At 46.7% G+C, this 71,589-nt stretch overlaps 1 protein-coding gene across 3 annotated transcripts; it reads right to left on the bottom strand.

Annotated features, from left to right (window-relative positions):
• Positions 1–24,603: 24,603 nt before the first annotated feature.
• LOC103050368 (ceramide synthase 4-like) lies at positions 24,604–47,325 on the bottom strand. 3 transcript variants are annotated; one of them, XM_088149298.1, is made up of 11 exons: positions 46,983–47,325; positions 36,413–36,586; positions 35,430–35,547; positions 34,894–35,012; positions 34,265–34,322; positions 33,906–33,956; positions 31,493–31,585; positions 31,033–31,161; positions 30,301–30,407; positions 26,752–26,908; positions 24,604–25,153 (listed from the first exon to the last, which is right to left on the bottom strand). In XM_088149298.1, the coding sequence occupies exons 1-11, from the start codon at positions 47,054–47,056 to the stop codon at positions 24,959–24,961; spliced, it is 1,275 nt and encodes a 424-aa protein (XP_088005424.1). In that variant the 5' UTR covers positions 47,057–47,325; the 3' UTR covers positions 24,604–24,958. The 3 variants fall into 3 exon arrangements, with proteins under 3 accessions (XP_088005424.1, XP_088005425.1, XP_088005426.1); XM_088149299.1 differs by lacking the exon at positions 31,033–31,161 and having other exon boundaries at positions 24,605–25,153; XM_088149300.1 differs by lacking the exons at positions 31,033–31,161; positions 31,493–31,585 and having other exon boundaries at positions 24,606–25,153.
• Positions 47,326–71,589: the final 24,264 nt, after the last annotated feature.

Here is a 71,589-nt window from a genome sequence, read left to right on the forward strand (position 1 = left end):
TTTGACCAGCTAATATGCCACTTGAGATTCATTTTGAAACATGCCTTGGCAATGATCACTCATGTCTGTCTCACTGAGCATCATGTTTATTGTAGTGTGCTGCCTCTGCAACCCATTCAAAAGCTACACCCAGTGCCAAATGCAGCTAGCTGCCAAGTGAGATCGTGATAGCCGAATAACCCCCTTGTTAGAGGAGCTGCACTGGTTGCCACTTTGTTTCCAGATGCAATTCCAGATGATGGTTTTTATTTAGAAGGCCCTATATGCTGGCTGAGGAATTCTTAATTCAACATCTCTTAAAGTTGCTGAATTTTCTTAATTCAACATCTCTTAAAGTTGCTGAAGCTGAGAAATACTGATCTAGGAGATCACTGATCTAGGAGACTCAGCAAGCCTAAATCATGCTGCCCGGTAGTGGAAGAAGACATCTGTGGGTGGTGTGGTTGTTCCTCTCTCTCCTTGTCATGAAATACCAATATTGTTTGAAAGAGGTGAAATCTCTATGACTAGAAGAACTGCATTCTTTGATGTGGAAGGAACATCAACATCCTTGTTAATGGTCTGGCCAAATCTTTACTATGCTCTTTAAAAAACCTTGGAGAAATAGTAAAGTGTCAGCCACTGAAGGAAGGCAGAAAAAGGGTGAAGCAGCATCTGGACCACTGCAATCCACTCAATGTGGCACAGATCATGGGAAGATCCTAGAACAGATTATAAAGAGATTGATTGCTTGGGAACAAGGAGTAGGATGGGTTTGCCAAAAATTAGTCCTGGTCAGCCAGACTGTAGGTCATTTTTTATTGGCCATTTCTTTAATAGATTGCAGGAATGTTGTAGATGTCTTGACTTTAGCAAAGCATTTGAGATAAGGGCTTATGACTTTCTTTTTAAGAAGTTAGTTAAACATTGTCTGTAGCACATGACAATTGAGTAGATACTGTGGTGGTAAAGTGTACCTCCCCATACACATGTGAGCTGCATTCACTACCGAACCTATGGGATGCCCCCCCCACACACACACACACACATGGAAATGCTGAAAATGCCCTTGTAAGAAAACATTCACAGCAAGCTGAATTGACCCTGAGTGGCGACAGGGAGAAGAATCAGACAAGGACTACTGGGCCACTGAGCCAAATTGTTTCTATTCACTGACCATATCCCAGAGATAGTATGGCTAGCATGCTGACCTAGTAGGAAGGGAGAAATAATAACACTGATAGGTCTACCTAAAAGATTCCAACATCACACTGTAATTTCCATCGTGTCTGCCTTTTTCCTTTGTTCTGTCTTTGCAATGTAGGAGGCCAAAAATATATAAGTTGTGGTTCTGCTTTTGATCAGGGCTGCTCAGCAAAATGCCAGAGCTTTGCTGGGAGCTCCGTATATACTGTATGCATGCTAATAAAATTATGTTGTATCTTCAAAGTGATTTGATTGCTTTCCGTGAGCCTGGTTTTGGCTATAACAATACATAGCTGGCTCATATCCAAATGTTCATTAGTGGTTCCTCATCAGACTAAAGTGATGTACTGAATGGGATGTCACAAGGTTCATTCCTGGGCCCTCTGCTTTGCAATACATTTATTATTGTTTTGGAATATTAACAAACAACACATTGCTGTCAGCTATGGGATTTGGCTGCAAAAAAAGCAAATGCAATTTTAGGCTGTATCAACAAAGTACAGTTTCCAAACGATGGGAAATAATGCTGGCTCCTGTCAAGCATTGCAATACTTTCTAAATTGCTGTGCCTAGGAACAGAAAGATAGAATAAATTCTGAGGAAGGGTATGTTATAACATACTTTAGGTTGTATTGTACCAAACCCTAAATGTAAATTGCGAAGAGAGAGCTCTTTGGAGAAGACCCTGATGCTGGGAAAGATGGAAGGCAAAAGGAGAAGAGGACGGCAGAGGGTGAGATGGTTAGAGAGCATCACTGAAGCAATGAGCATGAAACTGAGCAAACTCAGGGAGGCAGTGAAGGACAGGAAGGCCTGGCGTGATATGGTTCATGGGGTCACGAAGAGTCGGAGACGACTTAACGACTAAACAACAACAACAACTAAATGTAAATAGAAGGAATTTCAAACAGGAACTAAAAATGATACATCTTTAGACAGAGATTCTAAAGGATGTTCATGCTTCTTTGGAACTATGGAGAGAAGGTTGTTTTACAGCTTATTTTAACTAGTTAACCAGATCAAATTACAATACTGAGACCTAAGGGAGAAATGTTTTGTCAAGTATGTGATCTCTAAAAATGTAAGAGCCGAGTTCTAGTCCACCCTCAGCCACCGAAGCTCACTGGGTGATTTTGGACCAGTCACTCTCACTCAACCCAACCCACCTCATAAGGTTGTTGTAAGGAAAAAGAGGAGGAGAAAAGCAACACTATGTATGCTGCCTTTAGCTCCTCTACAAAAGGCAGAATAGAATTGAATCAATCAATCAATCAATCAAACTCAAAATGGAAGGTACAGCTATACAGCAGAGTTCAAACCTTGAGAAATACACCCCCCCAACAATGCCTAAAATGTTCTGGGCAGAATCTGAGAATGAACTTATCTCAGTTTAGTGAACTTTATTTTTCTAAAGTTTTTTCTAAAGTATAATTATAGTGGGATCCAAAGTATTAAGTAAGAGGCTGCACAGAAATCAGTTGTTGCAAGCGTGGAACAGAGTAAAGGGACATTGATCCTCTACTTTAGTCCCCTGTGGTGCCATCTGGCAAAATCTGCAACAGCAAAAATACCTTTCGGTAGTTTTAATTACAGAGGTGAGAAATCATGGCACAGTTCCAAGGTCCTTTGACACTTAACAGGAGAAAAACATGTTTGTGCAACTGCACCTGGGGCAGACTCTTGCTTACAAACTGAAACAAGGTTTATAACTATTTTGTCACAGATCCAAATTCTTTCATCCAGCCAGGGCAGTCAGGGTAGTTTTCAGCCGCAGCCATCAGCGGTCGACCTGATGCCCCTGTGCATCTGAGGACCTCAATCCATAATAAACTCCAAGTTTCCATTGTGGTGGAAAAACTCACTCGGTAGAGCCAATAACTGGAGAGGAATACAAATGATCATTTATTCATTCCAAAGCTAGCAGATGACAGCGAGTCACTGGTCTTTTGTACCCAAATAGGCCAAGAACAAGAGTCCCCTGGCTACGTAGGTCTTACGCTGAATGTTGATTGAGAATAGTTTAAGCATGCATTATATTGCTATTGCTATTGCTATTGCTTTTGAGTCAGTCTTGACTCCTGCCAACTGCTAGTCCCTGCAGGTTTCTTGGCAACTTCTTCAGAAGTGATTTGCCCTTGCCTAGGCTGAGAGGGACTGGTCCAAAGTCATCCAGCCAGCTTCCATGCCTGAACCAAGACTACGATTCATGGTCTCCCAGTTTCTAACACGGTGCCTTAACCACTACACCAAACTGGCTCTCCATATATGTTAATAGGAGACCTCCACTGAAAAAAAACAATGGCTCCCTCTCCTCACCTCTCCTCAAGCTCATCTTTCCCGCCAAAATCTCTCTTCCCCTTGTTGCTACCTGGGCTGGACATTCTGATTGGTGGAGGGATCCCTGCCAATCAGAACCAAGAAGCCTGAGCTAGCTCTAGGCCCCACCCACTATACTGATTCTTTTTCTAGCTCCGCCTCTCATTCCCTTGCCTTGCCTCACCTCTCCTCAAGCTCATCTTTCCCGCCAAAATCTCTCTCTTCCCCTTGTTGCTACCTGGGCTGGACATTCTGATTGGTGGGGGGATCCCTGCCAATCAGAACCAAGAAGCCTGAGCTAGCTCTAGGCCCCACCCACTATACTGATTCTTTTTCTAGCTCCGCCTCTCATTCCCTTGCCTTGCCTCACCTCTCCTCAAGCTCATCTTTCCCGCCAAAATCTCTCTCTTCCCCTTGTTGCTACCTGGGCTGGACATTCTGATTGGTGGGGGGATGCCCTACCTATTGGGTTGGTTCCTTGAGTTTGGAGGCTGCCCTATCAGTCTCCCTTTTGGGTCCCCCCGGAAAAGACCTTTGTAATAGAACCCAGCTGCTTCGTAAATCTGGTCATGACAAAACAGAATGGCTTCCCCCATAGATTCATTATTCCTGGATTTGCATTTGTCAAAAAGACCTATTAACCCAGGATCACTTGGGCTGAGTGAGAGTGACTGGTCCAAAATCACCCCATGAGCTTCCATGGCTGAGGGTGACCTAGAACTCAGCTCTTGCATATTTAGAGATCACATACTTGACAAAACATTTTTCCCTTAGGTCTCAGTATTATAATTTGATCTGGTTAACTAGTTAGAATAACCTGGGACTACGGCACCCATAATTTAGCCAATCCCAACACACCCAGCAAGCTGCAGGAAAGAGAAGGCTACTATAAATTTCTGTCTAGATTTATTTCCTCTTTCCAAAGAACATGAAAGAGTATTTTTCAAAAAGCGAGGAAGGGGAAGAATGTGTTCTTCCTTCTTGGGGAAGAGTGTTCCTGAGCATTAACTTACATGCAGGAGAGAATCCGGAACATCATGTAGAATCATGACAAGTGAACCGATATGGATGTAATTGGTGCAGTATGAGAAGCTGATGAGGAAGACGGTGGCCGCGTGGTGGACAATTTCCTCACAGAAGTCCTGCAGCAAGAGGAAAGATTGAAATGATGGATTTTGCAGTTGCTCCGTGGGGGCCAGACACCCCCATTATGGGGAAGGGGCTTAGAGTGGAATGTTTTGCATCTGCAGAAATACCAAACAAGTTACTTTTTCTCTTTCTTTGATTGATTGTGCAGTTTTAAAATTCCCCATGCTGGCTGGGGAATTCTGGGAACTGAAGTCCACACATCTTAAAAGTTGCCAACTTTGAGAAACTGGCCTGGAGAGCCCCTACAAGCATGGGGCTTCCCTTAACATTTCATTTCTATCTCCCTTTTACTCTTCAGCCCTCCTCCTCCCCACTCCCACCCCCTGCTTTTAGTGCAATCCTCTAGAGAGGAAAGGGGGCAATGGGGATGAGGATGGAGGTCCGAGGCAGTGACATGAGGTTGAGAAGGGGTCATAACAACACAACCGGCCAGATCTTCCACACGTGTACATTGTAGATGCACAACGATGAGTTCTGAATTGGTCAAACTGTGAGGTCAGAACAGACCTGAAGAGTTTCTCCTTTCTAGCTGCATGCAAAAGTTGAGCCAACCCTGGTCAAACTGTAGGCTCGTGCTAGAGATTAGGAGGAATGCTGATTGTATCAGATGTCAGGCAGCAGAACAGGCTCCCACATGAAATAATGTGTTCTGCTTTGTTGGAAGCAAAGGCTGGAGGGTCATCTATCAGAGATGCTCTACACTGTTTTTCCAACTTGGCAACTTTAAGATGCTGGCTGGGGAATTCCGGGATCTGATGCTCACACATCTTAAAGTTGCCAAGTTGGAAAAACATTGGTTCATACACTGAGCAGAGGCTGGACTAGACAAAATCTAAGATCCTTCCAACTCTATGATCCTATGATTTCAACCAAAGGTTTGAGCACAAACCACAGGATCCAAACATTTCCTGTAGGATCTTCCTAAGACCTTTTCTAATCACGCTTCTGGAATTTTTTTGCAAATACTCTGTCCCTTCCAACCTCTCAAATTACAACTGTTGTTTTGTCTGCACTCAACAACCATGAGCTCTTCTAAGCAGTTGTCTGAGCATTTGAAAATGAGGATAATTCATTCTTACAAAACCGGGGAAGGATGGATGGATGGATGGATGGGTGGATGGGTGGATGGGTAGATGGGTGGATGGGTGGATGGGTGGATGGGTGGATGGATGGATGGATGGAGATAGATAGTTATAGATAGATATAGATGAGAGATAGATGATTGATAGATGAGAGAGAGTGAGCAATTTCAGTTATGAGAAACATTGTTCAGAAATGGAAGTTACACGGACTTGAGGAAATCAAGGCAACACCTGTGAAGGGCATTGTTTTGATATATGATTTTGTGTTCTATATATATATTTCACGTAGTGTGTGGGCATGCATGTGACAGTGCACTCTATCTTATTTATAAAGGGTTAACTTGCTTTTGCCTTCCAAGAGAGCACACCATTCCCCCACCCCATTTCCTTTAGAACCAATTAGCCAGATGCCTGACTGAACAAGTAAGCTATAAATTAGATTTGTACCAGGCAGGCAGAGACACCGAATCCCAAAGAAGTTGCAAAGAAAGGGGCCCTACATTCCAGAGAGAGAGACAAGGAGGTAGACATTTCTTTGGTAACAGGAGAAGTGAGTTGGGCTAACTTTCTTTCTGAGATTTACCTTTACTCCTCCCTAGACCATCCCACAAATCCCTTATATGGACATGAGGGGATGTACGATTTGATTACATTTGTAAATGCCTATAAAATCTTTGTTGCTTGCTTTGCAAGGTGTGGTTCTCCTCAACACCTTGCCATGGTGTTGAATGAGCCATCCAGAATGTTACTTGGCCAATAAAACTTCTGTTAGTTACAAAGTCTCGTCTCAAGTTTATTTGGTTCTCTGAACTTGGGTAAACGAATAAACAAAGGCTTGTGCCTAACACCTGCAACAGCAAGAAAATCTCTGCTAAAACTGGCTCCAGACTGGTCAGATGTGGAAATACAGCCCATGGATGACCGCAAATGACCAGTTGAAAACTTAGCTGACACTGAAAAGGTTATCTGCCGGTCCACAGCACAGCACTGCTCATACAACTGCGCAAAAGGAAAGCCTTTCTCCAACCTCATTGCAAAGCCATGGTCTCACATATGCCTGAAACTTTCTGAACCATTCAAGGAAAACAGAAGCTCTTGCTGGCCACCAAGCACAGGGTTGGTCTATTAGGTGCCAAGGTTGCATGCAGCCCATGGCGCAGGGAACACTGTGTGGCTGGAAAGAAGAATAGATGCAACTAAATATCAATATATCCTACAATGTTGATTCAACCAGTGAAAGATTTGAAGCTAAAAAGAGACAGTTCAGCAAGACAATAGTGCAAACTGTTTTTTTCCACTGTCTTCTGCAGAACTCGATGGTTCTGTGAAAACTTGATAGGGTTCTGTAAAGGACTAAAGGAAGAAAAACTGTTCATTTCAGCACAATCAATTTGCTATCACTAGAGCTTTGAGCAGGGCATTGGGGAAGGATTTTAAATGGCCTTCTTGTTCCCTAAACCTAAATATCACTGAAAATCGGGGGGAGGGAGGGGAGACCTGAAACATGCAGTGCAGGCAAGGAGATTGAAGAAACTTTCTCAGGTAGGACAGTTCTGAAAGGAAGAGTAGGAAATTTCCAAACAGGAATGGAAAGACTCTTTGGTGGCTACAAAAGAAACTTTTGGAAGTTCTTATTTCTACTAATGGTGGTGTTAAAAGCCCTGATCAGAAGAGCATCCAAAATTCTCCATCTACCACATTCACCATTTTCTTACTTTGAATCTGTTCACAGCTTCACAGAAATAGTAAGCAGGCATCCACATTTGCAAAAAGGTGTAGTGTTCAACTTTGTACCATGTAGAACCTGTTTCAGCTGTTGTACTCTTAGGGGTTCACTGACATTTATAAACTTTTGCATACAACTCTAGGTTCAGAGTGGCTGGTGTACGCTAATTTTCATTTCTCCCCCTCCTGACCACATCATCCTATGGTTTTGCCCAGAACAAAGTGTTGGTGGTGTGTTGGCACTCGGTCTCATGTGCTATTCCTTATAACTGTTTAATCACTTAGGTGTGTTGCTTTTTAGCTGTAGGAAATGGAAAGAATTGAATTTTTAAAGCTTGGATAAATGCTATGCATGGAAAGGCAGGGTGCATTGCAGTTTCATACCATTTTTGCAAAGGGGGATGCTAATTGATTAACAATTTCCATCGAAATCTTCATTCAAATGTCTTCCTCGTTCCTTACCTGCTGTGGATACCCAACCCAACATTTGCGGAGATCCCAGAACCAGGGTTTCTGCAAGAAGACACAACGTATTAGGAATCACGTCATACCAGCCCACCAACACTTCCCTGGAGCTGCCTTTTAAGGGGATGATGGGAGGGAAAGGAGACCACTGCATGAAAAAGCAACTCTGGTTACTAAGAAGTTTGAAAGACGTTGGAAAATGAACACTTTCTTTCCTACACTCCCAACGTTTTCTAATAAAAAAGGAAAGCATTAAATATTCAGGGCTGGGAGGCAGAGAAGAGTCAGCTACATTACACATGTTGAAGTGTCTTTTTTGACAACAACCAACAAAAGTGGGGAAACCGTTGGAACTCACATCATAAAGGACAGCCAACCCCGTGCAGAAGGAAATAACATAGTAGATGCCTCTCCAGCTGGAAAACAATCAGAAAAAACCATCAGGGCACATTGGACAGCAAGCCAGGAGATCCAGGGATTCCAGAGCTAGAAGGGAACACAAAGGTCATCTAGTCCAGCTGACTGGGTGCAAGACATCCACTGTATTAACCAGGTTTGACCCTGCTGAGCTTCCAAATGAATCCCACATCCTAACAGGGCTAAGCACCTGGCTGGGTTGGGGATCACATATGGAGTGTTGAGGGTACGGTGGGTGGATTCATTAGCAGTTACAATAGGAGACACGCCTGTCCGTCCACAAACTGCCTGCCCTCCTTGGCACGGCCAGTCACCACAAACAACCCACCAGATGTGCTCTCTAACAACCCAATGGGGCCCTCGACTGGTTGACAAGCCAAAAGCTTTGCTGCACATATCGTAAGATGCTGGAGGGTGACACTTCCCTTTGCATCACACAAACTTCCTTCTGGAATCGTTCACAATCTTCTTGGAGGGTCCGATGGGACAGAGATCCTGTTGGGCACTAAGGGGTGCACCGGTGCCCATGGGCTGCCTGTTGACCACCCTGCCCCAACAGCTCCCACTCACCTGGCTTCAGAGAATTTCTTGGTCAAGTTGGGCCGGTCCTGATTCAGGCGGCATCGAAACCACCTCTCTACCTGCCTTGGCTGGAGGTCGCACTGCTTGGCCAAGCTGCTGACCTCCTCCTGGAACGCAGGACGCAGAAGCAGGTCAGAGGAGCTGTAGATCCGACCCCGAGACCCCCTTGCTGGGATAAGGCACAGCCCCCCTTTTTAAAAGGGAAACTGAAGCAGTTTGCTTTGCAGAATCTCCCTGCACCTTTTCCCCCTTGATACCAAAATGGAACGGGTTTAGATGCTCCAATTCCTTATCCCACATTCCCTTCTTCGGGGTTGTTTTTCCAAATTTTCTCTCTGATGTACAGCCTTTGGATCCACTAGTGGTCTCCCATCCAAGGTCTCTCCAAATGACCGGCCCTACTCAGCTTTTAAATCAGCCAGTGTCTACTTTATAAGGCCAGTGAAAATCAGGAGTATTTTATCAAAGGCCAGAGTTTTAGCTCCCTTAGCCACACCTTCCAACACGTGTGGAAGAAACTCACCTTTTGGGGACGTTTCCTCCGCTTCCTGTAAAAGGCTTCCAGGATGGGGCTTGGAGAAGGTTTCCGCCGCACCTTTTCTCGCAGGCCCAGTTTTCTGCTCAGGGGCGCGCCGATGTGCCTGGGAAAGGGAACGGCTGGGGTCAGACGAACGCTGGCTAACGTTAGCCGGCCCTTGGCTTCCTCGTTTCACGCTCCGCTCAGGAACAGGCACGTGAAACCAAAGCAAGGAAAACAAAGCTCCTGAGCATCAGCTGCTTGTCAAAAAAATTGGTGAACTATAATAAGGAATACAACGGCTGCGACAGAATAAAGTAGTATTTAAATAATAGTGATTAAGATCACACTTAAGGGAGTATAATGTGAACATAGCAGGAGCTCAGTCCCTTAACATATTATTCTGTATTCTGTATTCTGAATTAAATCTAGACCATACAGAAACATATTGCTGTCTTCTCCCTTTTACAATATAAAGACATTTCAAAAACGGATAGAGAACATATTTCCTGAATTCATTCTTTAACATCAGGCGTGAGATTAACCCTAGCAACACTGAGTGGCTTTGGGTTCTGGGTCCCCCTGGTTCCGGCCATTCTCCGTCTCTTGTTCTGGACGGGGCTGCACTGCCCCAAACAGGACCAGTGCGCAATTTGGGGGTCCTCCCAGACTTGTGGCTCCTGTTCAAGGAACTGGTAGCAGCCAAGACTGGGCGGGCTTGACCAAGTTTCACATTGTGCCCCAATTGTGCCCTTTCTGGACTAAGAGGCTAATAGGATCAGTAAGGAATGTCAGAAATAATAATAATGTCATTTTCAATTTCCCTTGCTTCTCATTTTTGTCAGTCTGTCAAATTCAGTTTGTGAAAAATGGTTGCTAAAGGCAAGTTATAAAAAAGGGACCTTCCACTGTTTCAAGAGACGTCGGGCTTTTGGGTGGGGAGGGAAGGAAAGCTCCCTCCAAACAGTTTCCATTGGCCAAGAGCTTGCCTTTCGAAGAAGAACTGGAGGGCGACCAGCAGGAGAGCGAAGGGGAGGCCGAGCAGGATGTGTCGGGGTTGGGGATAGTGGACGTCCTCCGTCTCCTGCATGTCCTCCCAGGTGACCCCTGGAGGTAGCCAGTACTCCTGTCTCCAAAGCCACTGCGTGAGCTGCGCCATCTCCCTGGGGAGGAGAGAAGAAAGGCAGGGGGTGAGATGGGGCGCTGAAGAAGTGTTTCCAGAAGGAGGGTCCTCTCTCAGCCCTTCCAGCCGAGGCTCAGGGGAGTAGCGATACTCCATCTTCCTCACCTCCCGACAGCTCTTGGAGATAGGCCAGGTGAGGGAACAGACAGCGCAAGGACTACTGGACTCTTCTGTGACCTGGTATCATAGCATAATCTTGAAAGCCTGCCAGAGTTTCCCTCGGCCCCCTCTTCTACTAAAGAGAATCAAGGCTGAATTATCTTGAGTTTCTTTCTCACCCTCTCTTCCTTCCCAGGGGTAAGTTGAGAGTTCCTTGATGGCCCTGCACTCCTCCTTCAAGATTATCACCATACTCCTCCATAACTCCCTAGATTGAAGCCCAGGTTAGGACCTCCTCAAGGTGTAGGGATTCCAACTCCCAGGATTCTCAGCCATGGCCATGCAAACTGGGGATGCTGGGATTGGAACTCCATGCATCAAGAGGATATCAGGAATGGGAAACCGAGACTGGGTGACAGAGAAGACAGCAACGTTTATAATGCCCTCTCCCTGGTTAAATTCTGACCGTAGGACTGGACGTAGGTGCCACGGTTGCATGCAGCCCATGGCGCAGGGAACGCTGTGTGGCTGGAAGGAAGAATAGATTCAACTAAATATGCGTGAAGGAATTGAAGCTGAAAAGAGACTGTTCAGCAAGACAATGGTCCCAACCATTTTTTTGCACTGTCTTCTTCAGGTTCCATGAAAACTTGATGAGGTTCTGTGAGGGACTGAGGGCAGAAAAACTGTCCATTTCAACACAGTCAATTTTCTATCACTAGAGTTTTGAGCGGGGTGTTGGGGAATGGCCTTCTTGGTCCCTAAACCTAAATATCACTGAAAATATGGGGGGAGATCTTAAACATGCATTCAGTTCCATGGGAATTGAAGTCCATGCATTTTAAATTGGCCAGGTTTGAAAAATACAGATCTACTTGCTCAGGGTAGAACTCAGTGGATGCATCAGGGGAAGAAGACGTTACGGGATTTGCCCATAAATTAACTCATTTGGGCCAAGAAGATGTATTTGGCACAGCTTTTCTAAGCTGGGGAGTCGTTTCTACTCCATCTCGCCTGGCTCTGCGGGCAACGCCAGAGGGTGGATCTGGTTCAAGAAGGTAAGGGGGTTGCTCTTTTCCCCAGTTTGGTGGAGTGGGTGACCACTGCAAGCCCTGAAACATTTTGCAGAGCCCAGAATTCTTTGAAGCACACAAACAGTTGCAAGATGCTAAATTGATTCCTGGAGCCTTAGAAGGCGGTGTTTGGGAATTGTATTTGGTTTGCATTTCTGTAGGCCTCGTTTTCCATTTCCCACAGTAGTCCTTTCTCCTGCAAATATGGGTTTCTTATGCATAGTTCTTTTCTCTATCCGTCTTTCTTTAGATGTAGTTCTCAAACTTTTCCAATCACCCTGCAGGGCAGGCCTTTCTCCCAGAACTTAAGATGGCGGTAGGGAGCGGACACTCAGTGCAAGGCTCCCAGCCATGAACAGCACGGGGGTATGGAGCCTGAATGTGTAGAGAACCCCCAGCATTAGCTCCATCCATCTGGCCATCACAGCAGGGAGGAAAGTTGTGGTGGTGGCAGTTGGGCTGTGGATAGCCAGGAGTCCATGGGCGACTGGGGCAAATGCACCGGCAGGTGGTGCTTGGACCCAGGGGGACAGTGGCGGCTGTGATAGCTGTGGTGGTGGGAGAGTGGCGGTGATGGTTGCTGAGGCCGCACTGTCCGGGCCGAGAGTGACACCCAGGCCCGAGAGTGGCGTTGATGGTGGTGCAAGTTGATCCAGCCAGGCCAGTGGCTGTGGAGAAGGGGCTGGAGGTGTCAAGTGGTTGTGGTGTGAGTCAGTGTGGATGTTAGATGAGTGTGCTACCCTCTTCCCAAGTGTGAGGCAGGAGGGAGGTAGGAGTGGATGTGGCCCTCTTCTCACTAGCAAGTGAGGGGGAGTTGGGGTGACTAAGCCCCTGTTGGCACTCAGAGCAGGTAGCTGAAGTGCCGCAGGAGCCCACTCCCCCCCCCCCATAATCCCCCTTACGCTGAATGGCTTACGAGATGGCAGACCCCTTAGACTGGAGGCCAGGAGGGTGGGTGGAGGATCACCTTGGGCAATTCGGGGCGGGTAAGGGTATTCAAGTGGTGACGGGCATGAGACATTATGACAAGAGCCAGAGGACAGACCATTTCAGGGAAAGGTGCCCCCGATGTGTTATACTGGTGGTGACCCTGGTCAGCAGGTCTACAGAGGCCCGGGCTTTCGGCTGCTGCAGATGAATGCCAGGTTAGTCAATAATAAGGCCCCCCTTATTCACTTTACTGGGGAGAAGCGGGTCGACCAGGCATGCATCACTGAGACCTGGCTGACACCAGAAGGGGATGTCGCCCTTTCAGAAATGTGTCCAGCCAGGTTTAAGGTTTGGGAACAGCTGAGACCCCAGGGCAGGGGAAGGGGTGTGGCAGTTGTCATCTGGGAACCTCCACTGGCCTTCAGGGGCTCTGCTCCACAAGTTGTTGGTTGTGAGACCCTGTTCCTGAAGATGGGCTCGCAGGACCAGTTGGGAGTGTTGCTTCTGTACCAGCCTCCCTGCTGCGTAGCAACCTCCCTGCCTGAGCTGCTGGAGGCCATCTCAGCATTGGTGGTGGAGTTCCCCAGGCTCATGGTCCTGGGGGACTTTAACCTGCCATCCCTGGGACTGACCTTGGAAGTGGCTCGGGAGTTCATGGCCACGGTCCTGTCCCAAATTATTCGCGACCTGACTCAAGACAGTGGCCTCACACCGGACTTGGTTTTCTTGGAGCAGTGGGAATGTGATCTGGTGGGGGATTTGGCATTGTCCCCTTTGTCATGGTCAGACCATTCCATGGTGGCCTTGAGATTCTCTTATGCTGCCCCCCCTCCGCAGGGAGGCAGGACCTATTTGAACAGTCCATCCCATGACTGATGGACCCACATGGATTCAAAGGGAGCTGGGGGTTGTTCCTGAGGCCTTGCTGCACAGTCCGGCGGAGGCCTGGGCTGCAGCCTGGAATCAGGAGGCGGCCAGGGCCTTAGACAGGATTGTGCCTGTGCATCTTCCCTTGGTCCATCACCCCCGGCACTCCCCATGGATTACGGAGGAGTTAACGATGCTAAAAAGGGCCAGGAGACATCTAGAGCACCGCTGGCAGAAAACAAAGGACAAGTTTGACTGAACATGGGTTAGAGCTGCTATTAAGACCTCCCTCGTGACGGTAAGGAGGCGAAACGCCATTATTTCTCCACTTCTATTCCATCCACAAAGTGTCCCCTGTTGGCCCTGTTCAGGGTCACCCAGTCCCTCCTGGGTAAGGAGGGCTTAGAGGACCACCTACAGGGCCATGCAGAGGAATTTGCTGAACACCTGACGGATAAAATCACTCAGATCCATTCCCAGTTGGAGGCCAAGTGTGATGCAGGTCCGGTGGAGATGCCCGGGGAGCGGATTTAACAGGTTATGTGGGAATGGTTTGATCCTGTTGGACCTGAGGAAGTGGACAGGGTCCTCGGGGCTGTTAGTGCAGCTACCCGTACTTTAGATTCTTGTCCGTCCTGATTGGTTAAAGCCACCAGGCAGGTGACACTGAGGTGGGAACTGGTGGTGGCCAATTCATCCTTGCAGGAGGGGTATTCTCAATGATTTTTAAGGAGATCCTAGTCTGCCCCCTCCTCAAGAAACCGTTGCTAGTTCCCATCATTCTGGACAACTTTTGTCCAGTTTTCCACCTTCCCTGTTTAGGAAAGGTGGTGGGAAAGGTGGTCGCATAACATCTTCAGAGGATCCTAGAGGAAACATTATCTGGACCCCTATCAGTCAGGTTTCAGGCCCGGTTATGGGACAGAAACAGTATTGGTCGCACTTTTAGATGATCTTTGGCAAGAGCGGGATGGAGGTAGTGCATCCATTCTTGCTCTTCTTGACCTCTCAGCAGCTGTCGATGCCATCGACCCTGGTATCCTTTTGGGTCAGCTGCAGGAGTTGGGGCTGGATGAGACAGTTCTGTGCTGGTTCAGCTTCTTCCTCCAAGGCCGATCCCAATCGGTGTTGATAGAGAGAGAGAGGTCCAACCCGTGGCCCCTACTTTGTGGGGTGCCTCAGGGTTCGGTGCTCCTATTTTAACATCTACATGAAACCGTTGGGTGAGATCATTTGGCACTAGGGGATGAGGTATCATCAGTATGCTGATGATACTCAACTATATATCTCCATCCCAGGGGAACTAAGTGATGCTGTGGCTACCCTTACGTGGTGCCTGGAGGCTGTAGGGGCCTGGATGGGGGACAACAGTCTTCAACTGAACCTGGTAAGATGGAGTGGCTGTGGGTTGGGGCTCCTCTGTATCCAGGAGTTTACCATCTTTGGTTCTGGATGGGGTGGCACTGCCCCAGACAGACCCGGTGTGTAATCTGTGGGTCCTCCTAGACCCACCACCTCTGTTCCAAGAGCAGGTGGCAGTCGTGGCTAGGAGGGCCTTTGCACAACTCCATATTGTGCATCAGTTACGCCCCTGCCTGGATCAGGAGGCCCTCCATGCAGTCACTCATGCCCTGGTCACCCCCTGGTTGGATTACTGCAATGTGCTTTACATGGGGCTACCCTTGAAGAGCATCCAGAAGCTACAGCTGGCACAAAATGCAGCAGTGCAGACAGTTTTGAACGCCCCCAGGCGTTGGGGCCTGATGGGGGCTCGCATTGTTGGAATTGGCTGGTGGGGTAATCAGTTCTGCCCCCCCCCGTCATCTTGAATTGTATATAGTCTTTTTATATAGTACTATTTTTAGCTAATTTAATATGGATCTTTATATTTTTACAGTTTTTAATGTTTGGATTTTAATTGTGAGCCACTCAGAGTCACCCTCTGGGGGACATGGGTGGCATATAAATTTAATAAATAAATAATAGATAAATAAACTTAGTGGGGCCAGAGCCAAAATGTGGTGTGGTGTATAGGTCACCTTGTTTTCAAATTTTTGGACAGAATTCTTATTATTAGTTATTATTTATTCATAAAACCATCTATTTCCCTGAAGGAACTCTGGGTGGAAAACAATAAAAACAGAGAGCATTTAAAAAGACCACTTAAAGGCATAAACAACATTCCCTCCATCCACCAACCACCCCATGCCACTCCATGAGCCTCCTGGCCCCAGTGCCCGGGGGAAAAGTCAGGTCTTCACAGTCTTCCTCAAGGCCAGCATGGTCTGACCATCATTTCTCCGGGGGAGGCTGTTCCGTAGGGCAGGCACCAGGGCAGAGAAAGTACACTTCCCAGGCCCACCAGGGACACGGCCACACCGAGGGGACCCAGGCATGCCCACTCAGCCAGATCTAGCAGGATGGACAGAAACCATCAGGGAGAAGCATTCCCACAAATGACTTGGCCACCAGTCAGTAGGGCTTTGAAGGTGACAACCAGCACAGTTCCACACCTGAAAGTTGCTGATGTGGAGAAACCCTGGCTTAAAGAAATGAGTTGAAAAGGATGTTTCACTGACCCAGAGATCTTCACTTAAGAAACAGAATGCAGAAGTACAAGATGGGGGAGATACCTGGGAACTGCAAACTGAGTGTGAGCCAGCAGTGTGCTGTGGCTGCAAAACTGGCAAATGCAATTTTAGGCTGCATGCACAGAAGCATACTTTCCCAGTTGTGGGCATAAAGTAATTATCTGAATATTACTAAAACCCTTCTGTGTGTAACCTTCAACTGGGCGAGCCGGTGTATCATACGGCAAACATTTTTGAACCAAGGTACCTTAAATGGACTAACAGAATGCGTCCAAAATCCGGGATCCATGACCCCCATGGGATTGAAATTTGGGAAAGTTGTGGCCGCTTCAGCACTGCTCTGCTGCCGTGCTGCTGTGGTCAGCCCAGGTCACGTAACTGTCATGGGTGTATCCCCAACCTCTTTCCCACCTCCCTCTGTCCCCTGCACCCAATCAGCTGGCGGCAGGGCCCGTCAAGCGAGCGGAAACGAGGCAGAAATTTGAAATCTAACGGCAGTTGGCGCTGGAGAAGCTGCTTGGACAAGTAGCAAAACATCTCTAACCAAAAAGAAAAGAAGTCCAGTTGCCATGACTCAACCTCCAGACAATTCCACCTGGATGACTGAGAATCTTCATAAACATCTCTAATGGCAGTTGGCGCTGAGGGAAGGTGGAGGGAGTAACTCGGAGGCCTGCTGGCGGGGGAGGGCTGGCTGGGGGCACTGGTGGGCGCCGGGTGCGCCCTCTTCCTCCCTCAAGGGAGGGGTCCACGGGACAGGCCGGAATGGGGAGCGGGGGCAGAGTTTTCCTCACGGCCAGTGGATCCCTTGGTTCCCCCTCCCCCCAGCAAAGTGGCAGGTGGTTCTGCTGGCCAGTTGAGGGGGAGGGGGAGGGGAGGGGGAGGATTCACCGGGGCTGTCCTGAGGGTCGTGAGGGGAGGGCAAATGGCGGAAGCCGATGTTAGATGTGGAAATGAAGGGAGGGAGGGAGGTTTCTGAGGCATGGTGTCCTTGGGGTTCTCTGAGCTGGGTTGTTTCTTGCCGACATTTCCTTACCCGGCCAGGTCACATCTTCAGTGCTAGAAGAGAGTGGGTTTGCTCTCTGTTCATGTGCAGTTGCTTGTCCTGTCAGTGTTGCTGGGGGACTTGCTTTTTCTTGGTAGTTCCTAGATTAGGCTCTGTTTACTGCATGGCTGTTTGTCTGGTGTTGATCCTGGGGTTCATCTCTGCTTATCTGGGTATGACTGCTGGCAAGGAGGTGTTCGGGTCTTGCTCTTTCCTTTGTATTGTCTCTTTTGAATAGCCTGTAGATGTTATTTATCTCTGTGTGCCTGTTGAAGGCTGACTTGTCGGAACACCAAACTTCCAGATTTCTGACGCTCCTTGCCAGCTTTCCACAAGCAAAGTTGATGGGGAAGCCAGCAGCAAGTCACAATTCGCTCACTCTCGTGCTGCTTTTTTGCCCTCGGTCATTCTGTTTCTCTGTTTAGGTAAGGAAATCTCTCTGAAACTATGATCCAACAGGTCACGGGTTGTCTAGTCCCACTTAATGCTGGTTGGGGCAAATCCCACCTTGAGTATTAAGTGCAAAAGAAGTTGGAAGAAGTCAGCAGTCTTTGTGCGAAGGGGGTCAGAAAAGTTGAGATGAAGGTCATAAGACCTCCCCCTTTTGTACATGTGTTACCACTGCCATCCTGACTTTTTTGACCCCACCCCTATAGATACTGCTGGAAGATATTTAGGGGAGGGCAGAAGAGAAGAAGACAGAGGGGGGTATGGATAAGCCTTGTTCCCTGTCATCCTGAAATCCAGCACACAGATTTAAGTTACAGGTAGCAACTCATGGAAGCCGAGAACAAGGAAAGGATGGACTCCCTTCATGGGACATGTTCAGGCAGAGGACGGACAGCCATTTCTTGGGGATGCTTTAATGTGGATCCCCACCCGGAGCAGAGGATGGACTTGGGGATCAAAGCTGCTCTTACAACTGCAGTGGGGATCCTGCACCCTGCTAAAGCAAAGAATCATAGGGTTGGCAGGAACCTGGGAGGTCTTCTATTCCCCCCCCCCCCGTCCGGGGCATCTTAAAAAATGTCAGGAATTTCTTTCTCATGGGAAAGGATTCATCCCGTTATCTTTACAACAATAAATAATATTTTGGCTACAGAGATCATGTGAGAAACACCTGTTATTGTGTGTTGTGTATTGTGCTATTTACTGCCACCTATTGGTGTGTGTCTGTTAGTTACCCAGTGGGGGTGGCATGGAGCTATAATATAATGAGAGGAAAATGTTTAGCCTCTCAGTGTCTTAGTGTATGTCTCAGTGTGTGTGTGTGTATAGCTTTAGCTCAGTATAGCACCATGTAATCATTTTTATGGACTATGTAGTTGTAACAAAGTACCAAGTAGTGTACCTCTTCTCTGAGAGTTTGTAGCTAGAGATTTTGTTAAGCTTGTGTTGCTAATAAGTCTTGGATGCTACATTAGATGAGAAGATGTGTTTTTCTTTATATTTTGTATGATATTTGCATTTTATGGAATTTTGCATTTTTATCAATTAACACCAGTTAGTATATATTTTCTGACTGGATTTCTTTGGGAAACAAGAAATGGATATTGCATTGTGAATAGCTGCAATGCTGATGTGTATATCTTTCCTGGGTAACTTTTCCTGGAGTTTTTGCTGCGCTCTACACAAACAGGAGTGTTTGTGATTTGCACTCTGCTCAACAGGTTATGGGCCCAGATTATGGCCAGTGGTGCTGTGCCAGCCCAGGCGTGGAGTGTTGTCCCAGCATTATGGTCCCAGGAGTGCTAGTCCCAGGACTGCGGTCCCAGGCGTGTGCTAGCCCAGGCATGAAGTTCCAGGCATGTTTTGCCGTGGATGCCGGTGCTGGAAGCCAGGACTGAAATTCCTAAGTGACGGGAGATTTATGGATTTATCACCCTGCTTGTGAGCATCTGGTCAACGTTTCGTTTGAAGTTTGGATTCTTTCTGTGTCAAGTGCCTGTTATAAAGTGTAAAACATGGCGACGACAACGGTGAGTCTTCTGTTTGAAAGATTGAATTCAAAGAACTATCAGACATGGAGTATAAAGATGAAATCTTTCTTCATGAAAGAAGGGCTCTGGCAAGTTGTAAACAACCCCGCTCTGGCTGTGCCTACAGATGCCGAGCGAGTTTTGCTTGACCGTGCGTATGGTAATCTTATATTGGGACTTGAGTCTTCAGAACTAGTGCATGTTCGTAATTTGGAGACTGCTAATGGATGCTGGGTGACTTTGCGTGAAATCTATGCAAGACAGACTTCAGCTGCCATCGTAAGTTTGTCAAAGCAGTTGTATAACCTTAAATTGGAGCAAGGTGCTAATGTGATTGAGCATCTGAACAAGATGAAAACTTTGTTTGCTGAGTTGGCAGATCGGAATATGCAGCTTCCCGAGAATCAAAAAGCATGTATAATACTTTCGAGTCTGGATGATTCGTTTGATATGCTTGTAGAAGCTGTGCATGCCTTACCACCTGCAGATCTTACTGTTGACTACCTTACAAACAGGTTGCAAGAAATTCAGTGTTCGAGGGATTTACAATTACCATCAAAGAAGAGGCTTGATAATGTAAAGCAGCGCTCTTCTACTGGCACAGAGACTGCATGCATGGTGAGGAAATGCTTTCGTTGTCAGTCTACCAAACATCTTCTAAAAGACTGTCCTATGAAAAATCAGCCTACTGAGAGTTCCAGAAAAGTCCTTCGTCATGGAAAAGGACAATTTGTTAAAAAGCAAGCAAGCACTAGAATGGTGTCTGCCTTGATGTCTAACAAACATTGTACTGATAAGTGGTTGTTGGACTCTGCTTGTAGTGAAATCATTGTAAACAATGAGCAGTTGTTACTGACCAAATGCAAGCCTAAAATTCAACAAGTTAACTTGGCTGATGGTTCTATAGCTAAGGTAACCATGCAAGGTAAAGTATTTGTTCCTTGTTTGGGAGAAATTATTTCTGATGTATTCTGTGTGCCTACACTTGATTATTCTCTTCTCAGTGTCCCTGTGTTAACTAAACTTGGATATACTGTTGTATTCCAAGGTTCTGAATGCTATGTTACCAAAGAGGGGGCTGAGTGTGCTAGAGGGAAATTGGTTAATCAATTGTATGAAATGCTTCCTAAACAAGATGTGTTAATTGGAAGTTGCACTGGCAATGTGTCTTTGCATGATGATTGCATTCATTATTACCACAGAGTGCTTGGTCACCCTGGATGGAAATGTTTGTCAAAAATGGCAAAAGTGTATCCAGATTTAAGATTTAAGAAATGTGCAAAATTTTTTGATTGTGCTGTGTGTAAGCAATCTAAGATAAAATCTGCACCTATTGCTAGGAAAAGTAGCAAAATTTCCAAAAGACCGTTTGCCCTTGTTCATGCTGATTTGGCTGGTCCATTTCCTTTAAGTGAAGGTGGAACAAGATTTATGTTTGTGTTAGTGGATGATAAAACACGTTTCACGTTTTGTTATTTGCTTAAACATAAGTCTGAAGCTTTCTCTCGTTTCAAAGAGTTTGTGGCTTTTGTTGAGAGAAAACATGGGCACAAAGTAGGGAGTTTGCAAACGGACAGAGGGGATGAGTTTGTAAGCAATGAGTTTCAGAATTGGCTACGCAGAAAAGGCATTTTCCACAGATTAACAAATGTTGGTGTGTCTGCAGAAAATGGCGTTGCTGAACGCAAGGTCGGCGTTCTGAAGGTTTTGAAGGATAGCCTACTGCAGGATGCACAGGTACCATCCCATTTCTGGGGTGAGGCCATGTTAAACAGCAGTATTTCTTACCAATAGACACTGGAATTCAGCTGTGAATGAAGTTCCTTATTTTTTGTTGTATGGTAGATATCCTTCCTTAAAGCACTTGCGTACGATTGGAACGTTTGCCTACGTACAGATTCCTCAGGCTCAAAAGAGGAAAAACCAACCAAAAACACAGCGTTTGAGATTTGTTGGTTATTCAGGAGAATCTAAAGGTTATAGATTTTCATTAGGTGATGGAAGAGTAGTTATTTCTAGAAATTGTAACTTTGAAGAGCCTTCTAATTGGCAAAGGTTGCATGCAAATTCAGAAGTCATTTTGCCTTCATACACAGACTTAGCTAGAGCGCAAGCAGCTGATGCACCACCACCACCACCACCACGCAGATAAAACAACAAGCACCAGCGGAGGAGTTGCCGGCTGTAGCTGAAGCTGAGCAGTTAAAGGCACAGGCACAGGAGAAAAGTGAAGAACAAGAACAAAACATTTTTGAGATTCCACGTAGGTCAACCCGTATAACAAAAGGGGTTCCACCTGAAAGGTTTGTTGTTCAACAAGTGAGAGTATGTCACATCACTTGCGAACCAAAAGATTTCAAAGAAATGTTAGCTTTACCTGTTGATGAGCAAGATAAATGGAACATTGCTATGGACACAGAAGTTAATTCATTGGTAAAACAAAATGTTTTTGAAATTGTTGATTTACCTGTATCAGAAAAAGCCATAGGTTCCAGATGGGTATTTAGAAAGAAGCTTTTACCTGATGATACTGTGCAGTATAAAGCTAGGTTGGTGGCACAAGGTTATTCACAAGAGCAGTTTGTGAATTACAACCTGACATATGCACCTACAATTAGGCCTGAATCATTGCGTGTAATGTTGGCCTTAGCTGCACAAAGAAACATGGTTGTTCATCATTTTGATGTGGATACAGCTTATTTAAATGCTGATCTTCCTGAAGTTGTTTACATGAAACAAGCGCCAGGATATTCATGTGGAGATTCCCAGAAAGTCTACAAGTTGCGTAAAGCACTGTATGGATTGAAACAAGCTGGGAGATGTTGGCATCAATGTTTAGATAAAGCTTTGTTAGAAATTGGTTTCAAGAAATCATTAACTGATTCATGTGTGTATACCAGAGGAACTGGAGAAAGTTATACAGTCCTTATCACTTATGTTGATTATTTTTGTCTTGTCACTGGTTCTTTAAACTTGGTGAAAGAATTTGCAAAGCAAATGGAGAAATATTTTAAAATGAAGGATCTGGGTATGTTAAGATACTACCTTGGTATTGAATGCATAGAACTGAAAATGGAGAAATCTATCTGAATCAGAAGAAAAAGATAGAACAGTTGTTAGCACAGATGGGAATGTCAGAAGCTAAACCTGTGCAAACCCCGATGACATGTGATTTTTTAAAACATGAGACATGTGAAAAGTTGTGTGAAAAACCTGAAGTGTACCATTCTGTGATAGGTTCAATCCTTCACCTAGCCCAATGGACACGTCCTGATTTATCCTATGCTGTTGGAGTTTTGAGCCGTAAAGTAGCTACACCAACTGAGCATGACTGGCAAGGATTAAAAAGGGTAATGAGATATTTAAAAGGTACAGTAGATTTTTGTCTCAAAATGTCAACCAAAGGGCCTGAAAAGCCTGTAATTTTTGTTGATAGTTCATTTGCAGAAGAAGGCGACAGAAAGTCAATAACTGGGTTTGTTTGTAAATTTGGTGAATCCACAATTGCGTGGAAAGCAAAGAAACAAACATCAATTGCCTTGTCTACTGCAGAAGCAGAATTCGCTGCTTTGTCAGAAACAATTTGTGAATTAAGATGGTTTCATCAATTATTCACTGATTTAGGCATCAAAGTGTCATTGCCTTATACAGTGCATGAAGATTCCCAGGCCTGTATAGGGTTAGCTAAAACAGAAAACTTAAAAGCTCGTACTAAGTCTGTGGATGTAAAGTACAAAAATGTAAGACAAGCTATGTCAGAAAATTTCATTGATCTTGTGTATTGTGTATCTGAAGCAAATCTTGCAGATGTATTTACCAAATCATTGCCTATTGTACAACATGAAACAATGTTAACCAGACTTGAATTTGAACAAATGTAATTGTTTCTGTATTGTTGTCATCAATTGTTTATATTATTTTGTAACGTGTATTGTTGTGTCGAAAACGGGCTGAGAGGGTGTCAGGATTTTCTTTCTCATGGGAAAGGATTCATCCCGTTATCTTTACAACAATAACAAATAATATTTTGGCTACAGAGATCATGTGAGAAACACCTGTTATTGTGATTTGCACTCTGCTCGACAAAAAAATGGCTGTCCAACCCTAGCTTGAAAATCTCCCCCAACAGAGCGTGCACAATGCCAGGAGGATGCTAAACCCAGGTGGGAGGTGGCCGTCTTCATTCCCAGTGCCCGAGGGAAGTACCCAAATCGTGGTGATGATTTATCGCTAGTTGGTGAACTCTCCACCAGAGAGGCAACGGATATAGGCAGCTGCCTTCTGATATGCAAGAGGTCCCAGGCATCTTGGAAACAAGGGCCTGAGCTCAGCACAGGAGGAAAAAGTTTAAAAGTTTAATCTGTAGCACCTCCAAGCACAGCTGGGGACAAACCTTCCCTGGACCTATTCCAGGTTTGTCCGCTCTTCCCACCTGGATTGAGGAACCCTCTTCGCAATCCTAGAAACGGGGGGACCAAAGGAAACTGCCAGCCACTTCTGGGCTCCAGGTTCCGCCTTCTGTCCAGAGGCCAACCTTCAGCACTCTTCGGCTTAACCTGCCTTGCACCTATGACAATATTCTTTGTTGCAATTGTGCGGCTGCCCCCTTCACAAGCCCCGTTAAGGTAGAGGTGCTCTGAAGAGGATAAACCTCCCCAGTTGGTTGGTTTTCTTGTATTTCAATTTCTAACCCACCCACCCCTTTGCAGCCTGGACTTTTCTCTTCCCCCACCAGCTTCTACTGAGCAAGGTAGGAAGGGGGGCAAAGAGGAGGGGGTGCAGAGGGTCGGCAAAATCCGGGCAAGTCAAGGCCTAGAGGGGAAGGAAGGCATACCATCCATAGAGGACCCCTACTGCTTCCCACCTCCAGGAGGTCTTGAAGGTCTCTGGGGGAAGTGACCGGCCAGCCAGACCCAGAGCTCTTGCAGGGCCACCTCCCACTACGGTCCCCTTGGCGGGAAGGGAGCATATTAGCAGGCAGAGACTAGCAAAGAGGGCCAGAGGGTCCTGCTGTGTCGTAACTGAGCAGCCTCCCCCACAGGGCTGGCTGTCCTGTGAGAACCCACCACCTCTGTGGGGAGAGCATTTCATTCTTGTGCCAATCCTGCCATCTTGAAGTTTTCCAGAAGGTGTGTAAGTAGGCTTTAAAAGGTGGAAAGGTCAGTGATGTTGCCAATCGTCTGGAGAGGTTTTGCACCTTCTTGCTGCTTCTCTTGGGGCCTTCAGAAGATCAGGCAAGAGTGACTGAAGCAGCGCATAGCTTCGGCCAGGGGGCTCGAGTGATGCCCTTCCAGGCCTAGGAGGAGCTCAGGCAAGCAGAAGGAATGTCAGCCTTCCCAGGTAGACCAGACAGGAACCACGATCAGATGAGCTAATTCTACTTTATTGTAAGGCTACATTAAAAGAATCTTGCAAGTCTGAAAGTACAAATCTCCTGCCATCTCTTTTACAACCTGATAAGTTAGGGAGGTTCCTTTCTTTCTCATTATTATAATTATTAATTATATAATATATATATAATTATATATATTAACAGCTGCATAATGATAATTAGAATTATATAATATATATATATATATATATATAAATATAATAATCCTAATTATCATTATGCAGCTGTGGGCTATGCCTCCTCTTATCTGGTCATTCCCTAGGCAGAATCTCCCTCCCTCTCCCATCTCCCAAGGTCATTCCCACATACCATTACAGGGAAAGGCAGGAGGGAGCAGTGATCAGGGACTCAGCTGGCTGGGCTATCTGGCTTTGGTGTGACAGCTGGAGGGGGAGCTCCCACCATTCAGCTGCAAGGGTGCTCGCTTGGTGACCCAGGGCAGGTGACGGTTAGGCTGGGGATCGACGGTGCTGTTTTTCTGCTCTGCCTTCTGGCCCGCCTCTTCCTCGTCCTCATCCTCGCTGCCCTCTGAGTCACTCCGCACATCCTTTTCCATCTGCAAGAGGGAAACAGAGCCGTGGCCGCCCTTCAGTCCTGCTCGGCTGGAGTCCATCGGAGGGCAGAAAGCTTTGGGGGACACAGAACTGGCCTGTTCCATTGTGGATGCATGAGTTTTGTACAACCCGACGGCCACACCAGGCTTGGCATGGCTTGCAGTCAGGCCCAGGGCTCTACGGGGGGAGTTCACAAGTTTAAGGGGGCATGGGGGCTTTAACAACCTGCAAGGCTAAGACATCCATTTCACCTCTGGCATCTCTCCAAACCCTCAAAAATGCCACCATGGTCATCCCCCTCTCCTGAGGCTCTGAGGCTGAGGGACACAGTAGGGATCCTGTTGGACCACAGCTGATCTCTGGATTGTACATTTTTGGACCCATTTTATATGATGAAAACAAAGATAGGTGGCACTCCCTAAAAAATTGCAAGAGGGACCTGCAACTGAGATGCTGCAGCATGGAGTACTTCACTCCACCTTTTCAGCGACTCCATTCTGTTTCTTAGCAGTTTTAGTGTGCTTGCTTGGGTGTTGTGGGGGAGCAGAGGATCCTTCCTTTTAGTTATTTTCTGAATGTATTTTGCATTTCTGCAGAGTTTCCAGTTCTTCCACACCCATCGAGCTCACCTTTTATGTGTACATGGTGCTGTTTGGACCTTAAAAGTACAACACCCCTGCCTGGCTGCTGGCAATAGAAAGAGCGCTAGAATTGGTTCTGTTCACCCCACATGCCAAGCCAGGTCAGATATGAACTTAATTGCTGTATTCCGACAGAGTGCTGGGCTGAATTAATGTCACTTGTGGTCAGCTTTATTTCTCATTGTGTTTTGATGGCAAAATTGGGTTAATTTACAATTCCATGTCTTATGAAGACAAGAAGAAATTACTTCATTCAGTAATGCAGGTCAAGCAGGTTGTGGAAAACGTTTGGCAGAATGTTGCCTCCTTTCTGATGCAACTCGCATGTGGGGTGGGTGCTGCCATGTGTGGCCTTCTCAGATATCTCGCAGGGACAATGATAGGGGTATCCAGGATCCTGTTGTTTTCTCAGGGCCCAACCGGGGGTGGGAGGGGTGGGGGAGCTGACCTGGGTCTCCCAAGCTCATGGGACAGCCAAACAGATGCCTATCCTGGCCACGAGGGCCATCCGCACTGAAAGATGCCATCCTTGGACAGCCCCAGGTACACTGAACACCAGCCTTGCACAAGCATTCAGGATGGGTGATCGACACCACAGGAACCAAGCAGGCCCTGCGTCGCCCCCACTGAATTTCCCTCTCCCATCCCCCCTCTTAAATGACTGCATGATCAGCATCTGGACAGCGGGCATTTTGCAGAGCAGAGCGGAACAGATCTCTGCCCCACAGAGTTTACAATCTACAATTCAACCTGGGAGAAATTAGAGGTGACAAGGAGGAGAGGCACCTGAGGGTGGGCAGAGCAAGGATCTGCAGAACCAAAGAATTGGACATCCAACGCACAGCAGAGAAGAACTAAATTGGAGCAGGATAAAAGGAAAGCAATTTCTGGTCTTCTCCCCACTCCGCAACATGTGCCTTTAGCTCCCACCTCCCCAAGTGCCCAATTTGTGCCCTTACCGTGCCACAGATCAGGAACCTATAAACCATGCGAATGATCAGGTAGGACCAGAAGACGTGGAGGAGCTGCAGGACTACCAGAAGGGCGTTGAAGAAGTAGTAGCCGAAAAAAGGCTGGAAGAGCTCCATGGAATAGTAATGTGTGTTATACAGAATCCTTGGGGGCAGAAGGGGGGTGCAAAAAAAAGGAGAAAAAGGGTTACACTTATATGCTGCTCAGTAATTTTTAAGGCTGGGATAATCAATCGGGTCAGGAATTCTGGCAGGATGGTACCTATTATCAACCTCTGCCTCACCGCCTATTTTCAGATTGATGGACAGATATACCAACAAATCAGAGGCACACCCATGGGATCACCACTGTCAGGACTCATAGCAGAGATTGTAATGCAACGCCTAGAAGCTATAGCACTTCCCCACATACAACCCAAAGTATGGGTCCGGTATGTAGATGACACATTTGTTATAATAAAAAAGGAACAACTAGAGAAGACACATGAGAAACCATTAACAGCATCTTCAAAGGAATAAAATTCATCAGAGAGGAAGAAAACAGCAACACGCTACCCTTCCTGGATATCCTCATCACCAGAGGAAAGAACGGGAAATTAGAAACCCAAGTTCATCGGAAGACAACCCACACCAATCAAGTACTCCATTACCAAAGTAACAACCAAACCTCCCACAAGAGGAGCTGTGTAAGAACATTATTCAAGTGAGCACAAACGCATTGCAGCAACCCAGAACAGCAGAAAAAGGAAAAAGACCACCTATACAACATCTTCCAACAAAATGGATATCCACATAATTTTATCAAAAAGTGCCTGACCACTCAACCTACTACAACACAACCGACACAAGCTATGAAAAGGATCACACTACCGTACATCAGAAACATCTCAGAAACCACCAACAGACTATTATATGGCATCTCTGTAGCACACAAACCAACAAAATCATTCCAAAATACCCTAAGTAAATCAAAAGACCCAGTAGCCCAAGAAGAAAAAACAGGAATCATCTACAACATACAGTGTAAGGACTGTAACAAACACTACGTAGGACAGATGGGCAGAAGACTAGCAGAGCGCGTCCATGAGCACCAACTAGTAGTCAGAAGACATGATGAAAATTCCTTAATCTCACCACACATGGACAGACTCAACCATAGTTTTAACTGGGAAACTTCAGCATTTTAGACCAAGCTAAATCCAAACATGCAAGAGAATTCTTGGAAGCCTGGCATTCAGACAAGGCAGCAATTAACAGACACATAGAGATAAACAGCATCTACATACTATTCAAAAGAGACAAAAGACCAGAAGATCGCCTCACCAGCAATCAATCACCAGCAATCATCACCAGCAGTCATCACCCAGATAACCAAAGGTTACCACCAGGCACACAATCAAGCAGCAAACACATGCCAGAGAACTACCAGAGGAGCAAAACAAAACCCCCACCCTTACCAGCACTGGCAAGGCAGGCCACAGCACATACAGTGGTACCTCGGTTCACGAACTTAATTCGTTCCGTGACTCTGGTCGCGACCCGAATTGGTCACGACCCGAATCAAATTTTCCCATAAGGTTCAATGTAAATACGGTTAATCCGTTCTGACCCCTACGAATTTGGTCGCCAACCGATTTTGGTTGCGACCCGAATCAAATTTTCCCATAAGGTTCAATGTAATTATGGTTAATCCATTCTGAACCATATGTATTTTTTTTTTAAACTACAAAAATATGACACAAAGTACAGTACAAAGAGAGAGAACGCTAACCTTGCTCGATGCGACTTCTGGCATGGAGGACAGGAAGGTGGGTGGGGAGGCGGTTATTGCTTGGAGGGAGAGTCCCCCTCCCTACAGGAAGCCACGACCACGTGTCACGGCAGGGAAAATGGCCGCGGATCCTGTTCGTCACCCGATCCGGCGTTCGCGAACGGAAGCAAAATTTTGTGAACGGTGCTATTCATGACCCAAATTGGTCGTGAACAGAAGCGTTCGTGACCCGAGGTACCACTGTAAATAGAGAGCAAACCCCATCCCATTTCAGCACTGAAGATGTTACCTAGCTGGGTAATGAAACGTTTTCAAGAAAAGAACCAAGCTCAGAGAATCCCAAGGACTCCACAATAGATGCTCTGCCTGGTCCAATGGCTTCTAACAGGCTTCTAGCATTTCTTAAATTAGGGCTACCCAATCTGGGCTGCACACATCTGCACAGCCACTAAGAGGCAGGAAAGGTGCAGATTTTGGTCTGGTTTTGCTGCCCTCTGCTGGCCGTACAGTTGTTTGCAGCACTGACAGCCCTAACTTAAAAAGTTCTATATCCCAATCTCTGCTGCAATTGAGGGCCCAGGCTGGTCATTACCATTAATAAATCCGGCGGAACAAGGTTTAGGCTGTAAGCTATATGCAGCAAGGACCTTTGCCTCTGCTTCACGTTGTACCCTGGGGAAAAATTGTGCAAGCACAGAGAGATGGTCCTTTCTCTTGGTTGATCTGGGAAACAAGGGGGACTTCGAAGAAAGCACCGCTTGGCTGAAGTTTAGAGCTCCAGATCATTAGTTGGCCATATCCATCCATTTTATTCACACCAAACTAGCACACATCGTCCTCCTTTAGCAGCTATAATTGGGACCAGCAACTCAATCGTTAAGTGAAGTGGTCACTGTGTGAAACCGCCCGTGCATTTACAATCTGTCAGGTTCAGCCCAAAGAACTCCAAGAGACAATGCAAATACATTCTGTTGTGTGTATTAGCTACAACCTCCAGACAGAAATCTCCCCAGACTGAACCCTAGTTCCCAAGCCAACCAGCCACAACACTGTGAATTCCTTAGGGAGGTGCCAGCCTCATCTTTTTGAACTTCCCACGCTCCTGTTGGGGGCTAAGAACATGCTTATCTCCCTGAGCCTGGCCTTCATAAGTCCATTCCATCACACAATCTGACTTCAGCTTTCCTTTGCTTTACAGACCTGTGAAGGTCGTCAATGCAAGGGCAGGTTGCAAAGTTACTTTTTCATCACTGTCATAACTGCGGTCACTAAAAGAGGTAGTCACTAAACAAGGATGATGTGTAATGACATTCTGTGGCTCTTACAACTATTTAATCCTTCAGCACCCCCCCTTCAACCACCAACCTTTTCAGGTAGTCCTCACTTAATGACGACAATAGGGACTCGAAAAATGGTTGTTAAGCAGGGCAGTCATTAAGCAAGTCGCCATGTGACCGGTCATAAAACACTTTTTCTGAGGCTATTGTAACTTCAAACTATCATTAAATGAATGGTCGTTAAGCAAGGACTACCTGTATTTTCTGAAAAATATCAATTCTATTCCTGCAACCTGAGGAGTTTTCATGGCTTTGATGTTATCTCCCACTTCTGGCAGTTTGATAGGCTACATGGAGGTTCAAACTGCTAATTGTAGATAGCAATGACAAGCTGGGATGTCTGAAGGTATGGGGGGGTTGTCAAAGAAGATGGTGCTGCAACCATGCCATCAAAGCCCCACTCTTTTTGCATGCATTCCCGAAACGTACTTGTAAGGAAAAATCACCAGGCGAGTGAACAGGAATGCTGCTGAGAACATGATAAAGAGTGTATCGCTAGTCTTCTGCCACTTCGGATAGTTAAACATCTTCGCAAACTGGGGAAAAAAAGAAAGGAGGAAGCAGAAATTGTTGAGTGGCTGAGGTTCCTATTGTGAAAGCACTTGACTTTCAGGATTCAGGGTTCAATTTTTTCTATGTTTAAACTGCAGTGCTTATCTTCTCTCTCCCAGAAAGGATGCTGGGAATTGTAGTTTGGAGAACATGTAAATCCTGAAGAGAAACATGCCCATAGGTTAGCTTACAAGCAAAGCCTGATGGGAATATCTTAGTCTCCAGCAACTGAGGGTTAGCTCAAACCTGTTCCAAACCTCCGGTGTTGAATGCAGAATGCAAAACCAGGGTTTCAAACCCAAAACTGGGCATCTAAAATTTAAACAATTTCAGCTCCAAATGCTTTGCATGCTGATGCTATCTCTGAATTGTTTAGGCGTGTGTTTCTCTTCCTTCAAACAAGCCTTTCAAATTGGGACTACGGCACCCATAATTTAGCCAGTCCCAACACACCTGGAGAGCTGCAGGAAAGAGAAGGCTGGTATAAATTCCTTTCTAGATTTATTTCCTCTTTCCAAAGGAAAATGAAGTAGTATTTTTCAAAAAGAGAGGAAGGAGAAGAATGTGTTCTTCCTTCTTGGGGAAGAGTGTCCCTGAGCATTAACTTACTTGTAGGAGACAATCCGAAATATCGTGTAGAATCATGACAAGCGAACCAATACGGATGTAATTGGCACAGTATGAGAAGCTGATGAGGAAGAGGGTGGCTGCGTGGTGGACAATTTGCTCACGAAAGTCCTGCAGTGAGAGGATTGAACTGATGGATTTTGCGGCTGCTCCGTGGGGGCCAGACACCCCCATTATGGGGAAGGGGTTTAGCGTGGAATGTTTTGCATCTGCAGATACACCAAACTAATGTCCCCGTTTTTCACTTTTTCTCTCTGTTTGATTGATTCTGCAGTTTTAAAATTAACCGCCCAGAGTCGCCTTGGTGAGATGGGCAGTCACATAAGTTGACTGAAAGACACAAATACTTTTTGTGGGCCAAAAGGAGGAACCGTGTTCCCTCTTGGATTGAATGGGGCTTCCTGACCAGCCGGACCAATCTCTTCCACCAGAGACCACTCACCATCCGTTTGACTTCAAAAGGCAGCATGATGACCAAGGAGCAGTAGAAGGAGAACTGCATGAGGTAGTAGCCACAAATGCTGGGCTGGAGAGGCTGCAATGCACAAGGGGACGTGGTTGAGAGTTGACCCAACTGAGTTGACCCAACTGAGAGTTGGGAAGAAAGAGAAACGCGGTTATGCCATCCTAACTCTCATTTTCCAAAGCAAAGATAAAGCAGGGCTGACTGGAGAATTCTGGGAGTTGAAGTCCACACATCTTAAAGTTGCTAAGTTTCAAAAACATTGGATCGTGCACTGAACAGGAGCTGGACTAGACAAACTCTAAGGTCTTTCCAACTCTATGATCCTATGATTTCAACCAGTAGTTTTTAACACTTCTTTGAGTATAAGCCACAGGATGCAAACATTTCCTGTAGGATCTTCTTAAGACCTTTTCTAATCTTGCTTTTGGAATTTTTTGTGAATACTCTGCCCCTTCCCACCTCTCAAATTACAATTTTTATTATTTATTTTTATTTATTACTAAGTTTCTCACCCACCCATCTCCCCCCGAGGTCCAGGGATTCCAGAGCTAGAAGGGAATGCAAAGGTCATCTAGTCCAGCTGACTGGGGTGCAAGACATCCACTGCTCCAACACCCCTCACTTCCACCTTCTGAAGCAGTCAAGAATTTTTCCAATGTTTAGCGTTTCTTGTACTTGAGCCCCTTGGTCCAGATTCTGATCTCTGATCCAATATGCCTTTTCTCTTCCCTGAATGTGATTGTTAGGTAAATATTGAAATAAAGATTTCCTCAACTCCTGGTGATGTCATGGGGTCTACATTCAACAACCACAAGCTCTTCTAAGCAGTTGTCTGAGCATTTGAAAATGAGGCTAATTCACTTACAAAGCCAGGGAAGGATGGGATGGATGGATGGATGGATGGATGGATGGATGGATGGATGGATGGAGATGGATAGTTAGAGATGAAAGATAGATGATTGATTGATGAGAGAGAGTGAGCAATTTCAGTTATGAGAAACATTGTTCAGAAATGGAAGTTACATGGACTTGATGAAATCAAGGCAACACCTGAAACAGCAAGAAAATCTCTGCTAAAACTGGCTCCAAACTGGTCAGATGTGGAAATACAGCCCATGGATGACCGCAAATGACCAGTTGAAAACTTAGCTGACACTGAAAAGGTTATCTGCCGGTCCACAGCACAGCACTGCTCATACAACTGCGCAAAAGGAAAGCCTTTCTCCAACCTCATTGCAAAGCCATGGTCTCACATATGCCTGAAACTTTCTGAACCATTCAAGGAAAACAGAAGCTCTTGCTGGCCACCAAGCACAGGGTTGGTCTATTAGGTGCCAAGGTTGCATGCAGCCCATGGCGCAGGGAACACTGTGTGGCTGGAAAGAAGAATAGATGCAACTAAATATCAATATATCCTACAATGTTGATTCAACCAGTGAAAGATTTGAAGCTAAAAAGAGACAGTTCAGCAAGACAATAGTGCAAACTGTTTTTTTCCACTGTCTTCTGCAGAACTCGATGGTTCTGTGAAAACTTGATAGGGTTCTGTAAAGGACTAAAGGAAGAAAAACTGTTCATTTCAGCACAATCAATTTGCTATCACTAGAGCTTTGAGCAGGGCATTGGGGAAGGATTTTAAATGGCCTTCTTGTTCCCTAAACCTAAATATCACTGAAAATCGGGGGGAGGGAGGGGAGACCTGAAACATGCAGTGCAGGCAAGGAGATTGAAGAAACTTTCTCAGGTAGGACAGTTCTGAAAGGAAGAGTAGGAAATTTCCAAACAGGAATGGAAAGACTCTTTGGTGGCTACAAAAGAAACTTTTGGAAGTTCTTATTTCTACTAATGGTGGTGTTAAAAGCCCTGATCAGAAGAGCATCCAAAATTCTCCATCTACCACATTCACCATTTTCTTACTTTGAATCTGTTCACAGCTTCACAGAAATAGTAAGCAGGCATCCACATTTGCAAAAAGGTGTAGTGTTCAACTTTGTACCATGTAGAACCTGTTTCAGCTGTTGTACTCTTAGGGGTTCACTGACATTTATAAACTTTTGCATACAACTCTAGGTTCAGAGTGGCTGGTGTACGCTAATTTTCATTTCTCCCCCTCCTGACCACATCATCCTATGGTTTTGCCCAGAACAAAGTGTTGGTGGTGTGTTGGCACTCGGTCTCATGTGCTATTCCTTATAACTGTTTAATCACTTAGGTGTGTTGCTTTTTAGCTGTAGGAAATGGAAAGAATTGAATTTTTAAAGCTTGGATAAATGCTATGCATGGAAAGGCAGGGTGCATTGCAGTTTCATACCATTTTTGCAAAGGGGGATGCTAATTGATTAACAATTTCCATCGAAATCTTCATTCAAATGTCTTCCTCGTTCCTTACCTGCTGTGGATACCCAACCCAACATTTGCGGAGATCCCAGAACCAGGGTTTCTGCAAGAAGACACAACGTATTAGGAATCACGTCATACCAGCCCACCAACACTTCCCTGGAGCTGCCTTTTAAGGGGATGATGGGAGGGAAAGGAGACCACTGCATGAAAAAGCAACTCTGGTTACTAAGAAGTTTGAAAGACGTTGGAAAATGAACACTTTCTTTCCTACACTCCCAACGTTTTCTAATAAAAAAGGAAAGCATTAAATATTCAGGGCTGGGAGGCAGAGAAGAGTCAGCTACATTACACATGTTGAAGTGTCTTTTGACAACAACCAACAAAAGTGGGGAAACCGTTGGAACTCACATCATAAAGGACAGCCAACCCCGTGCAGAAGGAAATAACATAGTAGATGCCTCTCCAGCTGGAAAACAATCAGAAAAAACCATCAGGGCACATTGGACAGCAAGCCAGGAGATCCAGGGATTCCAGAGCTAGAAGGGAACACAAAGGTCATCTAGTCCAGCTGACTGGGTGCAAGACATCCACTGTATTAACCAGGTTTGACCCTGCTGAGCTTCCAAATGAATCCCACATCCTAACAGGGCTAAGCACCTGGCTGGGTTGGGGATCACATATGGAGTGTTGAGGGTACGGTGGGTGGATTCATTAGCAGTTACAATAGGAGACACGCCTGTCCGTCCACAAACTGCCTGCCCTCCTTGGCACGGCCAGTCACCACAAACAACCCACCAGATGTGCTCTCTAACAACCCAATGGGGCCCTCGACTGGTTGACAAGCCAAAAGCTTTGCTGCACATATCGTAAGATGCTGGAGGGTGACACTTCCCTTTGCATCACACAAACTTCCTTCTGGAATCGTTCACAATCTTCTTGGAGGGTCCGATGGGACAGAGATCCTGTTGGGCACTAAGGGGTGCACCGGTGCCCATGGGCTGCCTGTTGACCACCCTGCCCCAACAGCTCCCACTCACCTGGCTTCAGAGAATTTCTTGGTCAAGTTGGGCCGGTCCTGATTCAGGCGGCATCGAAACCACCTCTCTACCTGCCTTGGCTGGAGGTCGCACTGCTTGGCCAAGCTGCTGACCTCCTCCTGGAACGCAGGACGCAGAAGCAGGTCAGAGGAGCTGTAGATCCGACCCCGAGACCCCCTTGCTGGGATAAGGCACAGCCCCCCTTTTTAAAAAGGGAAACTGAAGCAGTTTGCTTTGCAGAATCTCCCTGCACCTTTTCCCCCTTGATACCAAAATGGAACGGGTTTAGATGCTCCAATTCCTTATCCCACATTCCCTTCTTCGGGGTTGTTTTTCCAAATTTTCTCTCTGATGTACAGCCTTTGGATCCACTAGTGGTCTCCCATCCAAGGTCTCTCCAAATGACCAGCCCTACTCAGCTTTTAAATCAGCCAGTGTCTACTTTATAAGGCCAGTGAAAATCAGGAGTATTTTATCAAAGGCCAGAGTTTTAGCTCCCTTAGCCACACCTTCCAACACGTGTGGAAGAAACTCACCTTTTGGGGACGTTTCCTCCGCTTCCTGTAAAAGGCTTCCAGGATGGGGTTTGGAGAAGGTTTCCGCCGCACCTTTTCTCGCAGGCCCAGTTTTCTGCTCAGGGGCGCGCCGATGTGCCTGGGAAAGGGAACGGCTGGGGTCAGACGAACGCTGGCTAACGTTAGCCGGCCCTTGGCTTCCTCGTTTCACGCTCCGCTCAGGAACAGGCACGTGAAACCACAGCAAGGGAAACAAGGCTCCTGAGCATCAGCTGCTTGTCAAAAAAATTGGTGAACTATAATCAGGAATACAACGGCTGCGACAGAATAAAGTAGTATTTAAATAATAGTGATTAAGATCACACTTAAGGGAGTGTAATGTGAACATAGCAGGAGCTCAGTCCCTTAACATATTATTCTGTATTCTGTATTCTGAATTAAATCTAGACCATACAGAAACATATTGCTGTCTTCTCCCTTTTACAATATAAAGACATTTCAAAAACGGATAGAGAACATATTTCCTGAATTCATTCTTTAACATCAGGCGTGAGATTAACCCTAGCAACACTGAGTGGCTTTGGGTTCTGGGTCCCCCTGGTTCCGGCCATTCTCCGTCTCTTGTTCTGGACGGGGCTGCACTGCCCCAAACAGGACCAGTGCGCAATTTGGGGGTCATCCCAGACTTGTGGCTCCTGTTCAAGGAACTGGTAGCAGCCAAGACTGGGCGGGCTTGACCAAGTTTCACATTGTGCCCCAATTGTGCCCTTTCTGGACTAAGAGGCTAATAGGATCAGTAAGGAATGTCAGAAATAATAATAATGTCATTTTCAATTTCCCTTGCTTCTCATTTTTGTCAATCTGTCAAATTCAGTTTGTGAAAAATGGTTGCTAAAGGCAAGTTATAAAAAAGGGACCTTCCACTGTTTCAAGAGACGTCGGGCTTTTGGGTGGGGAGGGAAGGAAAGCTCCCTCCAAACAGTTTCCATTGGCCAAGAGCTTGCCTTTCGAAGAAGAACTGGAGGGCGACCAGCAGGAGAGCGAAGGGGAGGCCGAGCAGGATGTGTCGGGGTTGGGGATAGTGGACGTCCTCCGTCTCCTGCATGTCCTCCCAGGTGACCCCTGGAGGTAGCCAGTACTCCTGTCTCCAAAGCCACTGCGTGAGCTGCGCCATCTCCCTGGGGAGGAGAGAAGAAAGGCAGGGGGTGAGATGGGGCGCTGAAGAAGTGTTTCCAGAAGGAGGGTCCTCTCTCAGCCCTTCCAGCCGAGGCTCAGGGGAGTAGCGATACTCCATCTTCCTCACCTCCCGACAGCTCTTGGAGATAGGCCAGGTGAGGGAACAGACAGCGCAAGGACTACTGGACTCTTCTGTGACCTGGTATCATAGCATAATCTTGAAAGCCTGCCAGAGTTTCCCTCGGCCCCCTCTTCTACTAAAGAGAATCAAGGCTGAATTATCTTGAGTTTCTTTCTCACCCTCTCTTCCTTCCCAGGGGTAAGTTGAGAGTTCCTTGATGGCCCTGCACTCCTCCTTCAAGATTATCACCATACTCCTCCATAACTCCCTAGATTGAAGCCCAGGTTAGGACCTCCTCAAGGTGTAGGGATTCCAACTCCCAGGATTCTCAGCCATGGCCATGCAAACTGGGGATGCTGGGATTGGAACTCCATGCATCAAGAGGATATCAGGAATGGGAAACCGAGACTGGGTGACAGAGAAGACAGCAACGTTTATAATGCCCTCTCCCTGGTTAAATTCTGACCGTAGGACTGGACAGTTGCCTACCAAAAATCCTTTCTATGGAACTTTTTTTGTTGTTGTTATTTTTGGCTTAAGTCTCTCTCAGTCTTAGCTCATTCTGAGCCTTAGCCTTCCTGTCCTTGCAGATTTGGGCTATTTGCTGGTATTCTGCTCTAGTTACAAGCCCCTCCTTCCATTTTTTATACTTGTCCTTTTTGTCCCTCAGCTTGTGCAACTACACTGGTCTCATCAGGTCTCTTGTTTTCCTTTCTCTGTGGTATTGTTTTTGTTTGGGCCTTTATTATCTCATTTTTCAGAGTTTCCCAAGCATCCCAAGCTGTTTTTCCCTCTAGGGTTTCCATCCATGGGATCCTTCCTATTCTTTCTCTTAGTTTGTTGAAATTAGCTCTCTCAAAATCTAGAACACTAGTCTGACTTTGTTCAGTTACCCTTGCCTGCATTAGGGCGAATCCTCGTGTGACCTGGTCACCCTCTCCCAAAGTTCCTACAACTTCCACTCTCTCAACCACTTCATCCCTATTAGTAAGTATCAAGTCCAGTATAGCTGACCCTCTAGTTCCCTCCTCCACCTTTGGGATGAGAAAGTTGTCAGCTAGGCACATCAGGAACCTGTTCGATCTCCCACTTGCTGCCGGGTTTGTTTCCCAGTTGATATCAGGGTAGTTAAAGACCCTCATTACTACAGTGGCATGTTTCCTGGACCAGCTAACCGGTCTACAAAAAGTTCATCTGTTTCCTCTGCTTGGTTGGGTTGCCGGTAGTACACACCTATAACAATGTCATCGTTTGTTTTCCCCCTACTATTCACCCAAATACTTTCAAGAAGGCTTTCCTCCTTGGTATCATGTATTTCTGTACAGGTGTAGCAATTCTTTACCTGTGATGCAACTCCTCCTCCTCTGTTTATGTGGTTGCTAAGAGTCAACAATGGCTTCTGGCACATAATCAATCAACCAGCCACAATCTTTGATGTTTAATGTCAAGTGCAAATAGCTAAGTCTGCTCAGTGTTGGGGAAAATAAACAGAAGGGGACAGGAAGAATCTGCCTCACAAAGGTTTCCTGTCGTGCTTTTACTTCTCTCTTAACTATGCTTCGTAGTTGTTTCTGTTGCGTTATGCCACCATTGCTATCCAGTGTTGACCTGTTTTTCCCTCTGTGTTTCGTTATCCTAACCATAAAAATATCTTTAGACAAAAGGAGGAGCGCTAGCATTGGAAGAAAAGGCTCCCTGCCGCGAAAGGGCTGATGCTCCCAGCCCGTCTGGCTCCGAGCCCCAGCGCAACACGCCGGCCCGGCTGACGCGCCTTCAGCACCCAGCGCAGCTGCTCTGCTTGCGCTCGGAAATGCTCCTTCCCCTTTTTCCTTCCGCAGGAAAGGCAAGGAGAGGCGCGGGTGCAGGTCCCGGCTCGGCCCCACCACCACCTGTCTCTCTCCGCAAAACGAGACATGGCGGCCACCCGAAGCTCAGCGAGGGACCGCGGTCGACGCAGAGGCCCTGGCGACGGCCAGCCGCCTGGCGGCTGAAACACGAGCGTGCCGTTTGCCACAGGCCTCTGCCATCAAGCCGAAGTGGCAGCGCATCCTTCCGCCTATGCACACGCCTGCCCCGGAGGCCCCAACCGGCCAGATGCCTCTTCCCAATCGCCACGTGGGGAATTGGCCAAACAGAGGTCCAGCACCAATCACGGGTCCTCCAGGGAGAAGCGGGGGCTGCGCTCGTCCCCCAGTTCAACACCAGCCCAAATTCTCAGTAGATCTAAGTCGCCAAGGCACCGTTGGAAAAGAAAAACACCCCAAAAGCGAGGCAGAAAGGAACAGCCTGGAGGAAGGCATGGCCAGAGGGCTGGCTGGCTGGCTACAACCCCAAAGAGGAGCACTCTTATTCACAGGTGCGGATCTACTGCAACATTTTGTGATGGTTCCCACAAAGGTACCAAATGGTGCATGCAGGGAGGCCCATCTCTCAAAGCAATCACACTGTTGGCGGCCAGCCTCAGGAATTGAGATTATTCGTTATTGAGTGGGGTTGTTAGTTGGCTTCCTTGCGACCAAGGAGTGCACGGTCTCTTCACTCCCCTTGCCACAGAAAACGATTACGCGGTTGGCCACTGCAGACGATTTTTGGGAAGAGAAGCACCTCCCAGGTCAAACCAGGAGCCCATCTGCCGCTTCCCACAAGGGACAGCCAGATGTAGCCAGGATGCAGGGGAGTCAGAAAAGTCAAGGTGCCAGGCAGTGTCCAAGGGGCAGGGCTAAGTCGAGGGCCAGGTTCCCAGGAAATGGTCAGCCCCAAACAGCCCATCCCCATTTTTATCTAGCCAGGCAGCTGCTAAAGCTGGAACTGAGGATAACAGCAGGCAAAGGAGAAGGGCAACTGGCAGCCAGAAATCTGGCTTCATTTGGCATCTTGGCAGCACTGAATTGCAGTTTGCATTTGTCTTAAAAAAAAAATAAGCCTCCGGATTTTCACTGCAACATGGCCAAGCCAAGCAGGCTCAGCACACCACGCCGTAGTTCATTTAACCATGGTTGACTAAAGCCAGAAAACAGGGGGCATTCTGAAGAATGGCGCAAGTACCACTGAGACAGCCAACTGCTGTGGTTTAGACACTCCCAATTCATGAAAATTAAACTTTACAATTGCTCACCCACCACTCCCAGCTTGAGCTGACTGAGGAAGTTGGTGGTGGCCTGGTTACCTGTTCCTATAGACCCCAAGCTGTTAGCTGACAAAAGCCTTTTCCTTATGGTTCTGGGGAAGCCTCCCTGAAGGTCAGCCCTCTTGTGATGCCCTGAATGACACACGGTGCTGGCACATGATGCCAGGAACCCCAGAAGCCGGGCAGGAATTGCAGCAGGAAAACTCAGTGACTTGGTTCCCATCTTGTGCTACAGCACGAACATGATTTAACAGCGGCTTATTAGATAAACCACAACAGGCAAAACCAGACAAATGCCAGGAGGCTTTGCAAAAGGTACAAACCAGGCCAATATCAGTTTCTGCTTCTAAGGATGCAATTTGATATCCAAGGGGCCCCAAGATTAACCACATTTTTATCCTCCCTCTTCCCCCCAAACACCCACTGGCCTGACAAAGGGCTCCTGAACTTTGAAAGTTGGCAACATTAGGCCACCCTAATAAAGGAATTGCCTGCCAAAAGCAAAAGGCAGACCCTTGCCCGACAGGCGCCTTGACCTTTGGTCAGAACAATGAGGACTGGAACCTTTCCCCATCTTGGAGGAAGGTTATAACTCAACAGCACAGCAGCCACCCAGCAAACAGAAGGTGCGGTATTTGATCTGAGTTCACACAATACTCTTGTTGGTGCTCAAGCAGGGTTGGGCAGTTTGTGACTTGAGCTGCTATGGAAACCTAACGATTGTCTAAATAAATTGTGTGCACTAAAACCAGCCTTGTAAAGCCTGAATAGGGTTTATTTGCTCAAGGATGGTAGGTTTTGTTGACATGGTCTTAAGGCTTAGTGTGGGTGTGAATCCAGCCCATGTGGGGAGTGGGGAGAGAAAGGAAATGGATTGAGGGGGTGGATGGAGAGTAAAATGTGCATATCTGAACATGGCAAAATAAATTCTGCATCTCTACCTCTGAAAGAACAAGGTTCAGGATGTGAATAGGATATTGATTAGGAATAATACATTGTTCCATTCATTCTCCATAGTTGCAAAACATGAACTCAGCTCAGAAGTGCCAATAAAAATTTTTAAAAACAAGCAAACAAACAAACCTGCCATTTAGTAGTTCTTCCCCTAAAAGTCACAAGGGATTTGAGCCCTCATGGCTGTGAATAGAGGGCTGGTTTAAACAGGAACATATAAAGGATCTTCTACTAAACCTTAGCATCTAGCTCAGAACCGTTTCTACAATGATTTATAGCAACTCTGCAGGATCACAGAAGCTAAACTTTCTGTTTTTTCCCCCATCATATCATGGAAGGAAGGAAGGAAGGAAGGAAGGAAGGAAGGAAGGAAGGAAGGAAGGAAGGAAGGAAGGAAGGAAGGAAGGAAGGAAGGAAGGAAAACCAGCAATAATTGAGTGACTGATTGATTAACTGCTGTCAAGTCAGCACTGACTCTTAGTGATCACATAGATAAACTTTGTCCAGGATAATCTTCCCTCAAACTGACCTTATAGGCCCCTCAATGGTACATTCATTGCTGATGTAGTTGAATCTATCCCCCTGGCTGCTGATCCTCCTCTTCTTCTCTTTCCTTCCTCCTTTCCCAGCGTTATGGACTTCTCAAGGGGGCTGGATGTTCACAACATGTTTCTGAAATATAATCTGAGCCTGGTCATTTCTGCCTCAAGTGGGAACCCTGGGTTGATTTGTTTGATGACCCACCGTTTGTTTTCTTGGCTGTCCACAGTCTCCTCGGGTGCCTTCTCCAACAGCAAAGTTCAAAAATGTCCATATTCTTCCTCTCCTGCTCCTTCAAAGTCCAACTTTTGCTTCCTTAGAGGGTCACAGGGAATCCCATGGCTTGTATGACTCTGATCTTTGTAGGTACAGACAGATCCTGACATCTGGATATCTTTTTCAAGGCCTTCATGGCTGCTCTACCAAGTACAAGTCTGCGGCTTATTTCTTGACTGCTGGTTCCTTGACCATTGATGGTTGATCTTAAAAGGCAGGAATTCTCCACCACTTTGATATCTTCATTGTCATTTCTAAGGCTGGTCACTGTACCTGTTATCATAACTTTGGTCTTCTTTATATTTAATCTTAGTCCCATTTTTTCTCTTGAGTTTCATTACTGGAGCTGGCAGACCCTTTGCCCTTTCAGCTATCAGAGCAGCCTCACCTGCACCTTGCTAGAAAAGGGAGGTTACCAACTGACGTAAAAATATGGTCCTTTTCTGCAGGCAGCCTCCCCAAAGCCTTTTGGAAATGGGGGGCAAGGCATTCTCTGTGGCACCCCTGGACTGCAGAAACCAGCTATCCACCCAGCGCAGGAACGTGGGAGGCTACGTTCCAGGTGGAGAGGAGAAAGGACTTATGGCTTGTAGCGGCTTCCGTGGGGAGACCCGAGACCTGATCCTGCCCTTTAGGCCTTGAGAGTAGCGATTCTCTGAAATCTGGTGGGTTGTTCGATAGGGTTACAGCAGGGCTGTTTTCCCTGCTCCTTTTGGAGCATAAATAAATCAGTTCAATGAAAACCCTGGGCTAGGCTGCTTCTGTGCTTTTAAAGCTAATGTGGTTATTAAAGGCCCACAGTTCAAAATCGCAAGGACAGCAGATAGGTGCCTGGAAAGGAGCAAGCGGGCTCACCCTCCCTTGATCATCAGACAGGCTCTCTGGCGTCAGAGAGAAATGCTGGCACACGAAGTGCAGCCCCAGCAGAATTCAGACCTCAAGCCTGTGCAGAAGAAAAGCCAAGCTTGAAAATCTGGTGAGGACCAGCCAACTGTCTCATCAACTGGGTTTGCACAACGCACGAGGCTGATTGGTTTCTGAGTGCAACTGAAAGTGCTGGTTTTGATCAAACCCAGCCTGCGCTGGTTCCCCCATTTGATGCAAAAGATGGCAAAGAAAAAAGCCATAACTGCAGAATGCCTGGTTTGCAGAAGACATCAGATGAGGCTGGAACAGAGCTGGCTTGTTTGTGGGAACCCAGTCAGGATTTTCCTACGTCACGTGAAGCCAACCATCATCTGAAACCATCCTCTGGTTTATTTCTGTAGCTTTGTGGGTTATGAGAACACACCCATGGTGCTGCTTGACCTGGGTTTGCTGGGTTGTGTAACAAGGTTGTTTTAGTCTTTGCTAGGATTCCAAAACAGCCACGATGAAATGCTCTCCTGGCTGGTCGCTTTGTCAGTGGGTGGGTGCTTCTCAGAAGCTCCTCCCCCAACAGGAGCTGAGAGGCGGCGCTGCCTCTGCAGAGCATCTTGAATGACTGAGAATCACCCACATTTCCAAATTTTATTTTCTATACTGCTGTTGCTTCCATAGCTAGTGAGGAAGAACACACTGGCCCCTTGGACCCCGATTGTTCCGGCCCTAATCCACAAAGTCAGATGGTCAGCAGCCATAATTGCCTGCCCATCTCTCAGAAGCAGCTTCATAGACTTAAAGAGTCGGAAGGGACCTTAGAGGTCATCTAATCTAACCCCTGACAGCCTCTACTAAGGCCTCTTGGGAAGAACTCACCACAGTATGTGGCAGCCTGTTTCCCTGGTTGACAGCTGGTATAGCCAGGCAATCTCTCCTGACGTCCAGCCTGAAACCCCTCCTTGTATCTTCCGCCACTCAGTTCTGGCCCAAGAAGACCCGGCTCTCTGGAGAAGGCTCTGATGCTGGGAAACGTGGAAGGAAAGAGAAAAAGAGGAGGGCCAGCAAGGGGGATGGACTGAGTTACAGGGGCGATGAGGGTGCTGTTGGGAGGACTTGAAAGTCCAGGGTGGGGACTGATCCTCCCAGAGAAAATCTATGTGGTCACTAGGAGTTGACAACTTGACGGCATATAATCAGTCAATACAAAAACCCACCTCTCTCTGAGAAATCCATAATGCTGGGAAAGGTGGAAGGAAAGAGAAGAAGAGGACGATAAGCAGCCAGGGGGATTGACTCGGTTACAGGGGTGATGGGGGCAATGTTGAAAGACCTGAAAGACCAGGTTAGGGGGAGATTGTCATGGAGAAAATCTATCTATGTAGTTGATAGGAGTTGATGGCACATAATTAATCAATCAATCAATCATTAGGATATTAGGGTTTGGGGGTTTTGTTGCTAGAGAAAGACCGCTGCTGCAGTGGCAAATGCTGCTTCAGCCCCAGTGAGCTTCTATTCATTATTTTACACTTAGAGCAATATTGTCATAGCATCGCTGCCTTTTTTAATGTTAACATTTACTGCAATTGCTAACTATAATAGAGGAATACCTGTAAAGTATCTCTCTGTGTAAGTAGATAGAAAAAACAGACTTTTTGTTTCTGCCTTGGTGGAGCTGAAGAGATGAAAAATTGAGAGCCTCTTGGCTGATCGGCCCAAATATTCTGGTGTCCTGAAAGGCCCCTTTCCTTCAAAGGATCTGCTGGGGCTTTTCCACCCACTCTGAGGGAGGACAGGCAGAGGTAATCTAACTTCAGGAGCGCTGAAGCCCTCTTAATTTTTTTTTAAAATGCATGTGTAGAAAAATTAGCATTACTATTTCTGGCTACCTGAATGGAGGAAAATAGGATGCGAAGCAGGAAATGCTTGCCTAAATGCTGAGAATGCCATGGTGGCACCCTACTGCTATCTCCATAACACCTCCTGAAGTCAAATGAGTATTTACCTGAACCCTTGAACCCTTGCACACCTCTGGTAAGCCATGCAGTAAGAATAAATCCTACCAGACTAACCTAATCTCATCTTAATCAAGTAACTTGCTTAATAGATTGCTGGAATGCAGTAGATGTAGTATCTCTTGAGTTCAGCAAATCCCACGGCATGCTGATTAGCAAGCTAGTTAGACGGGATGACAATTCAGTGGACGTTTAGCTGGCTCCAACACTGAGTTCAAAGAGTCCTCATCAATAGTTCCTCATCCAACTGGAGAGAAGCAACGAGTGGAACACCACAGGTTCAGTTCTGGTTTTCAAGCTTTCAGTGCCATCATTAATGTCATGGATGAGGAACTGGAGGGAAGGCTTAACAAATCTGCAGTTGATGCAACGCCAGGAAAGGTAATTGACCTTAATAGGTTAGAGAAATAAGCTGAACATAACAGAACAAGATATCACAGAACTAAACAGAGTCCATGAATGAAATAGGATGAAGAGCTGCCTGGCCTGGCAATAGCACAGGTGAAGAGGATCTTGGGAGCTGTGGCTGAGGCATGCCTGGTCAAAGGGCTAATGGCATTATGAAGATGGGCCAGGTCCCTTCCCACCCGAGGAGTCTATGATTCTATTACCTCCAAGGTCCCTTCTAGCTTTATCAGTCTATGATTCTATGACTTCCAAGGTCTCTCCCAATAGAGTTACTCTAACTCTGATAACATCTGATTAAAAAATAACTTGCACTTTCTTCTCAAGAGGAAATGGTCTACCCACACATACAATTCTCAGCATTTTTGATCTGCATCCTTTAATTATTTATTTATTTTATTTTATTTATTAAATTTGTATGCTGCCCTTCTCCCCCAATGGGTGAGATGGATGGCATACAAATTTACACCCCCAACGGGTGACTCTGGGCGGCTGTTATAGGAGGCGCTATTACAGGAGGCGCTAGTAAAATCTACCATTATCCTGAACATCAGCAAACATGGCACATTATTTGCCAGAACCCAAAGGGTCACAGGATGTGGTCTCTTCCACAAAGACTGAAAGAACTGTGCTGCGCCTTTTCTTCCCTGACGCCTCTTCCTGGGTTAAATCTCATAAGCAAGGCTAGATCTGGAGAGCCTCCAGGGGTTCTGCCTGAGGCCACCAACATTTAATTGCCTTTTTAAGGGCAAATTGTAGGGTTCAGGGCCAACAGCCTTCCCTCATGGGGTGTCCTCCAACACCCTCGACTTTCAATTCTCAGCAGCTGCCCTTGTCATAAATGAGAACCTCCTCTGTGCAACGCAAAAGCCTTAGACCAGGCAGTGGACGGTCATCTGGCCAGTGCGTCTCTCCCAGAGCCTACCTGAAAGAGTTGTTGTGATTACAACGTAGAGAGGAGGACATTCTTCTCAGGACCGCACTGTTGTGAGCGTCCTGGAGGAGAGCGCTGTGCAAAGAGTAATCCCTCTGTTCGCAGGGAGCTGTTTTTCATCCATTTATACAAGGTGAGGCCATAAAGGAAGGGAAAGGCCGAGGGACATGGGTTCAGATCCTGCCACTTGCTCCAGGTGGGACTGGGGAAAAACACCGCTGGTTGGCTCAAGCTAGCTGGGTAAACAGGAAAGCACTCTGCCCATGCTCAGGCGTACTCTCTCCTTCCCTCTCCTGGCATTCCCACCCACAGCCCAAACAGAAGACCTAGATGCAGACCTGGCATCTTCTGGGTGATTTATTCTCCCTGGAGCAAGAGGGGAGCCAGCTGGCAACGCCCCACTCGTCGTCACATGCCTATCCAGGCAGAGCCCCAACCCGCCGGCCCTTGGCCTCCGGGAGAAGAATCATGCGCCGCTGCATCGGAAGCAGGGCGCATTTCCCAGTCCTGCTCACCGGGGCCTCGGGATGGAGGAGGTGTGGGGAGGGATCTGGCTAAGCTGCTGGGGAGGGCGAGAAACGTGCTGGGGAAAACCTCTCTTCCATCCCCGCTGTTGCCCCCTTGACGCCTGTGTTGCTTTCCCAGAGCAGGACCCTATTTATACGTAGAGATGGGGGCGTGGGGGGGAACCGCTTCCCTTTGCAGGAAAACACAAGCCTGCATCCCAAGCCGTACATGCATTAAAACTCGGGTCTCCTTCCAAAGTCACACCGTTCTGCACTTTGGCCAAAGCCCCGTACACAGAAATGTCAAGGGAAGGTCTGCATAAACATGCACGCTTTCGTGAAAATAACGTCCAGGAATGCATTACGCAAGGAAAAACCCCCAGGTTTGGAAGGGTGTGGCTGAAACAGATGCAACGTTTAGCACAAACATTTAAAAAAGAGTGAACGGGAATGGGCCTCAAAGGCAAAGGTGGCTCCTAGTATCTCAAAGAGGATCACTGCTGAATTTGCTTGGCAATGATACTGCCAACTTACAACTCAGGATCTCCTGGTGGCCTCCCATCCAAGAATTAACCAGGCCACATCCTGCTTAGCTTTTTCAAAGCTAGCCAAGGGGGGCTAAGCGCCCCCATGGGTCCTGCACGAAAGGTAAAGACACAAACCTGAATGAGGTTTGCCTCTTAGGGCCTTTAGGAACACGGCTCTGCCGCTTTCTTTGGCCCCTCTTCGGATCCATTTTGCAATTGCCTTCTGGGATGCTCCTCCACTTCCCGGTCTAGCCTGAGATTCCCTTGCGCTCCCCCATCCAGCTGTTAATCGCAAAGAAGATTTAAAGCAGTGTTGCTCAAAGAATGCTGGGAGTTGAAGTCCACGCCTCTTAAAGTGGCCAAGCAGAACAACACTGGCGCAAAGGGAGGAAACCCTGGGTGGGCTCGGAAAGGGCTCCAGCGCGCCTGCTTGTGGCCGGCCCTGAGAATCTGCCAGGGAAGGGGCGGAGCGCTGTGGACAAGGGCAGGGCTGGACCAGCGGGGGGCGCGGCGGTCTTCCTTGCGAGACCCACTGAGGGCAAGAGCTGGAGAAGCCGCTTGCAGGGCAGCAAGTCCCAACTCCCTGTCTCCGGGAAAGAGAGACGGACCCTTCTCGGCTGGGGAACCCAGTGATCTGCTGGCAGCTGCAGGGGTCTGTCCTGGGGGTGATGGGCAACGGGGGAGGACAGCCATCTTTCAAGCCCCCACCACCACCCAACCACCTGGTAAAAGGGAGCTTTAAAGCTTTAAAAGGGAGATTTTCCACTCTGGGACCCTTTCTTCCGAACACAAAGGGGTGACTTCAGCCAGGCCTCCAAGTAACGCAAGAAGGACTGCACTCTGTTAATGCTCAGAGGCAAACTCAGGAGCAGGTAGTGTTAGACTCGGACCCTCATTCCCTCTCAGCTTAACCCATCAGCTTGCAGGGGTTTGGGAAGGATAAAGTACAGGAATCTGGGGGGTCCTGAACCAGGAGCCTGAGAGGCAGCGGCGGCGGATACATTAGGGGCTGAACCCCCCCTTTGGCTGCGGATGAGGGTCTGGCACCCCGCTCTTTTCCCGAACACCCGAGGGCGCCACGCAATTGCCACCTGCTATCCTACAACACTCACAATCCCTCCCAGAAGACCCACAACAACCAGAGGGACAGCTCACCCCTCTGGAAGTGGCAAAGCGCCACTGCCGCTTCCACGGGGCGATTTGGCAACCTTTGTAGGGTCGCCACCGGTCCCTGTCCTCTGCAGTCTTTTGCAGCTGCAGGCTGCCCCCAGCCTCGTTTGGGCTCAGGCACCAGGTTGCGGGGGGGGCGCTATTGGTTCTGCTCCTGCCCCCTTTCCCTGGCCGGATTTCAGGCTGCAACTCAATACTCACCAGAAAGCAAAGTCTGTCTCCAAAACAGGGGCAGTCCAGAGCCCCGTCTGCCTCCCCCGGGCACATGACACTGCCCCCCCTCCGCTCCCACTGACACCCCCGCCCGGCCAGCTCAGCCACTTCCCACCAGCCGCCCCTCCAAGAACTGCGGGCTTCTGCAGGGCCGTCTGGGCGATCTCGGGGAGACTCCGCCGCCACCACCGAAGGAACCTGCTGGCTGAACTGACCCCCGCCCAAGTTCGCACGGCGCCCTGAACCTGAACGAGCCCGACCGGGGCGACCCACCGCCCGCTGCGCCCCGCCCCGCCCCGCCCCGCCGCAAGAGCCCGAAGCCGACGAAGAGGCGCAGCTCAGCCGGGACGGCGATGCTCCTCCGGCGCTTGGCCGCCTCTGCCCGGCGCGCTGGGGGGACATGGCAGGGTCTTCCCTCCAGACACACACTGCTGACCCCCCCCCGGAAGGCCGCCCAGCGCCCGCTCCCGCGCTGCCGCACCCCTTCCCCATCACCCCCAGCTGGCCCTCCGGGAAGGCGGTGCTGGGAGTTGGAGCTCCACTCGGGAGGAGGGTGCTGGGCTGGGGGACCCACCTCTTCCCCCCCCCATTTCCCCGCTTGCACTGACGCTGTGCCCGGCTACCTCAGGATGTGCTGGGGGGGGTCCCGTTTCCGACCCCCGAAGCGAGAGGCTCCCGGCCCTTCGCCCCCCGCCTCGTGGCCCCAGGCGGCGCCCCCACGTGCTCAGGAGGAAAAGGGACCGGCCGCTCCGGGGGGTCCGGACTGATGGCCTCCAGGGTGCCCAAGCGGCGCCCGCCCGCCCGCCCGCCTTCTCCGTCCCTCCGTCGCAACGCCAGACCTGCTGCTGCCGCCACCGCCGCCGCCTCTCCTCGGACTGCTAGTTGGACGGCGGCGGCCGGGAAGGGAAATGGACGCTTTTGGGCGGGTGGAGCTCAGCAGGGGCGGGCTATGGCGGGGCCGAACCGGGTCTGCCTCTGAGCGTGGGCAGAGCGCCGAGGCGCCCTGCAGGGTGAGGGATGCATTCTGCAAAACGGGGCTCAGACATCCGTGGACTCTGAGAGCGTGCAGAGGGTGAAAGGCAAGAATAAGAACGGAGAGGTGTTGGAGGGAGCTTTGTCTCGCCTGATGGAGACAGTGCTCCTGAGCGTGTGCAGAGCCCTCCCCATTCCATTTCCCCCAGGAGAAGATGGGGTCCCCCCATCCCACAGCAAGTCAAGTGGGTGGGGCCCTGAGGCCACCCCCCCCCCAGCACAAAACATTCACACACAAACACAAACATACAGAGCAGAACTTTTGCCTTTTCCAGGGCCAAAAAGAGTCAGTACAGAATGTGCTTCATCGATCACAGAAAAGCCTCGGATCATGTTGATCGTGTCACATCGTGGAATGTGCTTAGAAAATGGGAATCGCAGAAGGTCTCCGGGTCTCACTGCAAAATCCGCTGCCAGGCCAGGAGCCCCAGAACGGGCAGGACACGGCAAAAGAGACGGCTCCGGGCTGGCGAAGGGGGGCGACGAGGCTGCACCCTCTCCCCGGATCTCCCCAGCCTCCGGGCGGAAGGTGCGTTCGGGGAAGGTGGGTGGGGAGAAGGCGAGCCTGGCCTTGGAACTGGAGGACAACCTGTGCCGTGCTGGTGGCAGGAACCCGACAGCCGAAAACGCAAAGGGTCCGCCAGCCCTAGTACGAAAAGTGAGGGAGCCCGGTGAAAATACAATGGGACTAAAATCAAATATGAAGGCGAAGGACAAGAGGAGCAGCAGCCAGCCTGGGCACAGGGAACCAGGACATGGAAGCGGTGGAGAATTTCTGCCTTTAGGATCAACCATCGACATCAAGGAACCAGCCGTCGAGAAATCCTCGGCGGAGCAGCCGTGCAGGCCTTGGAAAAGAGATCCAGATGCCCGGATGCGCCCGTGCCTGCAGAGACCAGAGTTGTGCAAGTCACGGGATTCCCCGTGACCCCCTCAGGAAGCAAAAGTTGGACTCCGAAGGCAGGAGAGGAAGAGCAGGGACGCTTTCGAACTTTGCTGTTGGGGAAGATGCCCGAGGAGACCGTGGACAGCCGAGAAAACCAGCGGTGGATCATCAAACAGATCAACCCAGAATTATGGGGCGTGAGCGATGAGGCGCAAACTGTCCGACTTCAGGCACATGATGCGCAGGGCCAGCAGCTCTCTGGAGGAGGCTCTGGTGCTGGGAGAGGCGGAAGGAAAGAGGCGAAGAGGACGACCAGCAGCCAGCGGGTGGGGTCCATGACAGGGGCGATGGGGGCACCCTCAGAAGGCCTGAAAGACCAGGGTGGGGACAGGTCATCATGGAGGGAATCTCTCTGTGTGGTCGCCAAGAGTTTAAAATGACTTCATGAGACACGATCGGTCAATCAAAAGTCTTGCCAGGCTGTGGTGGGGTCTCGTTTTCGCGTTAGGGTTTAAGGGAGGGAGTCCCCTTTGGGGCTTTATTTGCAGCACCCAAGGGGGGCCCTGGAAAGTGTCAGGAAGACCCTGGGCACATGCAGAGCCCTTTCCCACAACCTCACTGAGAAGCAGGAGCTGCTGGTTGTGGTTCATCTAAGGACGCGACCCTGGAAGTTATTCCCCACACCTGGGTGGGATGCTTTGCACAAGGCTCCCGAGCATATGCAGAGTGCCTGCCCCACTGAAAACACAACTTGCCCTTTGGACCAGCCAATGGCTCACCCCAAACCGTAAGTCACTCATGCTCCCACCGCTGTTTGCCCTTGGTCTTTTTTTTTTTTATAAATTTTTTATGCGGTTTCAGAAAAAAGTAAAATACAAAAAGATCGAAAGAAGAGAAGTAAAAATAACAAAAGAGAGAGAAATGCAAAAAAGGAAATGTAACTTCTGTCTTTTTTTGATATAGGCATAGGTATAAAATAAATTCACATCTTACTCCAATATCTAAAAATTCACATAAGAACTATCCTTTCCTCTAACATTAAAAAAAATCAAAATAAGTCTATATCAGCTAAAATATAAAAAGAATGATACAAGATATTTCTGTAGTTATAGAATAAATCAGTCACCAAATCCCAAAATCAAAATCTCATGTTTTGTGTGTCAAGTAAAAAGTCCAAGAGTGGTTTCCAAATAGAAACAAAAAGTAGTCAGTTTCGCCATCTCCGTCAATTCCATTAATTTCGATATCCTTTCTTCAGCTGTAGGTATTTGTAGATCCTTCCATTTTTGCATGTATAAAAGTCTCGCTGCTGTTACCATGTAAAGAAACAAATTTCCATATTTTCTTTCTATTTGTTTGTCCATCATACCCAAAAGAAAAGTCTCTGGTTTCAATTATATATCCATTTTTAAGATTTTTTGAATCAAAATACATATCATATCCCAATATTTCTTAGCTTTTTCACAAGTCAACCATAAATTATAAAAAGTGCCTTCACACTGATTACATTTCCAACATACATTTGAAATTCCTTTATACATCTTAGACAGTTTATCTGGTATCAAATACCAATGATATATCCGTTGATAAAAATGTTCTTTTAAGTTATAATTAAAAGTAAACTTCAAACCTTTATTCCACATATTTTCCCATTGATCCAGCAATATGTTATATCCAAAGTTTTTTGCCCATTTATGCATACAGTCTAACATATTCATCTCCCAAATTCATCTTTAACAAAAATGTATACATTTCAGCAGTAAGATGTTCATCGTTAGTACATAAGGCATATTCAATCTCTGTTTTCTCTGAAGTAAAGTCATAACTTTTCTTATCCAACTTAAATCTTTCCAACAGCTGTGCATAGGTAAACCATTGCCAGTAGTTGCCCTCGGTCATTCTGTTTCTCTGTTTAGGTATGGAAATATCTCTGAAACGATGACCCGGGGTGGGTCCCACTTAATGCTGGTTGGGCGAAATCCAACCCTGTATTACGTGCAAAAAGATTTCAAGAAGGTGGGAGAAGTCAGAGGCATTTGTTCAAAGGGGGTCAGAAAAACACAGCTGGGGACAGATCTTCCCTGGACCTATTCCAGGTTTGTCCGCTCTTCCCACCTGGATTGAGGAACCCTCTTCGCAATCCTAGAAACGGGGGGACCAAAGGAAACTGCCAGCCACTTCTGGGCTCCAGGTTCCGCCTTCTGTCCAGAGGCCAACCTTCAGCACTCTTCGGCTTAACCTGCCTTGCACCTATGACAATATTCTTTGTTGCAATTGTGCGGCTGCCCCCTTCACAAGCCCCGTTAAGGTAGAGGTGCTCTGAAGAGGATAAACCTCCCCAGTTGGTTGGTTTTCTTGTATTTCAATTTCTAACCCACCCACCCCTTTGCAGCCTGGACTTTTCTCTTCCCCCACCAGCTTCTACTGAGCAAGGTAGGAAGGGGGGCAAAGAGGAGGGGGTGCAGAGGGTCGGCAAAATCCGGGCAAGTCAAGGCCAGCCAGACCCAGGAAGCGACTGGCCAGCCAGACCCAGAGCCCCTGCAGGGCCACCTCCCACCACGGTCCCCTTGGCGGGAAGGGAGCACATTGGCAGGAAGTGAGTGTCAAAGAGGGCCAGTGGGTCCTGCCATCTTGTAACCCAACAGCCTCCCCCGCAGGGCCATCGGCTACATCTGAAGGCCTGGCCATCCCATGAGAACCCACCACCTCTTTAGGAAGAGAGTTTAATTCCTGTACCGATCCTGCCATCTGGAAGGTAGCTGCAACTCATCCTCGTGATTTCTGGTCCTGGTTTCTGTGGTTATGCTTCCCTTTCTGTGCCCAAACCCAGCAGTGATCACGTCTCCCCTAGTTTATTCTCCAGGCTGATGCCCTCCAAATCTGTTGGATTACAATTCCCATCATCTCCTAGTTAGCAGGCCAAGAGGTTGCCGGCACTGAAGCCCATCCCTGGAGGTCATCCAGTTGGGGAAGGCGTATTAAGATGGGGGAGATTCCAGAGTCAGAAAATTGGACGTTGGTGCACTTTGGCCCCCATCCGGGGGAAATGTCTTGGATATTAATTAAATGCCCCAAAGGATCATGGCCCTAGGATGGAACGGGTCCTGGGTGCTCATGTGCCAAACACTCTGACCGTGCTCAGGAGATCTGTGCAGTGAGCTCTCCCGGGCCAAGGCAGCCAAGTGACACCAAAGGCCATGGGGCCCAGGAAGGCCTTGCTTGTTCTCTGCATGCAAGCCACCTCGCTTGGTGATAATCGGAGAGGGTGGATTTCCTAGCTGCGCTTGACTGGAGGGAGAGACGAGGTCGCCCTCCCTTCAATTTTGCTTCCCTGGGCCAGCTCACTCACAAAGGACACCCTAGCCCCCTCCCCATCTGTTGAGGAACGCTGGAAGGAGTTTGCTTTTCCAAACGGCTGAGATTGCAGAAAAGACGAGGGAGGAGAGGATGCCCCTCTACCCCATATTAGACACCAGTCCACAGATTCCCCATGTTTCATGCAAGCTTTTGTACTGAATTCAGTCATTGCCCAAAAACCCTCTCAACAATGGAGCTGATCAACCCTGGGAGATGCTGGAGAGAGAGACTGGATGGCCATCTCTTGGGGATGCTTGAATTTGGGTCTAAGCAGGGGGTTGGACGGGATGGCCTCAAAGACCCCTTCCAACTCAAGGGTTAGGAAGGCAAGTCTCTGAAACATTAGAATCAGAACAGTCTCAGGACTTGATGTGGAACGCATTTGGTGGTGACCATTAAGATGCGTGCTTCAAGAGGGGAGTCCATCCAGGGCTCCTGAGCTTCAAAGTTCAGTCTCCCCACTGGCCTGGGGACAGCAGTCCTCCAAAGGCCATTTGCAGGGGCAGGGCTCCATCTCTGGCTTCTGAGCCCCCCAAAAGGCATCAGGTTGGTGTCTATGAGAAACAAAATGAGTTGGAAGGGGTCAAGTCCAAGCCCCTGCACACTGCATAGTGTTTCTCAGCCTTGGCAACCCAGGTTTGCTCCACATACCTTGTGGTTCTCCAGAGGTTTGGGAGATCAATACCAAGGAATTAGTCAGGTCTCAATGCTTCAAGGCAACACCCCACCCCCACCCCTTTGGAATCATGGCTCTGAGGGAGCTTTGCAGACGTAGGTTGAACCGTCTGCAGAAAACCTGATTAATACCTCAGTATTGATCTCCAGAAACCCAGGGAACCCAACCATAAGCATGAAAATTTCCAAGATCATGACCGGGAGTGGGTGAGTATCAGCCGCCGCAGTAGCCTAGGCAAAAAGAATACTTTTATGGGTTTTATCCCCTTCATGGATCACTGCCTTGTCATGGCGAAGGGGCTTGCATAACTCAGTGAAGCCATGAGCTATACCGTGCAGGGCCACCCAAGACGGACAGGTCATGACAGAGAGTTCTGACAAAATGTGGTCCACTGGAGAAGGAAATGGCAACTCACTCCAGCATCCTTGCCAAGAAAACCCCATGGACGATGTCAAAAGGCTAAAAGATCTGACGCCGGAAGACGAGCCCCTCAGGTCGGAAGGTGTCCAATATGCTACTGGGGAAGAGTGGAGGGCAATTCCAAGTAGCTCCAGAAAGAGTGAAGCGGCTGGGCCAAAGCCGAAAGGACACTCAGTCGTGGATGCATCTGGAAGCGAAAAGAAGGTCCGATGCTGCAAAGAACAATATTGCATAGGAACCTGGAATGTAAGATCTATGAACCAAGGCAAGCTGGATGTGGTCAGACATGAGATGACGAGACTGAACATCAACATCTTGGGAATCAGTGAACTGAAATGGACGGGAATGGGTGAATTTAATTCGGGTGACCATTGTATCTACTACTGTGGGCAAGAAACCCTTAGAAGAAATGGAGTTGCACCCATAGTCAATAAGAGAGTGGCAAAGGCAGTAACGGGGGCAGTAACCTCAAAAATGACAGAGTGATCTCAGTGCGAATCCAAGTCAAACCATTCAATATCACAATCATCCAAGTCTATGGCCCAACCACTGATGCCGAAGAAGCTGGAGTTGACCGCTTCTATGAAGACCTACAAGACCTTCTAGAACTAGCACCAAAAAAAGATGTCCTTTTCATCATAGGGGATTGGAATGCTAAAGTAGGAAGTCAAGGAGTAATCGGAATAACAGGCAAGTTTGGCCTTGGAGTACAAAATGAAGCAGGGCAAAGGCTAATAGAGTTCTGTCGAGAGAACAAGCTGGTCATAGCAAACACTCTTTTCCAACAACACAAGAGACGACTCTAGACATGGACATCACCAGATGGTCAATACCGAAACCAGATTGATTATATACTTTGCAGCCAAAGATGGAGAAGCTCTATACAGACAGCAAAAACAAGACCAGGAGCTGACTGTGGCTCAGATCATGAGCTTCTTACTGCAAAATTTAGGCTTAAATTGAAGAACGTAGGGAAAACCACTAGACCACTCAGGTATGGTGACTTAGGTCATATTCCTTGTGAGGACACAGTGAAGGTGATGAATAGATTTAGGGGATTAGATTTGGTAGACAGAGTGCCTGAAGAACTAGGGACGGAGGTCCGTAACATTTAAAACCATCCCAAAGAAAAAGAAATGCAAGAAAGCAAAATGGCTGTCTGAGGAGGCTTTACAAATAGCTGAGGAAAGAAGGAATGCGAAAAGCAAGGGTGAAAGGGGAAGATATAAGCAACTGAATGCAGATTTCCAGAGAATAGCAAGGAGAGATAAGAAGGCCTTCTTAAATGAACAATGCAAAGAAATCGAGGAAAACAATAGAATGGGGAAGACTAGAGATCTCTTCAAGAAAATTGGAGATATCAAAGGAACGTTTAGTGCAAAGATGGGCACGATAAAGGACAAAAAAGGCAGGGACCTAACAGAAGCAGAAGAGATTAAGAAGAGGTGGCAAGAATACACAGAAGAACTATACAAGAAAGATCTTAATGTCCCTGATGTCCACACTGGTGTGGTCACTGACCTTGGGCCGGACATCCTAGAGAGCAAAGTCAAGTGGGCCTTAGGAAGCATTACTAACAACAAAGCTAGTGGAGATGACAGTATTCCTGCTGAGTTATTTAAAATGCTAAAAGATGATGCTGTTAAAGTGCTGCACTCAGTATGCCAGCAAGTTTGGAAAACGCAACAGTGGCCACGGGATTGGAAAAGGTCAGTTTATGTTCCAATTCCAAAGAAGGGCAACGCCAAAGAATGCTCAAACTATCGCACAATTGCACTCATTTCACATGCTAGCAAGGTTATGCTCAAAATCCTACAAGCTAGGCTTCAGCAGTACGTGAACCAAGAACTACCGGATGTACAAGCTGGGTTTCGAGGAGGCAGAGGAACTAGAGATCAAATCGCCAACATTCGCTGGATCATGGAGAAAGCACGAGAGTTCCAGAAAAACATCTACTTCTGCTTCATTGACTATGCAAAAGCCTTTGATTGTGTGGATCACAACAAACTGTGGCAAATTCTTAAAGAGGTGGGGGTACCAGACCACCTTACCCATCTCCTGAGAAATCTGTATGCGGGCCAAGAAGCAACAGTTAGAACCGGTCACGGAAAAACCGAGTGGTTCAAAATGGGGAAAGGAGTACGACGAGGCTGTATACTATCACCCTGCTTATTTAACCTATATGCAGAGTACATCATGAGAAATGCCGGGCTGGAAGAATCACAAGCCGGAATTAAGATTGCAGGGAGAAACATCAACAACCTCAGATATGCAGATGATACCACCCTAATGGTAGAAAGTGGAGAAGAACTAAAGAGCCTCTTGATGGGGGTGAAAGAGGAGAGTGTGAAAGCTTGCCTGAAACTCAACATTAAAAAAACTAAGATCATGGCATCCGGACCCACCAGTTCCTGGCAAATAAAAGGGGTGGAAATGGGAGCAGTAACAGACTTCAATTATTTGGACTCCAAGATCACTGCAGACGGAGACTGCAGCCATGAAATTAAAAGATGCTTGCTCCTTGGGAGGAAAGCTATGGCAAACCTAGACAGCATTATTAAAAAGCAGAGACACCACCTTGCTGACGAAGATCCGCATAATCAAAGCTATGGTTTTTCCAGTAGTAATGTATGGCTGTGAGAGTTGGATCATAAAGAAGGCTGAACGCCGAAGCTTTCAATTGTGGTGCTGGAGAAGACTCTTAAGAGTCCCCTGGACTGCTAGGAGGTCAAACCAGTCAAGCTTAAAGGAAATCAACCCTGATTGCGCATTGGAAGGATTGATACTGAAGCTCAAGCTCAGATACTTTGGTCACCTAATGCGAAGAGAGATCTCTTTGGAGAAGACCCTGATGCTGGGAAAGATGGAAGGCAAAAGGAGGAGGGGACGGCAGAGGACGAGATGGTTAGATAGCATCACCGAAGCAATGAGCATGAAACTGAGCAAACTCAGGGAGGCAGTGAAGGACAGGAAGGCCTGGCGCAATGCGGTTCATGGGGTCACAAAGAGTCGGACACGAGCTTGATGTATCACTTGAACGGAAGAGGAAGGTTAATTACTGATGGCATTGTATCTTCAGTGAAGAAAAGGGAGGGTCTCTTGCTGGATAATCAAATCCTTTCATTGATCCAGTGAACCAACAGACAGAATGGAACGTCCGAAGCGACATCGCTTGAGAACGGAAAAACAACCGGTACGTATCCAAATAGAGAAATTCCAGCAAGGATTTTTTGAACGATTAAAGGAAGTGGAAAACTCCGACCGCTCATCGAAACGGACTATAGAAGAAGCCATCCTTGTTTATCCAGAGGTTGTTAGGGATGTAGCTAGAACCGTAACAGCAATGCCACCCACCCAAGTCAGTGCTGAAAGACTGTTTTCGGCACTGAAAATAGCCAAATCGGATTTAAGGGCTTCTACGAGGGAGGATTTGGCAGAAGCAATTTTGTTTCTAAGAACAGTATGTTAGTCTTCAACTTCAACAATCTTCTACAATATGATTTTTATTTCATTAAATGTGATGTTTCATGTTATATTCGCTTGAATTTTATATTCAAACGATACTTTAATCTCAAAAAGAAAGTTTATATTACTTATGTACCTAATTGAGTTCATTTCTTTAAAATAGTCATTTGTTAAGTTGTTTTAATTGTCCAATTGTTTATTAAGAGATGTCCAGAGCACCACTGGAGGAAAACAAGGACCGAACCCGACCAAACACAGACTAGAGCCGCTATTAAGGCCTACCTTGTGGTGGTAAGAGTGATGAAACGTCATTATCTCTCCGCTCTTATTGCATCTGCAGAATGCCGCCCGACGGCCCTGTTTCAGATCACCCGATCCCTCTTGGGAAAGGAGGGCCCAGTGGCCACACAGAGGAGTTTTCTGGGCATCTGGAGGATAAAATTGCTCAGATCCATTCCCAGTTGGATACCAAGCCTATGGAGATGCCCAGGGTACGGACTTACCCTGTTATCTGGGAACAGTTTGAACCTTTGGACCCGAGGAAGTGGACAGGTCCTCTGGACTGTCAGTACCACCACTTGTCAACTACGCCCATGCCCTCCTGGCTGGTCAAGGCCGCTGGGGAGGTGACGTGTGGGTGGGTCCAGGCGATGGCGAATTCATCCTTGAGGGAGGGGGTGCTTCCAGCCATCTTTCCTCCTCAAGAAACCATCGCTGGATCCCACCGTGTTAGACACTTTTCGTCCAGTCTCCCACCTCCCCTTTTTAGGGAAGGTGGTTGAGAAGGTGGTGGTGTTGCAGCTCCAGAGGATCCTGGAGGAAACGCATTATCTGGACCCTTTTCAGTCAGGTTTCAGGCCCGGATATGGGGATATTGCATCCATCCTTGCTCTTCTTCACCCCTCAGCAGCTTTCGATACCATCAACCATGATATCCTGTTGGGCCGACTTTGGGAGTTTTGTGCTGGTTCACCTCTTTCCTCCAACGACAGTCCCAATCAGCATTGATCCAGCCCACGGCCCTTCTGTTGTGGGGCACCACAGGGTTCAGTACTCTCTCCACTACGTGAAGAGAACATCTACGTGAAACCACTGGGTGAGATCATCCACCACCATGGGATGAGGTATCGTCGATATGCAGATGATACCCGGATATACATCTCCATCCCGGGTGATCTGAGTGATGCTGTGACTACCCTTTTGCGGTGCCTGGAGGCTGTGGAGGTCTGGATGGGGAACAATGGGCTTCAGCTGAACGCTGGCAAGATGGAGTGGCTGTGGATTGGAGGCTCCTCTGTATCTGGGGGTTTACATCTTTGGTTCTCGATGGGGTTGCACTCCCCAGACAGACCCGGTGCGTAATCTGGGGGTCTTCCTGGACTCACGACTCCTGCTCGAGGAGCAGGTGGCAGTCGTGGCCAGGAGGGCCTTTGTTCAACTTCATGTTGTGCGCCAGTTATGCCCCTTCCTGGATCCGGAGGCCCTCCGGTCTGTCACTCACACGCTGGTCATCTCTCATTTAGACTATTGCAACGCAGTCTACATGGGGCTACCCTTGAAGAGTATCCGGAAGCTACAGCTGGTTCAAAATGTGGCCACATGGGGAATTTTGGGTGCCCCAAGGATGTCACATGTTAACACCTCTGCTGTGGGAGCTGCATTGGGTGCCAGTTTGCTTCCAGGTACCTGAGAGACCGTCTCACCCCCCTTACATCGACCCATCCCACCCGGTCCGGCAGAGAAGGCATGTTTCGGATCCCATCGGTGAGAGAATGTCGACTGGCGGGTCCCAGGAGGAGAGCCTTCTCTGCCCTATGGAATACTCTCCCCCCAGAGGTGAGGCGGGCCCCTACCCTCCCAATTTTCCAGGAGGAATTGAAGACCTGGCTCTGCCAACTTGCGTGGGGCGAGGACAGATCCAATCAACCCTGGGGATGGGTGGCTCCTTGAAGACGCTCCCCAAGTTTATTAACACCTAATTAACATCAGCCTCTTGGAAGTATTATACAGGAATCTTCTTGTTGTAGTGTATTTTAATTAATTAATTAATATTTATTTTATTGTAATGAATATTTATTCTGCTTTTACTGTAAACCAGCCAGAGTCACTCTGCAGTGAGATGGGCGGTGACAAATTTGAAATATAAATAAATAAATATATATATTTGTTTTGTTTTTTTAATGGTAAACTACAGCATAGAATTTGGAGACCTGCAAACTCTGTGGTGAAACTGCTGTTGACGTTCATTTTGGGAAATGCAAATTAGTTTCATCCCTTGAAAATTCAAACTGAATTAATTTCTCCTTCATCCCAAGAATGCCTTATGAAATTGGGTGCTGAAGCTAAATCTATGCAAAGCTTGCAGGATTTAGCCCGGTGACATTATTACTCCTTGAGTAGGAGAAGACTACCTTTCCCACAACAGTAAGCTACAATTGGGATGACAAGGCAGAAGGGGCAGGGAAGTAATGAATTAAAGTAAGTAAATTCAGGTTTGTTTTGCACTCTGGGGAAAGTAGTGCAGAATGCAGTTAAGGAACAGAACATTTGGAAACTCGTCCAAAAAGAGTTTGTTCTCAGTTCCAGCTGCAGAAGAAGAACATAATCGCTACATCCCAGGTCTCCAAAAAATAATAAATAAATAAAAACCATCTTGACTCATGGGGTCGGTTTCCCCTTCCGCGGGGAGGACGTGGCCTGTGCCCACATGGCAGAACCAAGTTCAGATGCTTCCTCCAGGCCCAAGTCAGGCGAGGAACCCCACAGCCACTTGCCCCTGCTCCAGGTAGTCCTTCTCAGAGATGCCTCCAAACCACCACCTTCTCCCCTTGCCTTCTTCTCTTGCTGCCCACATCCCCCAAACACAAAGGGCTTTGGACCTTCTCCTACGATGCCAGCGCCCCACAGGCAACTTCTCCCTCCCTTTGCTCCCCCGCCCAACAAGTGCCCCTGGCCTTCAGGAGCCTCCCCCATCACTGGGGTGATCAGTGTCTCCCTCTTGGGGCTGGGCTACCCACGTCTTCCTCACTCTCCCCACCCGCAAGGTTTCTGAGTCAGGAATCTACGGCTTTCAAACCACCCAAGAGGGCCGCTCCAGTGATGTTGCCAATCATCTGGAAAGGCTTTGCTCCTTCTTGCTTCTGCTCTTGGGGCCATCAGAAGATCAGCCAAGAGTGAAAGAACCAGGTGCACAGCTTCAGCCGGGGGCTCGAGCGATGCCCTTCTAGGCCTAGGAGGAGCTCAGGCAAGCAGAGGGAATGTCAGCCTTCCCAGGTAGCCCAGACAGGAACCACAACCAGATGAGGTAATTCTACTTTACTGTAAGGCCACGTTAACATTACGTATTGGAAGTCTGAAGTACAAATCTCCCACCCTCTCTTTTACAGCCTAAGTGAGGGAGGTTCCTTTCTTTCTCAGCCTCTTATGTAGCTGTGGGCTATGCCCCCTCTTATCCGATCGTTCGGTAGGCAGCATCTCTCCCCCACCCCCCATCCCAAGGTCATTCCCACATAGCATTACAGGGAAGGGCAGGAGGGAGCAGTGATCAGGGGCTCGGCTGGCTGGGCTATCTGGCTTTGGTGTGGCCGCTGGAGGGGGAGCCCCCGTTCAGCTGTAAGGTGCTTGCTTGGTGATGAAGGACAGGTGGGAGTTGGCCTGGGGATCGACGGCACTGTTTTTCTGCTCTGCCTTCTGGTCCGCCTCTTCCTCGTCCTCATCCTCGCTGGCCTCTGAGTCACTCCGCACATCCTTTTCCATCTGCAAGAGAGAAACAGAGCTGTGGCCGCCCTTCGGTCCTGCTCGGCTGGAATCCATTGGAGGGCGGAAACCTTTGGGGGACCCGGAACTGGCCTGTTCCATTGTGGATGCATGACTTTTGTACAACCCGAGGGCCACACCAGGCGTTGCATGACATGTAGGCAAGCCCAGGGTTCTTTGGGGGGAGTTCACAAGTTTAAGGGGACATGGGGGCTTTAACAACCTGCAAAGCTAAAGGAAATCAACCCTGATTGCTCATTGGAAGGATCGATAATGAAGCTCAAGCTCAGATACTTTGGTCACCTAATGCGAAGAGAGGACTCCTTGGAAAAGACCCTGATGCTGGGCAAGATGGAAGGCAAAAGGAGAAGAGGACGGCAGAGGGTGAGATGGTTAGAGAGCATCACTGAAGCAATGAGCATGAAACTGAGCAAACTCAGGGAGGCAGTGAAGGACAGAAAGGCCTGGCGCGATGCGGTTCATGGGGTCACGAAGAGTCGGACACGACTTGACGACTGAACAACAACAAAAGCTAAGACATCCATTTCACCTCTGGCATCTCTCCAAACCCTCAAAAACGCCACCATGGTCATCCCCCTCTCCTGAGGCTCTGGGGCTGAGGGACACAGTAGGGATCCTGCTGGACCTCAGCTGGTCTCTGGATTGTACATTTTTGGACCCATTTGGTATGATGAAAACAAAGATGGTGGCACTCCTTAGAAAATTGCAAGAGGGACCTGCAACTGAGATGCTGCAGCATGGAGCGGTTCAGTCCACCTTTTCAGCGACTCCATTCTGTTTCTTAGCAGTTTTAGTGTGCTTGCTTGGGTGTCGTGGGGGAGCAGAGGATCCCTCCTTTTAGTTATTTCCTGAAGGTATTTTGCATCTCTGCAGAGTTTTATATATATTTTTTTATTTATTTAATTTGTCCCCGCCCATCTCCCCACAATGGGGGACTCTGGGCGGCTTACAACATACTAAAAAACATGAATACAGTTAAAAGTTATAAAACCAAACATTAAAAGATAAAAAAGCTAAGAAATCCAAGAGGCCGCTGGGTCCACAGCATACCACTAAGGGGCCAGCCAACCCCAATTCTGATTTCTTCCCTCCCTGCCCCAGGCCAGATGGCAGAGCCATGTCTTTAAGTCCCTCCAAAAGGCCTGGAGTGAGGGGGCCTGTCTCACCTCCGGGGGCAAGATGTTCCAAAGGGCGGGGGCCACAGCAGAGAAGGCCCGCCTTCTGGACCCCGCCAGTCGGAGTTCTTTTGCCGAGGGGGTCTGGAGCATGCCCTCTCTGTGAGATCGGGTGGGATGGGTAGAGATCGTGGGGGCGAGGCGGTCCTTCAGGTAGCCTGGCCCCATGCCATGTAGGGCTTTAAAGGTGATAACCAACACCTTGAATTGGACCCAGAAGCAAACTGGTACCCAATGCAGCTCACGGAGCAGAGGTGTTATATGGGCCCTTCTTCGGGCCCCAAAAATTGCCCGCGCAGCCGCATTCTGGACCAGCTGCAGCTTCCGGATATTCTTCAAGGGTAGCCCCATGTAGAGCGCATTGCAGTAGTCTATCTGGGAGATAACGAGGGCATGAGTGACCGTTCGCAAGGCATCCCGATCCAGGAAAGGGCGTAACTGGTGCACAACCTGAAGCTGTGCAAAAGCCCTCCTGGCCACGGTTGCCACCTGCTTTTTGAGCAGGAGTCGTGAGTCCAGAAGGACCCCCAAGTTACGCACTAGGTCTGTCTGGGGCAGTGCTACCCCATCCAGAACCAACGATGACAACACCCGGATACAGAAGAGCCATTAACCCACAGCCACTCCGTCTTGCCAGGGTCCAGCTGGAGCCTGTTGTTCCCCATCCAGACCCTCACAGCCTCCAGGCACCGCGAGAGGGCGGAAACAGCATCACTTACTTTCCAGTCCTTCCACACCCACCGAGCTCACCTTTTATGTGTACATGGTGCTGTTGGGACCTTACAAGCACAACACTCCTGCCTGGCTGCTGGCAATAGAAAGAGCGCTAGGATCGGTTCTCTTCACCCCACATGCCAAGCCAGGCCAGCTACGATTTCATTGCTGTATTCCCACAGTGTGCGGAGCTGAATTAATGTCACTTGTGGTCAGCTTTATTTCTCATTGTGTTTTGATGGCAAAATTGGGTTAGTTCACAATTCCATGTCTTGTGAAGACAAGAAAAAATTATTTGACTCAGCAATGCAGGTCAAGCAGGTTGTGGAAAAGGTTTGGCAGAATGCATTCATTTTAATGAAGACAAAATGTCCCTTCGAACTTTTTTGAAGTTCTTCTTTCTTATATTTGGCCTCTTCAGTTATAAGTCTCCTTATGTTTTCTCTTATGTGGACTCTTAAAGAAACAAGGAAAAAAAAAATCCTACTTTTTTATTAGCAATTTTTTATTAGTAATTCTTTTTGGTGAATCTGCCTTTGACGTATTTGGCTGGGCTTTACATATCTACGTGAGAAAGTCATCCTTTTTTATCTATTCCGCATTGATCGGGGCAGTGCCTATAAACAACTTAATAGAAAAATTCCGGAGTTCTTTTTCTTTCCAGCGATATTATTTTTGACCACTATAGTATGGTATTGCCTACCTAATCCAGTACCTGAAAGCTCTTGGTGGATTTCTTTCTCACTGGCAATTAATTTAAAAATGACTTCCTAAAGACCCTATAGAAGTGCCTCTCCAGACTTTGGCTTTTTGAGGCAGGTGTTTGATGATTTTTCAGCTAAAACTATACAGACTATAGATGCTAGATTTGAAGCAATAGAACAAAAATTGGATTAAAAAATAGAGAAGATGGATGCTGTTGTAAAACAAGTTACTGACAAAGTACAAATACTGGAAAATAGAATGGATGCTAAAGACACAGAAATGGAAAGAGAATTGGATAAATTTGCTCTACTTGGACTTAAAGAGAACGAATTCTGTTTAAGAGCAGTTCCTGAAAATGTTCAAGAGAATGTCAAACAACTGGTTGTGTCTGCTGTCTCCCATTTATTAAGCTGGGAGGAAGAAAGGATGGATCAAGAAGTCGACAAGGTGTATCATATAAATTCACATTTTGCAGCTGTTAGAAAACTTCCTAGAGATGTTATGGTTTATTTTTTGAGATGGTCAACAAGAGAACAAGTATTGCAGGCTCATTTTGATTCTAGACTAAAAATTGCCAATACAGAGATGATTGTATTAAAAGAAATACCCATTAGAATCTTTAGAAAGAGAAAGGAATACACCTTCTTGACAGAGGTTTTAAAAAAGAACAAGATCCTATTCCATTGGGATAAATTGGAAGGTGTGATCTTTACCTTCCAGCAACAAAGATTCAGATTAAATTCTGTCCAAAAGGCCAAAGATTTCCTGGCAAGATATGGATTGGAATTACAACAAGAATCAGAGGGGAAGGCCTTACAGAGTCATTGGAGGAAGGGCTTGATGACCAGGTTGTCAAGATGAGTGTTACAGTTAAAGACTTCGACAAACTTTTTTCTTAATTATGGATTATCAGTACTTAACGTGGAATATTAATGGTGCAAACCATCCCCCCAAAAGACAAAAAATCTTTCATTATTTGAGAAAATTAAATCAGGATGTAATTTGTCTGCAGGAAACTCACATCAGAAAAAAAGGTGAAAAATACTTGATTTACAAAACTTTAGGTGAAGAATTTATATCAGCAAATATTTTTAAAAAACTAATGTTGTTTTATATATTAAGCTCTATTTGAAACCACAACTTTTAACATCTGATGAAAGAGGTAGATATGTTGCAGTTGAGACTGAGTTGCAAAGAATTAAATTTGTAATTGTTGGATTATATGTTCCTAATGGAGATAAAGATAATTTTTTTAAACACCTGATGGATCAATTGTCGCCTTTCACATATGAAAACTGGTGCTTGATGGGAGACTGGAATGGCGTAACCTCACCTCAGATGGACAGGTCCTCCGGAAAGGGAATTAAATTTAACCGAGGGAAACCACCTAAGTCTTTTTTTGACTTGATTGAAAACTTGACTTTGATACTCTTGGAGACAAAGAAATGGGAATGCCAAGGAATACACCTTGATACTGCAAAAAGAATCAGTAGTAAAAGAATGTAGAAAAAAGCTAAACGAATACTTTAATAACAACTTAGATAAAGGAACAGATTCAAAAATTGTTTGGGATGCCAGTAAAGCAGTGATGAGAATTCAATATAACCGGAATTTACAAGGAAACATAAAGAAAAAAATTCAAACTATTCTAAATGAAATAAAGAGAAAAGAAGAACACCAACAGATACTGATATTTTGCACCAAATTAAGCTTCTACCACAGCAACTATCTATGTTAACTATAAAAGAAACAAAGTTAAAATATACAAAACAAAAATATTTTGAATTTACAAATGAACCAGGGAAATGGCTTGCATATAAACTGAGAAAGGAGAGAGAGAGAGACCAGAAAATGGCAATGAAAATACAGTGGTGCCTCGGGTTACGAACACCTCTGCTTACGAACTTTTCGGGTTACGACCAGCTCTGGCCGCAAAAATTTACCTCGGTTTGCGAACTCCGCCTTGGGGTACAAACCGGATCCGCAGCCATTTTCCGCCGTGCCACGTGGTCCGCAGCCATTTTTCTGCCCGTGCCACGTGGTCCACGGCCGTTTTTCCGCCCATGCCACGCAGTCCGCGGCTGTTTTTCCACCCTGCCGCGCGGTCCGCGGCCATTTTTCCGCCCTGCCGCGTGGTCTGCGGACGCCGGAACGGATTAATGGTAATTACATTGAACCTTATGGGGAAATTTGCTTCAGGTTGCGAACAAATCGGGTTGCAACCAGAGTCATGGAACGGATTAAATTCATAACCCGAAGTACCACTGTACAAGAAGGAAATGCTACACTCCCAGTTAATGTAAGCACCCAAAATTCTTATCGTAACTTTTTTTCAAATCTGTACAAAAGACAAGACGTTTCATTGTCATATTGATGCATATCTAAAAAGACAAAATTTACCCAAACTCACAATCTCAAAAACCAGTTATGAAGAATCCTATGACCACCTTTGTAATATCAGAAGCTATCAAAAAGGCTAATATAGGGAAGCCCCTGGACCAGATGGATTAACCAGTTCTTACTATGAATGTTTTGACAATGAACTGTTACTACCACTTAAGCAGGCGATGGACTCTTTTCTAGGGGGCTCAGCAATACCAGAGACTTGGAAGGAAGCTAATATTAGGGTTATTGCCCAAAGAGGGTCAAGATCCAACCGTGACTAAAAACTACAAATCAATCTCTTTATCGAATAATGACGACAAGCTCTTCACATCAATATTAGCAGAGAGATTGAAAAAGATTTTATCAGACTTTATATATGAAGATCAGTGTGGCTTCTTACCGAAAAGACAACTGAGAGACCATGTAAGAATGATTCTAGATACAATAGGATATTTACCATCTCATAACGAAAGGCAAACAGCACGGATCTTCTTGGATGCAGAGAAAGCCTTTGATCATTTGAACTGATTGTTCCTGTTTAAAGTTTTGGACGATATGGACTTTGGTGAGAATTTTCTGCAAGGGATTAAATCCGTATCCACTTCCCAAAAGGCAAGTTATTGTTAATGATGAACGTACCAAGCCATGTGAGATACAAAAGGGGACAAGACAGGGTTGTCCGGTGTCCCCTTTGCTTTTTATTTTAGTCCTGGAAGTATTAAATAGAGATAATAGGCAAGATGTGAATATTAAAGGTTTACAAATCAAAAAAGAAGTCTTTTAATTAAGAGCCTTTGCCGATGATTTAGTGTTGATTCTGCAGGAACCTCAAAATGGAACTGAATGTTTAATGAAGACATTGAAAGATTTTGGTGCACTTGATGGATTTAAGGTAAACCGACAAAAGACAAAGATGTTGGTTAAGAATATGACTATGAAAGATCAAGAAATATTTGATGAAGTCTGGTTTTAAAAATGAAAAAAAGGTTAAGTATTTGGGAGTTACATTGACCAATGTGAATTGTATGCTATATCAAAATAATTATGTCAAAGTCTGGAATGATATTAAAAAAGACCTATTCAGATGGGGGAAACTGCAACTGTCATTGTTAGGTAGAAAAAAGGTTAAGTATTTGGGAGTACTGTAATCACATTGATCAATGTGAATTGTATGCTATATCATAATAATTCTCAGTCATTAAAATGAATGTTTTACCTAGAATGCTTTTTCTTTTCCAGACAAGACCGATATTGACAAATGATGTACCATTTAAACAATGGCAGAAAGATATTTCTAAATTTGTGTGGCAAGATAAAAAACCAAGAATAAAATATAAACTATTACAGGATGCCAAAGAAAGAGGTGGGTTAGGTCTTCCAGATTTAAGGGTATGATTTGATGCTTGCTGTCTGGTATGGATGAAAGAATGGGTGACTTTGCAAAACAAGAGGTTATTGGAATTAGAAGGAGATGAGTTAAGATTTGGATGGCGTGGATATTTATGGTATGACAAGGTGAAAGCTAACATTGATTTTGAGAATCGTTTTATCAGACGTTCTATGTTGAGAATTTGGAATAAATATAAGGTAAGATTGTCTCCAAAAATTCCTCCACGGTTGTCACCTCGAGAAGCTTTCTATAGAAGACAAATGACAGTTAAGCAACCACGGTTGACGTATGCAACTCTCTTATCGTGTTCTGAAGGAGAACCTAACCTGAAGAGGAGAGAAGAATTGCAACTAGAAGGTTTGTTTGCCAGCGGTTTACACAGGCACAGTTGCTAGAAAGATTTAAACTGGGTAAGAAAAATTATGAATTTACCACTGAGAAAACTGAGTTTGAATATGCTTTGTGTACTAATGATGAACATCTGATTGCTAAAATGTATAAACTTTTGTTAAAGATGAATTTGGAAGAGGAATATGTTAAAGATTGTATGGTTAAATATTATAGAAATACCTTGCACAAATTATATGCATTATTCAAATAGATTAATTTTTAGGAATCTGTCTGAAGATTGGATTAAAAACTATTTTTACTATGTAAATGTTTAGATATTAGAGTAAGAGGCAAATATATTTTGTATCTATACCTGTACCAAGGAAAGTCAGAAGCTACTCTTTCTTTATGTTCTCTTTCTTCCCTCCCCCCCTTTTCCCCCTTTTCCCCCCTTCTTTTTTTCTGGATTTTTCTGTATTTTAACTTTTGTGTAAAACTTAATAAAATTTATTTTAAAAAAAGATTTGTTGATGAAAGCAATAAAATGATAACTCAGACATTAGGAGTAAAGGACACCCAGGCACATCACACCAGCGAGTATGTTGTTAGTGAAGAGCACTGAAGTTAGTGGAAGAAGTTTTAGAAGATTTCGAAATTAAAAAGGAACAGGTTCTTTGTAACAGATAATGCTTCAAATATGTTAAGCACATTTGAGAAAATGAATAACGCTAATGAAGAAAACACACAAATATTAGAAGATGAAGATCCCATTCCTGCAAGTAATCCACAAACAGTGCAAATAGAGCAGTGAAACTCAAACTTTAGATGATATTGGAACAGTTTTTCCCTCATCCCATTGCTCTGCTGAACACCTGATTAATGCAATATGATATGCTGATTGACATGCATGATAAGATATGACTGCTAAGACATGACTGATAATGCTCTGTTAAATGTGAATATATGCTAGTCAATAGCTTCTCCTTTTAAAAATATGTTAGTCAATAGCCGTAGTATTATTCTTCCTCCAATTCTCCTCTTCTGAATGCATAGTTTTAGTATATGATGTTATTATTTTTTATTATTTCTTATTTCCTGATGCTATGCAAATACACTGAGAGCTGGCAGGTGTGGGTCTTCCGGGCTGCGTGGCCGTGTTCTGGAAGTTTTGTTTCACCGGCATCTTCAGAGGGCAGGAGCACAGAGAGGAGCAGTTCGTTGACCTTTTGCAGGCTGTATTTTTCTTTGAACTCAGCTCAACCACCAGGACGCATGAACAATTCACACAATGAACATGCTAATCACCCTCAGCAGCCCCTCGTTAACAACTCAATAGAAGAAAAAACCCTGCCTAACCCCCAGGAAGATACACACATATTCTGACACCAAAACAAGCAGCCACTCGTTAACCCAAACCCCCCTCCACACACACACACACACCGTTCAGGCACCCTCGCTGATCTCTATAAATACCCCAAAAGGGTCACATCATCCTGGGCACAGAGGGAACTGCTCCTGTCTGTGCTCCTGCCCTGATAACCCTGGTAAATTCTTGTTGGAGTGGAAAAGCTTGGTGTATCACTTGAACAAAAGAGAAGGATTAATTACTGATGGCATTGTATCTTCAGTGAAGAAAAGGGAGGGTCTCTTGCTGGATAATCAAATCCTTGCATTGATCCAGTGAACCAACTTTTGTTGAGCAATGACCAAGTTGCTACAGGAAAACAGGTGCTCTACGAAGGAGCAGTTCGCACGAAAGGGTTACAAGTACAACCGGAAACACCTGAACCCCTGGATGAAGCTAGAAGCACTGGTCACTCAGAGTCATCCTCTTCGAAGGAAGAATTAGAGTTTGAAGCCTACTTGGACAGACTAGAACGTCCAAAGCGACGCCGCTTGAGCACGGAAAAACAACCGGTACGTATCCAAAGAGAGAAATTCCAGCAAGGGTTTTTTGAAGGATTAAAGGAAGTGGAAAACTCCGACCACTCATCGAAACGGACTATAGAAGAAGCCATCCTTGTTTATCCAGAGGTTGTTAGGGATGTAGCTAGAACCGTAACAGCAATGCCACCCACCCAAGTCAGTGCTGAAAGACTGTTTTCGGCACCAAAAATAGCCAAATCGGATTTAAGGGCTTCTACGAGGGAGGATTTGGCAGAAGCAATTTTGTTTCTGAGAACAGTATGTTAGTCTTCAACTTCCACAATCTTCTGCAATATAATTTTTATTTCATTAAATGTGATGTTTCATGTTATATTCGCTTGAATTTTATATTCAAACAATACTTTAATCTCAAAAAGAAAGTTTATATTACTTATGTACCTAATTGAGTTCATTTCTTTAAAATGGTCATTTGTTAAGTTGTTTTAGGTGTTCAATTGTTTATTTTTTTTGTAGTTTTGACTTTGAATTCTTTCCAGCAATATCAAAAAAATCCAGCAAATATCAACTTTAGATTTCTGAACTAGTAAAGTTCCTGATTTTCTTTTATAGTTTCTTTCTTTTATATCCTATTACTTTATACTCTATACTCTTTTGATAAAAATATAACCTCACTGTTTTTAGTTTTTATCCTTTGTTTAAACTATAAGGTTACTGAATGTTTGTAATTTCTTCCATAAATAAAATTAAAAACCAGAATGTCGTAGCTATAGCCTTTAGACTCAAGCTTTAACAGGTTAGGGTTCTAAAAAGCTGCCCACTGATTCATGTTGGCAGCAATGAAACGCTTGTATGTTACGTGCTTGCAGTCAATATAGGGAATATATACAGTGGTACCTCGGGTCACGAACGCTTCTGTTCACGACCAATTCGGGTCACGAACAGCACCGTTCGCAAAATTTTGCTTCCGTCCGCGAACTCCGCATCGGGTGACGAACAGGATCTGTGGCCATTTTCCCTGCCGTGACACGTGGTCGTGGCTTCCTGTAGGGAGGGGGACTCTCCCTTCAAGCAATAACCGCCTCCCCACCCGGCTTCCTGTCCTCCATGCCAGAAGTCGCCTCGAGCAAGGTTAGTGTTCTCTCTCTTCGTACTGTACTGTA

The sequence above is a fragment of the Python bivittatus genome, unplaced genomic scaffold, assembly GCF_059951505.1.
Source record: "Python bivittatus isolate LINGU-HERP-01145 unplaced genomic scaffold, Pbiv_v1 ctg000580_np1212, whole genome shotgun sequence".
Taxonomy (NCBI): domain Eukaryota; kingdom Metazoa; phylum Chordata; class Lepidosauria; order Squamata; family Pythonidae; genus Python; species Python bivittatus.

Bases quoted from the DNA above. Each gene is read 5' to 3' on its own strand.
- LOC103050368 (XM_088149298.1), bottom strand. From the start codon at position 47,056: ATGGATCCGAAGAGGGGCCAAAGAAAGCGGCAGAGCCGTGTTCCTAAA. The intron at 36,587-46,982 runs GTTTGTGTCTTT...TCTCCTCCCCAG, and splicing joins AAGAGGCAAACCTCATTCAG to GGAGATGGCGCAGCTCACGC. The intron at 31,586-33,905 runs GTAAGGAACGAG...TGTGCATTGCAG, and splicing joins GGGTTGGGTATCCACAGCAG to CCTCTCCAGCCCAGCATTTG.